Source organism: Lonchura striata, chromosome 10 (assembly GCF_050655825.1).
Source record: "Lonchura striata isolate lonStrDom1 chromosome 10, ASM5065582v1, whole genome shotgun sequence".
Taxonomy (NCBI): domain Eukaryota; kingdom Metazoa; phylum Chordata; class Aves; order Passeriformes; family Estrildidae; genus Lonchura; species Lonchura striata.
Genome location: NC_140712.1, coordinates 17632599 through 17701358, shown reverse-complemented (window position 1 = coordinate 17701358; position 68760 = coordinate 17632599). Strand labels below are relative to the sequence as shown.

The window sequence follows — 68760 nt, the reverse complement described above, 5'->3', positions numbered from 1 at the left end:
CAAATGACCAAACATTTCTCTTGTCTGGAAACCACATCTATGTTCACCACCTTGCCCTGGTGAACACACACTTTTTTGCAGCACAGGAACACTGATTTCCCTGTCAAGACTGTTAATTGCACATGTGCTGCCACAGAGTCAAGACTCTCTTTAAAACAAACAAAAAAAGAAATCCAAAAATGTCTTCCTTCTACTGAATTGCACTCTGGCAAACAATCTGGGTGTTCTCACCCACCACAAACTCCAAGCTGTACCTGTTATCCGCGGGGCAGCTTTGAACTGCAGGAACTTCTGCTCCCACTTCTCCTCCAGGTCTTGAGCCATGATGACCGTCTTGCCATGAGCTTCATCCTCGTCATACGAGCTTTCCATCTTCCTCTTGAGCTGCTCCTCCTCCTCCAGCTTACGCATTTCGTGATCTGAATAGAGGCTCTTCTCCAGCTCTATCTAGAAGAGCAACATAAAAAAGCCTTCTTAAGTGCTTCTTAAACCACAAGCACTATATTAGCAAGCAGAATTACATTATTTCCAATTCAGTAAAAGTAAGGCAATAGGAATTTCCTGAGGTTGAGCAGGGCTTCCCTGCTTGCAGCAGGAGTGTGTGACAGGGGCACCAACACCATGGAGGATGTGAAAAATGCCAATCACTTGGTTTTCAAAATTTTTAAAAGTTTAATAATAATAAAATTATTTTAAAAATTGTAATACAATTAGAGTAATAAAATTTAAGTTAGTACCATTCAAGACAATAAAAAGCAAAGAATTACGGACATCTGGATGCTCTCAGACACTAAGTCACGAAAAGCATACCTTGTGACCAAAGGAATAACCTTAAAAGCAATAGCCTGTTGCACATTCATATATCTCATACATGATGCATAAATTCCTTACAAATTAAGAACTTTTCTGGTTTTTGTCAGCTTGTTCTCCTCAATCTTGGTGGTTCCAAAAAGATGGAGAAAAGGTGGAAGAATGTTTGTTTTTTCTGATAAGGAGGCAGCAACTTTTTATGGGCCCCCTTTGCTGACATCTATATGTGAAGAGTTTTTTGATTATTTCATCTTCTCGCTTGAGCTTGCAACAAATCCTATATTGCAGAGTTTCTATTTTAACATTATGTTGTAACCTAAAACTGTATTTAACACACTACTTAAGAGAATTAATACAGCACAACTTCCTAACATTACACATACAATACTCATTGTAACATTTGCGAAAAGCCAATCATAAAATAGGCATTTCTCACAGAGGGAACACCACCAAGACCCACCAGACGTGGTGCAAAATCGCACGCAGAGCAACATCGCAGACGGTGCGTGCAAGGCCAGCAGCCCCTGACGCTGCTGTCCCCTCATGCCTGAGGGCGCCACTTCCCACCGACACCCCCGCGCACACACACAAATCCTACACATCTCCTTCTACCTGCTCCATGAGCGCCGCCACCTCTTCCTCCTCCTTTTCCAGAGGCTGCGTGATTCGGGGAAGCCTCAACAAGCACATCGCCCCGAAAAGCTTCCACGGGCGGTGCGCGGCAGCGCTGCAAACCTCTGGAGCGGTGCAAACCCCCCGGGCGGTGCCAACACCCGGAGCGCTGCAAAACCCCCGAGAGCTGCAAAACCCCGGAGCGGTGCCGACCCCCCGAGAGCTGCACACCCCCCGAGAGCTGCACACCCCCCGAGAGCTGCACACCCCCCGAGCGCTGCACACCCCCCGAGAGCTGCACACCCCCCGAGCGGAGCCCGCCGCCCGCCGCGCCAGGGCCGCCGCGGCCCGCGCCCCGCACGGCGCCGCCATGTCCCCTCCTCGCTCCCGGCGTGCTCCGCGGCGCCGCTCCCCGCCGGAGCCGCCGCCGCCGCCATCAGCGCGGCCATGGCGCTGGCCGGGCTGCGCCTGCTGGGCTGGGGGTGAGCGGAGAGAGGGCGGGACGGGCTGTGGGAGCGCGGGGGCAGCGGGGAGGGCTCCCTCTGGGCGAGGTGTGCGCTGGGGTTCCGCGCTGTCGCTCAGCCGGTCTGCCCCTCTCTCACGGCTGTCTCCCGCAGGGCCCGCGCCGCCGCCGCCCGGTGCCGCGGGCTCCGCTGCGGCGCGCCGGGGCTGCGGGCCGGCGCGGCTGCCGAGGAGCCGGAGAAGCAGAGCGAGGCCGAGCAGAGGTGAGAGCCGAGGCCAGGCCGCGCCGGGAGGCCGCTGCCATCTGCCGCTTGCTGCGAGGTTTTATCGCCCGCCGCGGGTTTGCAGCCGTGCGTGGGGAGGGAGCCGCTTGACTCAATCAAAAACGCAGCTTGCGCTTTTCGGAGGCTTGATCCCTTCTTCCTTCGTTTCCCCATGTGAGACGAAACTTTATAATACTTTAAGAGCGAGGCCTGATAATTCTTACTTTGCTCCTTAGCGCCTTAATCCTGCAGAGGAACTCCATGAGATGGGATGGCAAGGTTTATGAAGAGGTCCCGATAGCTCACATCAAAGCAACGTACAACAAGTAAGAAAATGAGCTGCTCCATTCCTGCTCTCGTGCGAAATAAAAGCCTAGAACCCGGGGTTTGCCCTGTCATCATTTTGATCTAAAGATTCAAAGAAAAACAGCCAAGGGGACGATGTTCATGGTTGGGAATATGATACTGATTTAAACCTCAACGCTGTTCAGGGAGCATAACTGTTCTTGGAGTGTCTTAAAAGCAATGAGATTGTTTTTATATATTATGATTACATTCTGATATAAATAATCAGATGCTGATAGGTTTAACAGCAGGTTACTTCCCACTAGCCCACTGCTTCAGCACAATTTCTGTACAGGTGTTAAAAAAATTATCATATTCTCCATGAGACAATTGTGTTTCATCAGTGATTGCTCCTGTGATATGTTGCTGCTTAAAGCTCTTTCAAGTTCTAGAAGTGTTTTGTGCATTTTTTTTTTTTTTAATATCAGAGATCAAATGCAGTAAGAGGTGGACCTGAAAGGACCAAATTTGGTCTGAGGTGTACTTAGATAAGGCACACCATCTCCAGAAAGGTTCTGCCTGGGTCTGTAAGATGACCAGGTCACTGCTGGGTGGTCTCTGCAGTGAGTTTAAGTGAGATACTTTGAAAGGGAGATCCAAGTCCTGCAGTCAGCTGTGCCAGTAAAGTGAGCGAAAAACTGGAGAATAAAGCTTTGTTCCAGCTTGCTTCTTCCCCTTGCCCCTGTCCCACAGCACGCACATCCAGGTGGTGAGCTTTGACAACCAGCCGTTCTCCCGCACGTCCTGCGGCACGGAGGGCTTCCAGAACGCCAAGAAGGGCACTGCCATCGCAGCGCAGACCGCGGCCATGGCAGCGGCAGTGGTGAGTCCCACCGTCATCCCCACCTCTGACTGCCTGCCCCGTACCTGGGCACAGCCCTGGCTCGCAGGCAGCACTGTGGTGCTGGAGCAGTGTCCCATGTTTTGTTTGCACACAGACAAAGTGTTTGAAAGAGCTGTTAGAAGTGCCCCAAGTGGGAGCTGAGCTGTGCAGGTTGCAATTGGAAATTCGTGATTGTAACTTGGAGCCTGTCCTTTCCTAGTGCCGGTCTGTATAGCCTCCTGTTTTCCTAAGTGAACATTTCTCAGTCATTTGAGGAATGTAGACCCTGAATCAGCAGCAGTTCAAGTTTTGCCTCATAGGGGACTGAAAGTAGCTGTAGTTATTGTCTGGATGTTTTAGCTCTCTGCCACAGAACTGAGCTCCAGCCAGCAGTTCCAGTCAGAGAAAGTGATGTTCTTGCACCTGTAGTTTCCAGGCACATATGGTTCGTTGTAACTCTTTCTAAGAAAAACCATGTGGGTGTCCAGGTGGAGGAGATGAGGCTGGCTGTGTCACGATCCTCATTACAGCTGAATGAGGCAAAGTCAAACGGAAAATCCTTACCCTAAATTAGGTGGAATGGAACTCACTTCAGCCTTTCATGCCACAGGAGTTTGGTGCCAGTGCTGGCCAGCAGCTTATTGTGGCTGACTCAGAGGGATATAAGAACATCTTCACTATTAATCTGTGCTCCTTGGAGCCTCATAATAGCTGCATAGCTGTGCTTGGACAGATTTAGTCTGTCACTGTTGAAGTAGTTAGTATGTTAATTGCACTAGAGCGCAATGAGAAAGAGAGCCAGAGGATCTCCCTCCACGTGGTGGCAGCAGGGCTGTGCTGTACAGCAGTTTGTACAATTTCCAATTTGAAACCCCCTAGAATTTTTGCCCTGGAGGTGTAGACTCCTGCACAGCAAATCTAAAGCTTGCCTGCTCTCTCATTTACCCTCCAGAAAGAATCCACTGCTCACAGGGGAAAAGTGGCCACATTCGAGAAGGGAAAACAACTTAGAGTTAGTCATTGTTAGTCCCTTGCCACTTCACTCACGTATCCATGGATATGTCCTTTTTTGCTCTGGCATTAGGTCACAGATAGTTTGATTTTAGAGCTTTCTCTGTGTGCAGAGCTCACAGTCTAGCATGGAAGTTCTCTTGAACTGCCAAGGCCATGCCCCATACCCCCTTTGCTTTTAGTGTCTCTGCAGTAATCCCCATGTATGTCTTCTGTATTTATTACTACCTAATCTTTATTTTTTACTTAAATACTATTATGAAAGTGAAAGACACCAGGGGAGTCAGAGTTTATGTCAGAGAGAACACTAACCAGTTGTTCTTTTCACAGAAGGCACGTGGGAAGGGCGTACTGCACGTGCGAGTTATTGTGAAGGGACTGGGACCAGGACGCAAAGTAGGTGTTGGAGTTTCTTTTCCATACTTTATTTTCTCAGCTGTCATGGATGTTTTCTAAACTCAGGCTGGTTTCAATTAACTTGGTTTTTCTGAAACTGATAAAAAGGATTCCTCATCCAAGTGCCCAGTAATGAATTTTTATAGTCATTACAATTTTTGAGTAATACCTTGTTGGAGGTAGAATAAAAGCTGTATTTGGGGATTCTTATGGCTAAAGTAGGAAAATCAATGGGAATGCTTTAGAAAGGACTAGAGCAGAGAAGTTAAACCAGTTTCTGATATGAGTTACTTATTTTTAAGAATTAAGAAGTGAGAAGAATTGGAACATGTTGATTTTCAGGTGGAGGATGAAACATTTGCCCTGAGCTTTTTCTGTGTGTTGATAACTGTCATCTGCTGTGTCATTGCAGGCTGCCATCAAGGGGCTGACGATGGGAGGTTTGGAGATCATCTCCATCACCGACAACAGCCCGGTCCCCCACAACGGCTGCCGCCCACGGAAAGCCAGGAGAGTGTGAGGGGCAGTGCAAGGGACACGCAGCTTTCAACATCAGTTCATCAGGGACTGAGTCAAATGTTGCTTCTGTGACTGATTCTGGAAGGCCACCTTCCCTGGAAATACTTGTTAAGGGAAGCTTGGATAGACCATGCTGAGCCTTGAAAATGCAGGAGGTAGAAGCTACTGGTGAAAGCAGGAATCCATGTATTCCCTTAGTGGGAAGCCTCTTGTCTACAAAGTTTGTTGATTAAAATGTTGGTCGTTTGACAGCCATTCCTGCTGTGTTCCCAGAAGTATTTTGGCTTATTACTGCCTTTCAACTGCTCTCTTCCTCTTACCACCGTATGTGGCTCTTGTCTAGCCCTCCATGCCATTAGTGCCCTTGTCAGGCAGAAGGAGAACCTGAGATCTCGATCTCCTTGTAGTCATTGTAGTAAACAACTGCACAGTCAGGTCATCTTCCTTCCCTATTTGTCTCACTGCTCACATTGGGAAACAAGGCATGGGTTAACTCTTCCCTCTGGCTCACAGAGCTACGTGTGCCCTATGAGAGGCAGCTCTTCCTGTTCACAGAGCACCAGCCTGGATCCATTCCTGCCAAGGATCTGTTGCAGTGCTTTGTTTCACCCAGGCTGTACTGACCTGCCACTGCTCTTGGCAAAGGAAAGCACCTCACTTTCTAAAGGGGCTGCTGGGATCTTGCCAGGTTTGATGCTTGCAGTCTCTGGCCCTGCCTTGTGCACCACAAACTGGATTTTCCAGGGTCCTGGGGAAAGCAAGCAGGGGTTAGTAGGCCCAAGGAATAATGAAATGCTGCCAAGGAGATACAAAGCACTTAAGTCTTGAACTGTACCCCTGTGTATCTACAAGCAGCAGGAGCGTGTTGTGGGTCTGTGATGTATTATTGCTGTCCCAGCTCCGTCCAGAATTTCTGCCAAGGAAATATTTCAGGAGCATTAAGCAGGGAAGGTAAAAGCTGTAGTAACTGAGTACAGGATTGATTTGCTGGATGGCAGAGGCACAGTGCCTAGCAAAGGGCATCTCATTGAAATCCCTGCTGCCAGAGAAGCCCTGGCACTATACAATGTGTTCTGGACAAGTATTTCACCTGTAAACATGGTGTATTTTAGAGCAACCAGCAGTTCTATTGCAAATGCAGAATCTTCCTTTCTATTATTTCTCATTCTGTCATTCCTCTGTAGTTTCTTAAATTGCATAGTTAACTATTTTCTTCCTCTTTAGAGAAAGGGTGCCATAGCAACAAGGCAGTGAACCTCCTTCATGGGGCTGAATGGCATATAGCAGGTTTTGAAAGAAATCACTGCTTCGAAAAGACTGTTGATTTGCATTTGACAGGAGAAAACAAGATTCAGACAAATCTACTTTAGTCCAACTCTCTGAATTTGAAGGGAGGGTAGGTGATCTTAAAGGGAAGTTCCTTGAGCTGTCACAGATTTGACAGTGAGGAATGTTTGCCACACTAGAAGAGTTTTTCCCTCACTCCAGAAATACAGCTGCACTAGGGACTTAATATTCTGCTTTTTAAGAAGAAAATGGCAGGTCAGGCATGAACTGCCAAGATGAACTCTCTGAGTATGCAGTCAGCTGGCTGAGAAAGGGGTGTGTGATGTGCTTACAGCGAGGTTGGGCTGGTGTCTGTGCCCAGCACAGCAACCAGCCTGACAGAGGAGGGTACCAGGCTGTGCTGGCAGATTTGTCTAACACAGAAAACCAAACACTGTTCCCTGCTACTACTTGTTCATTGCATCAATGCAGAAGTGCCCAAGTCACATGAAGATGGTAGAACAAATTGAAAAGTAAAATTGTTAAGAGATCTGTGGTCCTCCTGGAATTCAGGAAAGAGTATGTGAATCAAGAGTTAGAAAACACTAAGAATAAATCTTCATCTTACCCACACTTAAAATCTAGGCAGTGTCCTTTGTAAAGGCCACTCCTTAACACTCTTTGGTTCTGGGTGTTTGGGAGGGTTTTAGGAGATCTGCCAGTGCATCACCACTGCTTATACAAGTGGGAAGCTTTATGTCCCTCCCTGCCCTGCCTATTTCTGGTATCTACCCCCACTTCTTGCTTTGACTGACAGTCCGGTAACACCCTCTGTGCTGGACAGAAGAGGCTGAGGCTGTTCTCCATGGCTCAGTGGCTGGGATCTGCACAGCATGATGCAAATCTTCAGACCCCCAGCTCCCTGTACTCTGAACTCCCCAGCCCAATACTTCAGTTGTACAGCTTTTTACTGAAATCACATTTTCCATCCACATTCTCTCCTGCCCTGATGGAGCACTCCCAAAACCATGTCCTAACTTAGTGCACAGTCTGAGCTGTTTGTCCTGCAACACATCCCAGGGCTCTGGGACAGTCACTGAGGTGGGGGAGCACAGCTGCACAGAGCAAGGGCTGGAGTGCTCCTTCCTGGATACACTGTACAGTGGAAGAAGGCTTAAAACTCTGTTGTGGTTTGTGTTGCAGGGAATTAATAGACACCAATAGTGCTTAACGATTTCCTTACCCTTCAAATGAAACTATTAATTAAGTGCCTGGTTTTAGTCAGCCACTGGTGTTTACAAGTTCTAATTGCTTTTCTTGGCATCTGGGTGGAAAGCTGTTTTCTACTGGCTCACATTCCTCCTGAGCAGCAATTACTTTATTTGTCAGTAGCATGGCCACAGCATTAGCACTCTCATTAGGGTCATATCCTCTCCCTCTGGGCTTCCCTGTTGCTTTTGGACATTTTGCTCTCCATTCCCTCCTAACTTTGATTCCCCACACTCAGAGATTACTTTTTCTGAGAAACAATCTCAGAAATTGCTGCTGGCTGCAAAGCTTCATCCTGGTTCAACCATGGCCTTTTCTGGGATTTTGCCTTCCGTTCTAAACAAACGGTTACATAGACCTCTCTCCATTGTATCCCTGTAAATCCCTGCGTAAAACAGAACAGTCTCCTGACTTACAGATAAAATGCTGCCTCAGGTCTGTTTACCCCTTACTGAGTGCCACATTACCTTGGGGAGTTAGTAACTCAGTTACCCTTCCTTTGGACCTGGGATGGCACCTGGTGGCCTGGAAGAGCAGCCCTCAGCCATCTCCCTAATCGTGTATCATTCTGCAAAGAGGAATGACTTCCCTATCCCCAGCAACAAGGACCTTCTGCCCAGAGCTGCAGCTTTATCTGCTGAATTGGTGATTTGCTATTTCTTCCATGAGCATCTCAGTGACAAGAGTCAGGCGGCCAATTTGGATCCCTTTGTGAGATTCAATTAAACCATAAAGTGATGTCAGTGTCCTTTACCAGCTGACTGTACACAAGCAGGCAAGGAGAGGGGGACTGACCCTGCAGTGCTAATAAACTGTAGCAGCAGGGGTGGCTTACAGCAGCCGGCTGCAGCTGCTAAAGACATCTGTGCAGGTTTTGTTGGCTTTCCCTCTGCTGTGGGAATACCTGGCTCGAGACGTGCACAAAGAAGGTCACTGAGTAGGTGTTTATAACCCTAAAGCACCCCTGGGAGTTTTGAAGAAGCAACAGTTCAAATCAGGCTATGTTTTTGCACTCAGACTTCAGCAGATAATCACAGTGCTGCTTTCATGCCTAGCATCCGCACCTGGCCCCTCTTCCCCTCCAACCTCAGCCCATGACTTCTCAGACCAAAAAGAGATAAAAGACACTCAGATTGGTTTTCTGCTTTCCCAATGCTCTCCTCTCCCTGAAGAGGCATTAATGGGTACTCGATAGCAGTAGGAACTGCTCAGAGGTTTTACTAATGAACAGCCTAAGAGCATCCAAGTCCCCACACTGATGGTGAAGCAGGGCTGCAGGGTCCTCTTGGGGAGATGTAGAGAGAAGCCAAGCCTCGATGTTATTTGTTTTTTTTGAAACCACTCACACCTCCTCTGCTGAGTTCTCCAAGCTTCCCCTGCACTAGTGCCACTTGGCAGGGTCCTCTAATTTCTCCAGAGTCCATAACCATCCTGCTATGCCCACATCTACTGATTCAGACAGTGGAGGCTGTGCACCTGGACCCAAACATCTCAGCAGCTCTGGAGCCCCAATAGCCATTGCTTGGGAAAGCTCCTTCCAGCAGCAACCTCACCGCCTGTTTTTTTTTTTTTTAAAGTAAGCAGAAGGGAAAAAGGATTGTGCACAAGGGGGTCCTCTGCACAGCAGCAGGCCAGGCTTCCCACCCACACAAGACTCTAGGTAACAAATAAAACTTGAGGCCCCAGGCAGGAGAATTATATATTTCACCCATCACTCTTCCATCCTCTGCCCCTTCTGCAGGTCCCAAGGTGAGGTGAAATAGGACTCATCTCTGCATGCACCAGCCTGCAGGCACAGACCTGGCTCTCCTAATTGCCAGCCAGGCTCTCACACAGTCCCCTGGCAAGATCTGGGCACTGCCTTTCATTTTGCTCGGGCCAAATCCACAGAAATAGTACTTTCCTGACCTGCCAGGGTCAAACTGACCAAGAAATGAAAATTACTGTAGACTGGCCAGCCCTGTGGGCTTCCTTTACGTAAGGCCGATGGCTGGAAAGCAGCTTTCTCCAGCACTGGGAGATTCTCTGGGACAATCTGTCCCTGGACATGGTTGTAAAACCAGCCCTGTTTACCAAAATCCATCCAAAGAAGTGATGCTGGCTGGGGAGATCCCCTTCCAAGTGATCCTGCAGCCAAGAGACACGGTCACCAAAGGGCCAGCATAAAACTGGAGCAAGCCCTGCTTGGCCACAAGCAGCTGCACAGCAGAGCTGCTCTCTCCAACCCTTATCAGAGCCAGCGGATCAGCACCAACATCACCTTCAAACCTGAGCCCTCTCTGGGGAAGCAGCTGATGGGGGATTTAAGGGGTAGGAGGCAGGATGAGGAGAGATTAACTCAGACTTTGCTGCCCAAAGCCAGACAGGCTGCACTGCACAATCATGCTGTCGAGATGACATTTGTCTGTCCTATGTTACAGGAGACCCTGTTTAGCTGCCAGTTGCTCCTTTTTCCTTACAAAGAGGGATTTTACAAGCATTAAGTACTAACCAGTCAGGGGTGAACCAATGACCTACCTACACTGCTGCAGGTATCAGCACAGATAATCTCACTTACCCTGACTTCAGGACCAACCCCCAAAAAAATAGGGCAGCAGCAATGAAAATTATCCATCACGCTCAGAGACGACAGAGCACGTGCTGGCTCTGCACTGGGGGCAGCGCCAGTGTTCTGGGATGGAGTGCCCCGCACAGGGACAGTGCCAGCAGGGCAGTAACCACGGGATGTGTGTGCAGCCCCGCAGCCCGGGCCGCAGAGGTGCCGGTGCCCCTCACCTGCCCGAGCTGCCGTCGGAGCCGCTGTCCCCGGCGGCTGCGGGCACCGCGAGGCCGTTTCCATGCGGATGGACGGGCTGCTTCTCCCCGTTGCTGTGGCGACGGCACCGGGCGCCAGCAGGTCGGAGGCGGGAGGGCGAGGATGTGTCCGCGGAGCTCACCAAGGGCACTGGGTACATCTAATCCGGCACTGCTCCATTTTAGGCCCCCGAGGAGCACCGAGGAGCTATCAAATGACCGGCTCAGCGGCAGCGAGCAGGCACTCGCAGGGATGCAGCGCTGCCCTCCGCTCTTAACAACACCCTGAGATCACATCCAACAGCAGCCAGATGGCCTGGCAGGGCTTCCCTGCCACCTGCCTGCTTCTCACCCCTCCAAACCCTCTAAGCAACGCGTCCCACACATCCCAGCTCCAGCAGCCCCAGGGCTCCAGCCCAGGGCTGATGTCAGCCCTGCCAGTGCACCCTCACCTGCCCCATCCATGGTGACCAGAAGCTGCTGCCCAGTCAGGCACTGGGACAGTGACAGTGTCCTCAGCCACCCAACTCTCTCTCATGCCCTTCTGCCTCCATACCTGATGCTGTTACAACCCACCTGGATAGAGGAAGGATGCTGGCAGAGGGAAGGATGAACTTGTGCGAGAGCAGCTTTCAGAGGGAACAATTCACTGCCAAAACCAGGGGTTTAGGGACGCTGCAGCCCTCTGAGCAAACCCAGGGCTGCTCTGGACTGCGTTTGGCATTTTGCAAAGCTGCTGGGTAGAAGGGAAGAAGACAGCCATGGAAAGGAGAAATAACATGTTCCTGGCTTTAAAAAGACTGAACTCAAACTCATTTTATCATCCACAGAAAATAAACTCATCCAAAGGCTCCAGTTCGTCCCTGGACAGAGCAGAATGCAGCAAATGCTGGGGACTTGGTAGTGTTATCCAAGGGCCCTGGGCATCCATGAACCATCCCATCACACTCCTCTATAACTGTGCTCAACTCATTAATCAAGTGAGGGCCCACATGTTACCCAGATGCTGCAGCACAGCCCAGAGTAGCCAGAACCAAGGGCAATGTCTCTCTTTCCAGTTCTCCTCACATGAAAGATCACAGCAGCTGAGCATGAATTACCAGTTTGCACATTGCTAGCTTAAAGATGTAGTATTTTTATGTCAAAACATCGTAAAAAAAAAAAAAAAAAAAAAGGTGCCATTCAGTGTTTTTCCCACATCAGTATTTTTCTGAGAATTTATTTCCTTACAGAGTAAGTACAGCTCTTCCCCAAGAGAAACAAAGTCAAATCAAACCATGGTCAGCAAACAGCTCTAGCAGGGGCTGGGGCTGCCCGAGCCAGCACCAGGCTGGAACTGCACTGCACAGCTCAGCCCACAGCCCCTGAGCGAGGAAAACAATAAAAAATAAAAAGCCATTTCACCATTCCCTCCTCCTCAGGAGTATTTGACCAGAAAAGCTTTTACTACCATGTAACAAGACAAGGAAGCACAAGATTCAGGCACATCAAAGACACAGACTCTGGAACTTGCATAGCAAGGATGAAGTAAACCCACAAAATCCTGTCCCATTGTCCACAGGACATGCATTTGCTCTGCAGCGTGCACCTATCTGATAAAGGCTCCCAGAAGGACAACAGCTGTGAGAGGGCCACATGTCTCATTGCTATCCCTTTACCATCTCTCTGCCCACAGCCCTGAAAGATCCTTGCAGGAAAAGCTGGCAGAAAAGCAGCAAGACAGATCCTAAAGAAGAAAAACAAAGGGATTCCTTAAAGCATCAGAAATCTGATTCTTCTAGCTGGGTCCAAATGACCAAGGGAAGAGCTTAACAGATGCAGCACCTGAGCAAAAGGAAGGTCCTGTCAGTACACACAGACAGCTAAATCAGGGCCAGCCATGAGCACTGGAAGGTTATTTGATAGGAGTCTTTAGTAGGGACACATCCTAAACATATCCATATGTTTGACTCTAATGGGATTTCTGTGCCTTGCTGCCTAATGCCTTTTATATAAGAAATAATGCAGCTGTCCTGCTTTCACTACTTTATTTTCTTAAAGCAAAGGCAGCACGAGAAACAACAAAAGATGGGTTTTTGCTGTCACAGTTTCCAGCTCAAGCATCCCCTCCTCACTTAGTGCCTATCTGAAAAGCCATGGGCTCAAGAGCTTTCTGGTGTGCTCAAGGTCTGCATGGGAAAGCATCTGAGAAATGGAGCAAAGGTTCAAAGGAAAATCACTTTCATGCTCAAGATGTAGATGGTTAGAGGAACTAACACAAACAGGGATGCTGCAGGGTTCTCAGCCAGACCATTCTGCAAGAGGCAGGGAGCAGCACATGGAAAATCTGAGTGCCTCAGCCCAACCTAAAAGCAGTGGACAGGCTGCTCTGCCAAGCAAGGTGTGTTCAGCTTTGTGCTGGCATTGGCTGGGGCAAAAGGGGATGGAGCCCTGCTTTCCTGGAGATGGCTAAATACCTGCCAGACCATGTGAAGTGGGAATTAATTCCTTGGTTTCCTTTCTTGCATGTGGCTTTTGCCCATTCATCAGTGTTTATCTGAACCCACAAGTCTTCTCACTTTTACTCTCCTGATTCCCTCCCCAGTCCCACTGGTGAGGGACTGAGCAAGTGGCTCTGTGGGGCTGAGCTGCCAGCTGGGGTTAAACCACAACAAGCTTTCATCCCTCGATCATGCAGAAAGTGACCAAAAGGTTAGATAAACGCTGTAAATAGAATAAAGGAAGAGTCCCTGAGTACAAGCTGGGCTAGTAATAATATACAAAGGGAAAAATGTAACCAAGAAATCCTCTCCCAGCATTAGTTCATGTAGACAAGAATTTTAGAAATCTGCAGGAACTGCAGAAATGCCTCAGGTGGGAACATTCTTAAGGACACTTGTACTCCAAGTGCCAAGAAGAAGCAGCAAGTCCCATGGGATATGTCTGCACAGCCCTGCCATCTCTTCTTAGCAAAGGAATTCCCATCTATACCATTCAGATTTTTGGAAGATAAAGACAATAAATCAAACTTTTAAAGCAAATTCTGTTTATTCTGTTTTTGTCTTGTGTTGCTAACAAATCTTTACCCTAACCTAGGAAAAATATCAGGTAGAAAATATCTCCCCTTTTCTCCTTTCCTCCCCACCACACACACTTTTTGTTTCTTAAATAAATGCATTAAATTTTCAAGCATGAGAGACTTTTTCTTCCATACATTTCTGTAACAAAATTAACTCTGTTGTTGATATAAAATGCAGCAGCCAAGACCAGAGGATCTGCTGTGCTACTCCAAGGCAATTAGTACCCAGTATGATCAGTTTGTCTGCAAACATAATAAGAAAATACTTAGCACTTACCCAGCACTTTTTATCCATGAATCTCAAAGTGCTTTACAAAAGATGAAAATATGTTTTTGGCCTCATTTACGGAGAAGAAAACACCAGCTGGAGTAGGAAGAGATTTGCCCCCAGCCTCACAATTTAATAGCAGAGCTAAGAACAGATCTCTCTCAGCCCCATGGCCAACAATCCATGCCACACTCTGCTTCACACAGGGAAGCCTGAATTTAGCAAAAGCCCCTATTACAGAAATGCTGAAGTTTATATTTTTGGCACTGAAAAAAGAGTCTCAATGGAGATCTGACAGCTAATTTAGTAAGCACTGACTTCCTGAGGCTGTGACACCAAGGAGTAAACAAAGTCTCAGATGGAGCAGCTGGAAGCTTGGGGAGAAGAAAAAGTCTCATACTGAAGTGCGAACAGCTGTGAGAGTGGTGCAGAGGGAGGTAAATCCATGATCTACAGTGTGCAAACGATTCTCCACTTGGAGCTTTAATTGAATGTTTGAGGAACAGATCACAGGATAAAACCCTAAAACCTTAACAAATAGTGTTATTAGATGAGAGGAACCTGCAGCTAAAGCACTGACACCTCCTCTGTTAGCAGTCTCCTGACCCGCTGGCACTCCTGACAGACCTGAGACACCAACAGTGCAAACACCAGGAAAAAAGCAGTGAAATGCATTGTCTTCCTAGAAATAATGTTTAGCAAGGCCAGGAAAGAACTGCATTGAGGCAGAGAGTGAAGGCTGATTCAAGGACCCCAGGACACCCTTAATTCTGAGGTCCACCACTCATACCATGAGCAGGCACCCCCACCCACACAGCTCTTCTCCAGTGCATCACCAGCAAAATGAATGCATGACTCCAGCACTCCTCTTCACAGGTATGTGGCTACAACACATCACCCACAGCTCATTTTGGTCCAATTAAGACACCCACAGGGTCCTTTAACAGAGAGGGTCTCCTGTGTATTAGCACCAATTTTCTATTGCCCCCACTGTACCTCCTAAAGGAATGGGACAAGAACAGGCTGCAGCTTCTGAAGGAGCACATCGTGATGCAGGGATGATTGTGCTGCCTGGCAGCAGTTATAAACCAGCCCTCATGTAAAAACCCCCAAATGCTGGCCCACAACCAAAAACTCCATTTTTAAGCAAGAAGGGCAGGCCAGCATCTGCACCAGCCCACAGTGGCAGGTAATTACACCCAGGAGCTTAATTTATCAGCAGCACAAACACTGCCATGGTCCAGCCAACACTGCCACACTGGCCAGCTGTGCTCTGAAGCCTGGAAAGAACATCTGGGTTCTCACAGAGAACAGTGTATCAAACAGACAGAGGTAAGCAACAAGTTCATCTCCAGACTGCCCACGACAGCAGTGAACATGAATTCAGATCTCCACCCTTCTTCCTGGGCAAATCCTACTCATTTTCTGTGAGGGTGCCAGCAGCTGGATCTCCCTCTTCTCAGCAGCAGAATGTGCAGATGGCTACAAGGATTAACCCCCATGTTGCAGAAAAGTCCTTCTGATATGACCAAGGAGCTGCTGTTGCTCCCCACAGCCTTCCCAGACAGCCATCTTCCTCCTGCACCCACCTCCTCGTGCATTACAGACACAACCAGCTGCCCTGGCTTGCTGGTATAACACCATCTCTCACTTAGGAGCTTTTACTAAGGCACAAAGATTAAGTGACTTGCATAAGGGTCAGGAACACACCCCATGTCTCTCAACTGTAGTGATTTCTCCCACCTTTTTTTTCATGACCTCTTGCATGTTAAAATGACATGTGGAGATTGTGTGGATGAGAGCAGGATCTCATTTCCCTAGCACTTCTGAAGATACAAACAGGGGTAGCTGTATCCAAGCCCTCCCCATGGCTCCCATCCCTTCCCTCTGTGACAGGTCATTTGTCCAACACGGTAGGAGAGCACCAGTGCAGAAGGGAGTGCTCCACAAGTGTGATGCAAAGCTCCATCTCTGCCATCCTAAGACCCACAGCAGGATAGGAAAGAGCCATGCCTCTGGGAAACCAGGAAAGGAACCTCAGCTACGCTTTGTTCATCAACAGGAGCAGGGAAGGACAGCAGGGGGATCTCCACAGTACAAGTCAGAAGTATCCATGCCTATAACTGGGGTGGATCAGCTTTCCACAGCTGAGGCTGAGGGCCCTGCAATGCCACAGGAAGGAGCTCCAAGGTGAGGCTTCTTTCCAGGAGCAATGGTTTGGTTTCCCAGAAGGTGTGAGTGTCTGGCTTTGGTGCACCTGTGGCAGAGGCCCAGAGCCAAGGAGAGCAGCCCTGAGTCCCCCTAGGTGCAGCTGTGCCTCATGTGGAAGTTGACCACGTACTCGGCGTTGGTGCGCTGCACCGAGATGGCGAAGGGCTCGAAGGGGTGGAAGGTGAAGGCCACCAGGCGCCGCACTGTGTGATTGATGGGGCGCCCCAGGAGGCCCGCCTGGATCTCGAACTTCAGCAGGCCAGAATCACGGGCGTAAAATCTGAAAGGAAAAGAAAGTCAATTATGGCTGTTCCCGACTATTGACTTTGCCATCTGGGCTCTTCGCACACAGAGACAAGTGCCTTGCTCGAGCTCTGGTGCTCCCTGAGGAGCAGAAGGTCCTCAGCTGGGTGTCTGGCTCTTGGCTTTGCAGGAAAGTCCCTCTCAGGGCAGTTGTTTTCCACTGTCTAGAAAAACATCACTTTTATTTTATTAGCAGCAATGAGAGAACTCTGTCTGTCACTTTGATGGACAAAGCTGACTTCATGAGAGGGAGTCAGTTTGGTTCACACCCCACCTGTGCTGGCTCTCCATCCTCTCTTAATGCAAGCTGCTGCCCTTGATCCATAAGGCAGATAAACTGTACAGAACTGAGCTCCCTTCCTTTAGCAATGGCCTTCACTGAGAGTGTCAGGCCACCCTTTCCTCCTCGTGGTAGTGCCAGGGAAGGCTTTACACTGCTGTCCTTGGGCCTGATAACTCCCTGTTCAGTCAAGGAAGTCGATCCAATCCTGCCCAAGGGTGCCATGTTGTAGTGTACAGCTCAAGTAAGGCTTTGCAATTCCTTTTAGATTGCCACCAATAAAGCATTAATGGGATAGGCTGTGCAGGAGGTACCTGATGAATTGGATTCAATAACTACAGCAAGGACAGAGGTCAAGGAAAACCTTATGACCTTCTGCTGTCACCCACACACCTGCCTGTGGGTCAAGCTCATATGCATCAGGTGAGCTCTGGAACACAGCTCCAGCACAGAGGGAACATTTTCAGGGGGATGAGTCAAACAGCGCTGAAGGACAGGTGAGTCCAGGGAACCTCTCTGCTTCCTGAACCTCCCCTGCACACTCTGTGTAACTGACATAAGCCCAGGTAACACCACTGTCCTCTGCTGCTGTCAGAACACAGGACTCTCTGTGAGGATCCCACCCTCCCCAAGATTTGGAGAAGGCTTCTGGGATGTAGTGTTGGAGATTTCTGCATGTGATACCTTCACCAAGTAGCTGGGCTCTAACTCAAGTCCTCCCCTTGAAGCTGTCTCTGTTTGTTAGACCATTTTCATTAGACCTCTTCCAGCTTCAGGCACAGAATTGCCATTATGCCTCCCAGCTGTTTTCTTTTCCACCAACACTTAGTGCATGCGGGTATTTTGCATTTTCCTCTGATTTTAACTCCAAGAATGCTTTTAATGTCGGAGCACATCTCCCCCCCGCCAGCAATACGATGCACTCAGCTCTCAGCCTGCAAGAACGGATGATGACAGATACCAGCGATGCTGCTTCAGGAGCAGACATACTCCACATTTTAACAACACAGCCTATTGAGAACTTCATGTTCTTCCTGGAGGGCCACTCTCCTCTCCCTTCCCCTGAATCAAAGTGCTAGCCAGACCTGCCTGAAAATTGCACACAAGAACCCAGCAAGAGAGTCACAATCTTGGTATTTGGCTTTTCAAAAAGCCCTTTCCCTCCTACACAAGGCTGGGTATGCAGAGGGTCATTCTTTAAATAAAGCACAGTCCCCCATCTGTTCCGCTCTCCCCCAATTCACAACAATTTACTACTCAAGATGAAGCTCCCTGTAATCTTAAAGATGTGCTCAGTTTGGTATTTTTAAATGTATTTTTAAAAGTGCTCTGCAATCAGAGGCCATTTCCATGGGCTCTCATTCTGGGGATAAATTAGGCACTGCAATATAAAATTGTATGTCAACAGAAACAGCAAGACCAGCCTTTTCAAACCGTAGGAAAATGGAAGATTTATCTGCAGACCAATTCTTTGGTTAAATGGCTCCTTATTAGCCATCTAGATGGATTTTAGAGACCCCCTGCTATAGGTAGAGCTGTGTTAGAGCCTCTTCCCTCAAGTGCCATCATTTCACCCATTGAATATCTCTTCAAGTCTACTGAAAAGAGACTGGAAGGCAGTGGTGATGGGGAACCTATAGTCCTTCCCATCTGACAGCAAACAACCATTGGCTCTTAAGTAGGTAGAATTGAACCCTCTGGGATGCAGAAAAGCCCTAAGGGTTAAAAGAACACAGTGCACAGAAATATTGAATTGATGTGGAAAAGGTCTGGAAACCTTCCTAGCTCTCACATCGTGCCATTAAACTGCACACAGATTATAACAACCTTAGCTACCGAAGGGTTTTCCATTCCAGACAATTACAGGACTTACATTACAAATCCTGTGGTCCCTCATTTCCAAGCCCTCTAACCCCAACAGGCAGCTGGCATTATTTTATTAATCCCTTTGTTTTGCATGTGAGAACCACAGCAGCACTATTTCAGCTACTGAATGGTTAAGGTTAGCGCCTCATCTTCTGCTTACTTTCCAAAAACCAGGAGCCCCACTGCTCCAAAGCTCTATTCAAGTCCTAATTGACTCTGCACAGCTTTGAGCTTTAAAAGCTCTGGCTCTGAAACGCTGGTTTGCTCAAGGGAGGGAGGGAAGGTGGCACTTGGCTTTGTTTACTACAAAGACTCCACCGCAGCACATGACTGCGGTTCTGCTGCCTTTTGTCCGCGGGAGCCGGGCGCAGGTTGGCGCTGGCAGACAACTGCCACCCTGCAAGTTTTCCCAACGTCAAGCATGACAAGGGGGAAAAGGGCAGGCTTTCTTTGCAGATAACATGGAAGCTGGAGATCAAACCAAATCATACAGGCAGAAGAATCTATTAAATATACATAATTTGGGAATTGAGAGCGCAGCAATAATCAGAAGTTCCCCGCCACCTGAGTCAGAGCCAGGGGAGATATGAAACCACTTTTTGAAAATGCATTGATGAAAATAAAGTAGGGAAGCGGTCCAGAATGATCTCCCTAGGCTGCCTGAGCCCCCAACATGTGTGCAGTCACTAAACAAAGCACTCAGGCACTGAAGGCTCTCTTTGTTTTCAGAGCATAGGTTTGCTTCTGCAGTACTAGGAGCAGAAAGACTATTCTGCCTGGATAACTCAGGCTGTGTGAGCCTGTCAAGCTGGAGATGTTGGATTTTTAACCACTACCTCTTGCAGCCATGGCTGCAGCCAACAAAAAGAAATAAATAGTCCTGATGTTTCTTTAAGAAGCATTGCAAACCTCCTTATTCTCAAGCTCAGACTTACTCCCTCTGCCAGCATTGTAGGCTCAGACAGAAGAGGCACAGAATGGCCCTGACACTTGGCTAAAATTCCTACTACAGACAGAAATTTCCTACAGATCACAGAGAGAAGGGAGTATGACAAGGAGTACAGCTCCCAGGGTGAGAACAGTAAACAAGGGAAGTCTGAAAACAGCTCAATCAATACCACAAGCTTTCTGAGTAACACCTAGCCCAGATACTATTTTATTCACAGGACAAACCAGACAATCCTTGCCAACTAAACCCACATGCTCAGAGAGGATCCTTCCAGCATAGGAAAGCAGACATCAGAGCTGTATCACGCTGCAACCCAAACACAACGGCAGCACTGCAAGAAGAGGAGGAGGAACAAGACCATTCATATGGAAAAGGCTGAGACTTCACCACCCAAACCTTCCCCAGAGCAGAGCAACTCAGCAAGGAAACATGAAGAGCCCTCCCACACATCCACATTATTGTAAAAAAGAGAGGCCAGGTTTTGTGGGACTGCTGAAATAAATCCCCTGGTGAAAGGATTTCCTAAGATAAAGGCTTCCCTCTACTCCCTATTCTGCACACTTGAAGCCACATGGCAGAGGTGATTTACAGGGACTCCTTGCACTCTCTCCTCACTTACAGCTCCTCATACCTTATGGGGTGATCACCACAGGTCTTGGGCCGCTCCATGACTGACACCCACTTGTCATCGTAGCTGAAAAGGGACAGGTCGAGGTAGGGGCTGCCACTGTAGGACTGGGCGCTGATGGGGAGCTGCCCCAGCAGGCGCCGCACGGCCTCCGTGTGCCCTCCGTACTTGGCGTTCACAATCGTGTCTTTGAACCTGCAGCAAACCAAGAGACACCTTTTGATCACAAAGGCCACGGGTGAAGAGCACATCTGAAATAAACTGAGCAGGAAAACTAACAGGGAAAGAAAACAGCTGCAGTGTAAGAACTAAAACAGCTCATTTCCAAAGATTCATCACAGTGATTCAAACATCAACAAGTTCTGCTAACCTTTTCATCCTCCCTTATCATTACTGGCTCACTCAGAATGTCAGTGACAGAAGGAGAAGAATGTCCCTACCCACAACATCTGGACACAGCTGCTCTGCAGTACAGGAAATGAACAGGATCAAAAACAGGGAGAGATGGATTAGCAGCTTATCAGTCAATCCAAGTTTTACCACAAAGCCTGGAAACAGCATGAGCAAAAGCCAGGGGGGTTTCACAGTAACAGTTGAGCCCTTAACGTTGACTTGACAATCCTCCTCTCTCCACCCATTGTTTTAAATGCATAAAGGAAGAAACTTTAGATTAAGGAGAACCTTGATGAGAAGCATAAAGCTCTCCAGAAACTACAGTAGCTGAAAGTTCTTCCTTGTGGAGAGATTAACACAGTCTGGATTTCTCTTTTTAAGTAACGTTTGAAATTTTACATGTGCAAGACTGACTGTGCAAGAACAGTCAGATCAGCTGCAGGGGCATTAAGGAGGGTAAACGCTCAGCCAGAAGCCAGCTCACCCTGGCTTTGCCGTGAAAGTTACAACATTCCTGTTACAGGTCCTTGTAGCAAGAGGAGGAAAAGACTCTCCTCGCTACTTTAACAAAAGGCAGAAGTAGTTCTTCATGAGTCTTCAGCGAGTTCTCTCATTCTCTCTCCCATTAAGCACTATGGATTTCCTGACAGGCTGCTCTAGAAAGTCACAGACATAGTCAATTTCGTCACACTTATGTGACATCAGCTTAAAGTCAACAGAAGCTTGATGCCTCTAAGTGGATGGCAAGTACTTTGAATGATGAGAAACAAGTCACTGGAAGAACAAAACATCCTGAGTCACAACAAAATTTTCCTAGAGAAATAACACACTCTGCCTCATTAAAACCACATCTGACTATTAAAGCATATTCTAGAAACACAGGTTATTTTGGTATTTTGTTCAGCTTTCACAACAGATCTAAGCAGATGAGTTTCCTTTCTCCTACTACAGTGATGAGAACCACGAGCTGGTGACTGATGTTAAGGAAATGCTACAGAACACAGTTTGGTACACATTAAATTCAGAGAATGTCACTTAGCAAAATACACTCAACTGGATCATGCCAGCATCTTGACAAATCCTATCTTCAGGGACCAAAGTTACTGGGTAGTAATACTTCAATAACCTCCAAAAGAGTTACTGCTCAAGGAGAGATAGAAACATCTCTCCCTCAAAATTCCTTTCCTTTCTTCTAAGCAGCAGTTTGCAACTGCTTTGCTCCTTCCTCTAACAAGGTAAATGCTGCAGAATATAAAATCAGTTACATCAGGCTGCAAGATGAACCATGTATAGTCCTGACCCTTGCACCACCTGGCAAAGGGGACCAAAGGAGCTGGTTATCTCAGGGTTGGTACTTGATACTGGCCTTCAGCAGACGGGGGTGAGCGTGTGTCTATACGGAATAAAGCATGCTCCGAATGGCTCACCGGCGCTGGATCTGCCTCGCAAAGTTGTTGCTGGAAGCTGAGCAGGGGAACTGCACAGCCTCACTGTGCAAGGTGGCATTCCTGAAGAGGTCACAGAAGTTCTCAAACAGCTCCAGCAGCTCATCAGATGTGTTCTCAAACACGGCAATGACCTCCGTGGTCACCATGTTGTACACAACGAAGAAGGAGGGCTGGGGAGAGAGGCAGCAGTTACCCTGGAGAGCACAGGTGGGAAGCTGTCCCTTCCTTCTCCCCACATCACACCACAGACCTCATCCAAATTTCCCCACAGCACAGGAGAACCCTACATCCTCACACTAATCCACTCTCCTATTGAAATGCCTCAACACATACCCAATTATCCACCTCTCAGCTGTGATTATTTAAGAAAACTTAATGGCCTTCCAATTTTTCAACTTGAACTAGATGCAAGCATACTATTTTCTCTTCTTCTCTGTCCTCCATCAAACCCAAAACACTTACTCAAGTGCCAAATTTAATTTTCATTCCTGCTGAAAAATTTAATTCAAATCCAATGGTAGCTGACCTTAAATTATTTTTACCTCTGCATAGATTTATTTTTTTCCTCTTCTTAATATCTGCATCACACAGAGATGAGCCTTTTTAATGTACTGTGCACTACATCACTGCCCACAAAAAGCTATGCCCTCCAGGTACCCTGCCAACACAGAAATGAAAATCTGAAATACATTAATGACTCCTTAATGCTGACATTCTTGTGCAAAATGGCCCTGGTACCATGCTGTGGACTGGCAATGGCAATGAATCCTGGCACGAATGAACAAGAAATTGGGAAAAAAGGTGACATTGTGTCAGCACAGCTAAATCAAAGGGAAATGACATTCCCATCCCATTGGGAAAGGGCATATTTAATTCTTGGTCATTAAAAGTAGTTTTCATTACAGACAGGAGTGCTGGCACCCCAAAGTAAGAACTTGTCCCCACTTCAAAGGGAACTAATTCCCGTGGTATCTGATTAAATCTTCTGTCAATAGAGGCAATTCCTAAATGCTTCACCTCCTGCTCCCAAACAATGCTTAGGGATGGTGGCAGGCACTCTGTCCACCCACCCACCTGCAAATATCACACGGTTTGTTTGTTTTACAGCCCCAAAATAAACTATGATAATACAATCCAGACCCTACATGTCCAAACGAAACACACAAGATGAGGTTACTCACTAGACTACTGCCTGAGGAAAGGGAAGCCCTTCTGAAATAAAGGGTGGGAGCAGAGAGAAAATAAGAGAAGACAGCAGAAGAAAAAACTATTTAAATCACTGAAGACTGCAGGAAGTATCCTCCAACTTTAAATAAAAAAATTTCCTTTGCCAGATTAACACAGAGACACATCTACACAGGACATCCCTGAGCAGGGAAACCCTCACTGCTTTTGCAGCACCTGTAACACCACCAAAACATCATCTGAGCATGGGAGGCAGCTGAGTGGCACAAAAATCACACAGCAACGCTGTCAATCCTATCAACAAAAGCCTACAACAGCAACAACCCCCCAAGCTACCTATGCAGAGCACACTCTTAAAAATCTCAAAGGATACAGTGCAGACCCAGACAAAAACCACACAACTCACAACCACGAACAGCAACTCCTCAATCTTCTTGGCAGAGAAGCCAGAAGGGAGAAAGGAGCCTGAAACTGGATGAAACTTCGTGTTCCTTGTCTGACAGACTGAAGAAAAATGGGAGCTGTAGTTATTTTGTGAGCCAAGTTTTATTCAGGAAGCCCTAACACAACGCCTACCTTCAGACAGGTCTGTGGAGACTGCTCCACAGCTGGAATTATCTCCTGGAGGAACTGAGAAATGAGACACTTTTCCCCCAGCACAAAACCCAGTGCCTGAGGCACACTGCAAACAAACCACAAACTGCATCTTAAAGTAACCCTGGGGTGAAAAGAGTTGAGAGCTCCCTGCAGCAAACCAGGCACTACACCCTACTAACCACAGCAGAGTGAAGAGCTGAGCCAGCCACAAACATTTACATCAGGGCCAGGAGCTCATTCCAGACACCAGCAACGAGCAGAACCCCGCAGGCCATTTCCACAGAGCCTTCCTGTTTCTGAGACAGACATTCAGCTTTACACCAATGGGCAAAATGGATTAGATAAAGCCTTACCTATTTCCTCCCAAAGCAACTCCCCCAAACAAACACCACAGAAGAGGAAAATAAAACAAAACAAACCAGAGTAATCTCCCAGGAAGAACTGGACAAAGGCAACACACAAAGAGCTATTGTTTATTTCTTCTAGGACCTAAGTTCTGGCAAAGACGTGGGGAAGAGAAGTGCATGTGAGAAAACAAACCTCTGGGGAACAATCAGACCTACATGCTGCATTGGATATTTATTAAAAATTCTTGCAAAATACTTTCAACAGAATAAAACCAAGCTGATTAAAGGAATAAAAATTAACTAGAAAACCCTCTTCATTTCACAGGGCTCAAAACGTGACCAACCATTCTAAAAGCAGTAAAAAGAGATGATCAACATGCAGGGTTGTGAAACATATCTGGAGGGACCCAGCACTGACTGAGCTACATTTGCTCTAATTCCACTTCTTTAGTACTAAATTGAAAAGAGGAGCAATTGGCCCATTAGCCCGATCTAAAAGCTGCTATTCCAATTTGGAAAGATCATAAATACTACCTCTTACTGAAGCCTGAAAGACTGAGTACGTAGGCAGAACAGAAATGGTAATTGTACCAGGGAAAATGAAGACTATTATATTTGAAAAACATGCTTGAAGATATATGAGGAAAGGGAGAGACTACCTCTACAATTTAAATGGACTATATAAAATATCAGCTAAAATTAAATTCAGTTGGGGATTTGGGGAGGGAAAGAGGATTGAACAGAATCTATGAGCATGAAGAACAATCCTTGGAGAAAGGGACTTACTAACAATCAGATCCTTCTCATTTTGCAGGTGAGAAGGAAGATAGCAATGAAATTGAGAAAAAAGATATGGAAGTTATTCAATATCAGAGGCATGAAAAAGACTCGGGTACTAGGGATCCTAAATAACCTTTATGGGCTCATTAAGGAACAGCTCACAGCACTGTAATGCTCGAGCACTTGTTCCAAAGCAAGGAGCAGCCTGAAGAGGGATGGAGTACCTGAGCCACCTGCTCTAGTGGATCCCTAGCAGGGCAGCTGGAATTCAATGATGTTCAAGGCCCCTTCAGACCCAAACCATTCTGTGACTCTATACCTGGGAAGGATCTGTCACCCGCAGCGTGACCACATCCTCACTTGTGTATTTGATAAAGAGATGGTTCTCATCCAACAGCTGCATCTTCCACATGCGGAGCTGCCTCAGCTGGTCAAAGTACTGGAAGAACCTTCTTTTTGCTATAGCACTCCCGTCCTGCTCGGCCCTCCTCCACAGGTACACCAGCAGCCTGTGCTTCAGGGAGTTGATGAAGGGCTCCTTGTAAGGGTTGGCCATTCCCGTCTGCGTGTCCCGCTGCACCTCGGGGTACACGGCGGACAGGGTCAGGAGATCGTCCTCGTAGCAGAAGCGGCCGATGGTCCTCACGTCGATGAACGTCCCCTCGGGCGTCACCTGAAAGACGTGAATGGTCTGCTGCTGCACGGAGAGAATGGCCAGGATGTTCTTGTACAGGTACAGCCCCTGGTTGTGGGACAGGATGACTTTGTCACACTTGAAGGTGCGCGTGTCGCAGAGCCGGCCCGTGTGCAGGTCGATGATGTGCAGGGAGTAGTCCTCCAGCGGGGAGCGGGGGTTGGGGGTGACGGACTCGCTGTTGCGGTACACCTCGAAGAAGGGCGGGTGCGGCTCCTCGGGCAGGTAGGCGGCCGAGCCCACGATCACGTAGCGGCAGTCGTCCGTGAACAGGCTGCACTCGCGGTTCAGGTGCTCCCCGTTGGAGGCCACGTTGGTGATGTGCAGCAGCACGAAGAAGCGCTCGAAGAGCCGCCCCCGGATGTTGACGGACCGCTGGTCGTTGCCGTTGGCCAGGATCTCCCCCTCGTAGCCCTGCAGCAGGTCCTCGGCCGCCTGGCAGCCCTGGTACTCGTAGATCTCCAGCGAGGTCTGGTCAGAGGAGAAGGCGATGAAGTAGCGGCCGTCGGGGGAGAACTTGCGCAGGAAGCAGGGCGGCTTCTCCACGTTGACCACGGTGAAGTTGGGGAAGACGTTCTGGTGGAAGACGCGGACCTGGTGCCAGTGGGTGCCGGCCTTGCCTGAGCTGATCCGGCGGCGCTCCAGGCGGTGGATGACGTTCTGGTTCTGGATGCGCCGGGGCCTGATGGTGGGGGCCTCATGGTCCATGGCCAGAGCTCTACTTCATCTTCATCCTGCGGGGAAAGCACGCGTGCCCTGGCACCGGCGTGGCGTCCAGGGCACAGGGAACTGCTCACGTGAAGCCAGAACAGCGAGGGGGGCGGCTACAAGGAACAGCGGGAATAACACGGGAGGACAAGGGGAGCAGGGGGAGGGACTGAGAAAAGGATCTCATGGGAGGCACCAGGAAAACAAGGGCAGTCCTGCCTGCTGAACAGAGACACAGCGGAGAACCAGGAGGGGAAGGAGGGAGCCAGGGAAGGGCGCAGGCACAGCTGGACACCAAGGGAATAACGGGAGCTCCCATACAGGGGGAAGGGAGCCCAGGAAGCTAGCAGTAAATGCAGACATTACAAACAGCAGGCACAGGGTACAGCCTGGAAAGAACGGAGGGAGCTGGTGGCAAGGGGGCATAGGAGGGATCACCCGCGGTGTGTTCAGGCCCACCTGCCGAGAGGGAAGCGAGGAGCTCCGGTCCCCCGGGATGAGGAGGAACTGAGCTCCAGGGAAGCCCGGGGGGAGCTGAGGGCTGGCCCACCAAAGATACTGAGGATCTCCCGCTGGCCCGAGGGCTAAAGGGACACGGGGACCGGGTGCCACCGCGCCGGTTGAGGACCGGGGAGAGGTCGCGGCCGCGCTCACCGCTGTGGCAGCGCCGGGTCCCGTTCAGGCCATGGCCGCCGCCATCTTTCCGCCACGGCACAGCGGCGGGAGGCGCCGCCACTTCCGCTTCCGGCCTGCGGAGCAGCGAGACGGGCCCGCGGGCAGAGTGCCGCCAGCGGCCTGGCGCGCCCCCTGGCGGCGGGGCGGACCCGCGCGCCGGGCCCCGCCGCGCCCGCGCCGAACCCCGGAACCACCCTGAGACAGCCTGAAACCACCCTAAAACAGCCTGAAACCATCCTGAAACCACCCTGAGACAGCCTGAGACAGCCTGAGACAGCCTGAAACCATCCTGAGACAGCCTGAGACAGCCTGAAACCACCCTAAAACAGCCTGAAACCATCCTGAAACCACCCTGAGACAGCCTGAAACCACCCTGAGACAGCCTGAGACAGCCTGAAACCACCCTGAGACAGCCTGAGACAGCCTGAAACCACCCTGAGACAGCCTGAAACCACCCTAAAACAGCCTGAGACAGCCTGAAATCACCCTAAAGCAGCCTGAAACCATCCTGAAACCACCCTGAGACAGCCTGAAACAGCCTGAAACCACCCTAAAACAGCCTGAAACCATCCTGAAACCACCCTGAGACAGCCTGAAACCACCCTAAAACAGCCTGAGACAGCCTGAAATCACCCTAAAACAGCCTGAAACCATCCTGAAACCACCCTGAGACAGACTGAGACAGCCTGAAACCATCCTGAAACCACCCTAAAACAGCCTGAGACAGCCTGAGACAGCCTGAAATCACCCTAAAACAGCCTGAAACCATCCTGAAACCACCCTGAGACAGCCTGAGACAGCCTGAAACCACCCTGAGACAGCCTGAGACAGCCTGAAATCACCCTAAAACAGCCTGAGATACCCTGAAACCACCCTAAAACAGCCTGAGACAGCCTGAGACAGCCTGAAATCACCCTAAAACAGCCTGAAATCACCCTAAAACAGCCTGAAACCATCCTGAAACCACCCTGAGACAGCCTAAAACAGCATGAAACCATCCTGAAACCACCCTGAGACAGCCTGAAACAGCCTGAAACCATCCTGAAACCAACCCTGAGACACCCTGAAACAGCCTGAGACAGCCTGAGACAGCCTGAAACAGCCTGAGACACCCTGAAACCATCCTAAAACAGCCTGCACACACCCTGAAACCACCCTAAAACACCCAGAAACTGACCCTGCAACAGCCTGCACACACCCTACAACAGCCTGAAACCACCATGCAACACCCTGAAAACACCCTACAACACCCTGCACAAACCCTGCAAACACCCTGCACCCATCCTGAGCCCCAGAAACCACCCTACAACAGTCTGCAAACAACCCTGCACCCATCCTGACCCACCTTCACCCCAGAACCCACCCTACAACTCCCTGCACACACCCTGCAAACACCCTGCACCTATCCTGGCCCCCCTACACCCCAGAACCCACCCTACAACTCCCTGCACACACCCTGCACCCCAGAACCCACCCTAGAACTCCCTGCACACACCCTGCACACACCCTGCACCCCAGAACCCACCCTACAACTCCCTGCACACACCCTGCACCCATCCTGACCCCCCTGCACCTATCCTGCACCCCCTGCACCTCCAGCACTGCTTTCACCCCTCCTGCACCCACCCTGCTCCTCTGCTGCCATCCTGGACCCACCCTAGACCCATCCCGCACCCTCCCCCCACCCCGGGCACCTCATCCCATCTCTGCAAACCCCACCCGACCATCCTCAAGACCCCTGCAGGACCCTTCACCCCCTCCGTGCCCCCGAACGCCCCTGAACCCCTCGATGCCTGGAGCACCCAAGGCTCCTCCATCCCCAGGGAGGGACTGGCACGGCCCCTGTACCCCGAATCCCTGTGGGGTCCCCACACCTCCCTCCAGCATTCGGGGGTACACCCCAGCCGGCAGCAGAGGTTGGGGTGACCGTTCAGCCTTTGCAAGGATGTGAAAGCTTTTGCTTGCCTCGGCTTTAGGCAGCACAGCCTCGGCCCCAGCATCAGCCCTGGGGGCGCCTCTCCTGCGGGTAGGGAAGGAGGAATGCCGGGGGGCCCTTGGGGTGCCATTGCCGGCCTCTTGCCGAGGCTGGGCCGGCTGGGCACCTGCTGGAGCCGCCCCAACAACCCGGGGAGCCCATGGGGTTCCCTCTGCTGTGGGGCGGCTGGACCCGGGCAGCGTCACCTGGAAGCGAGGGGGATGCTCCTGCTGCAGCAAAGCTCACACCGCCGGATCCTGCGTGGTTTTTGGGATGCCGTGGGGTCTCACCTGCAGTGGGACCGAGCAGGACCCCACTGCCCCGGGGGATAAGACCTGGGTCCAGCCGCCTTCCTGTGGGGATGGGGGATGTCAGCCTGCCTGGCATCCCTGGTGCTGGGGGACCCTCGGGGTGACCCCACTGCCACCCCAGCTGCGTGCCCCGTTCCCCTCTCGCAGTGGTTTGGTGCCCCAAAGCCTCATCCCGTCCCTGCCCGCTCTCCCCTGCCTGATGACAAGACTAAAACGAATGGCCCCGGCGTCCCTCTTTGTCTCCCTGCCTCCTGCCTAATTAATTGAGATCCACCTTAATAGGATCAAGCCAAATACCGGGGAACATCCAACCACACAGCAGCTGGCAGGAAAACAAGCGGCAAAGCGAAGGGAAAGGCAGCTCCTCAGCCCCTCGCCGGACAAAAGAGCCGCTAATGCAGCAGCAATTGGTGCTGCCAGGGCTGAGAGCTTCACCCCACAACCTGTTCACCGCTCAGCCCCATCGCAAGAACCTCGCTGGGCCGGTTCCAGCCAGTGGCAGGGATTTGAATCTTGTGCAATAAATCTCAGGGCAGGCACTAGGCTGGGGACAAAGTTACTCCTGGTTTATCTCGGCCTGGGGGCAGGCAGGAGATGTGGGGTCACAGTGCCAGACCCCCAGCCAGGGGGTGGCTGAGGGCTCAGGACTCCTGGGACATTTCCTACCTCCCACAGCATTTTGTGGGGTCCAGCGATGGGGGTGACATGGCTGTCCCCATCCTCCTGGGCGGGGACACAGGTGGGGTGTCCCTCTGCGTGTCCCTGGCCAGAGGAACGGGGCGAGCCCCAGCCTGACACCCAGAGCTCTGACACCGGGGCTGGTGTGGATGCTGCTGGGGGACTGAGGGGCACTGGCTGCTCGTGTTGCTGGGGGCTGCAGGGCTCCTCCAGCCTTGCAGGGCCACTGTGGGTCCGTGCCTTTGGATGTCACTGGGCTGCTTTTGGTGGCAGTCCCTTCAGCAGCGTGCCAAGGAAAGAGATGCTCCGTGCCTTTGTGGCATCACCAGCCCCAGCAGCGCCCTGCCAGTGCCACATCCACCTCCAGCTGATTTCTCCAGAGCAAACAGATGGGTTAATTTTTTTTAAAAAAGAGAAAATAATATAATGCAGCTCATTTGGGCTGCTTTGGATGTTTTTTTCCTGTTCCTGAAGCAAGGACCCTTCTGCTGTTGTTGTTTTGGCTGTTTCTCAAGAGCTTCCCATCCCTGGATCCTGTGGCTGCTTTCCCAGGATTGGAGAGGGCGTGTGAGGAGAACAGTGCTGGGGAGGTTGCAGGGGTGGGGGGGCTGCTCCCACCCTGGCTGCCCCCAGCCAGATATGACCCCCAACATGAAATCCCTGTGGGAAAATTTGGACCATCTCCTCACAGGGACGCTTTGGAGGAAGAAAATCCTCCAAGTGCTGAGCCAACCCCTTCTCACAGCCACAGGGCTTGGTGGCTGCCGACTTCTTCATCGAGCTGAGGGCAGGGGAAAAGAAAATCACCCCTATTTTTTTTTTTTCTTAATATTTAAAATGAGATGGTGAAATTTGCACAGGATCCTGGTGTGAGGAAGGAATGCTGCAGCCCTGAGGTGCTCCCCAAACCCCTGGGTATGCAGGGATTAGTGAGGCTGTTCTGTGGGAACTGGCTGCCTCCATGGAGTCCTTTTTAGGGTGAAGCATTCTAAAGATCATTACAGCAACCAGATGGGAGAAAAATCTTGTTGGTGTGAGAAAGAAGCAAAGGAAACACAAGGAGTCCTTAGGTGTATCTCATCTCTCCAAAAAAACAAGGATGTAATTAAATATTTGATTCTTCCCCACACCTGAGGAGTGACTTGATTCACATTTGCAGAATTTGGGGCTCCCATTGCAGGGCGATTCATGTTCATATTCATACATTTTCATAGAGGGGGGAACAGGTCCTATCCAGCAGAGCCAGGACTTGTCCCCCGCCTCCCCAGCTGGGCAGGTCTCAGTGGGATGAGGCTCCATCAAAGCCAAGTTTGCAGGATGCAGCACTGGTGGACCTTCACAGCTCTAAGGAAATCTTCCTTTGTCACCAAAACGTCCCTTGCTCTGGTTTTAACTGGTAGCAGAAGCTCATTTTGGAGTGGAACTGGACAAATTTTAGAGGCTGTTAATGGAATCACCGCCACTGGGATGTGGTCCACGAGTCTGGCATCCATGGGTTCAGGGCTGGGCCCCCTTTTCTTGTTCCACACCACCAGTTGTCTCTGCTTGAAGTCAAAACCTGCTTTAAACACCCTCCAAAATTTTCCTGGCTTTTGCAAAAGAGCCCCTTGTAGGATCAGAGGGGCAGGAGATGGGGCTCCCTGGGGTGCCTGCTCCTCTCGGGGTGCCCACGGGATGGTTGTGGGTGGGTGTCACTGCTGGGGATCAGGGATCAGGATCGCAGGGGACGAGCCGTGACCAGCACAGCAGCACCTACCCCTGCTGCAGGGTCCGGGCTAGGGAGGCCCCCAAGGGCTCCACAGCCCGTCTGAGAGCCGGAGCTGCCCACCCCCAGCTACAGCCCTGTCCCCACCCATCCACCATCCTGTCCCCGCCGTGCCACCCGGGGCGACAACCCTGTCCCCTACAACAGCCCCGTCACAGGGCGACAGCTCTGCCCACCCCGTGCCATCCGTGCCGGTGACAGCCCCGTGTCCCCCGTGCCACCCGTGGCGTGACAGCCCCGTGGGGGGCAGCCCGGCAGCCTCCTCCCGGCTGATGCGCAGTGACATTTGCAATCTGTTGCCATGGGCGCTCGGGGACTTTTGCTGTGGAGGGGATCGCGTTTCTCCCCCCTCCTCCTCCTCCTCCTCCCCTTCCCTCCCTCCCGATGACGTCATGGATGACCACGGTGGTGACAGGGCCACCTGTGGGCTGATGAGGGGTTTAAAGAGACAGTCTGCAGCTGCAACAGGAGCCCTGGCTATTGTCTCCGCACCTGAGAGCGGGGAGACCTGCAGCCCCCAAACCAGCCATCCATCCGCCCGCCCGCCCGCCGCATCCCGTCCCGTCCGTGTCACCTCATCCCTGCATCCCCTGCCTCCACCACTGCAGCTCTCCCGGGACCGTCCCAAGCTGGGTCCCGTATCCCTTCCCTGTAGCGGCTCCGCCAAGGTAAGGCTGCGCTCCGTGCCCCCCCGTCCCACCGGGGACCCCGGCGGGCTGCAGCCCCCAGCGCCGCTGGCAGTATTCAGGGCTGCAGCCTGAAGGGAGCCCTGGGGATCCAAAGCCTGGATGGGTGCCCCCAGCTTGGGCAGAACAAGAGAACCACCCCTGGGACAACAAACCCCCTGAGGTGGCAGGTCCCTCCCTAGCTGAAGGGGCAGGGATGCTCCTGCCTGGGAGCTGTGGGGGTCTGCAGCGTCTTCATCCCTTGCCAGCCGGCATTCCCAGACCACCTCAGAAGATGCCCACCACTGGGCATTTGCTTTCCTTCTATGCCAGCTCCCTGGAATAAACCTTGTCGCTGCTGTGGTCCTCACCAAGGGGACCCTGAGAGCTGGTGCCCAAAACCCACCGTGGCCAAGCCCTGAGGGGCCCTGGGTGATGCCAGGAGTCACGGTGCATGCTGAGGGAGCAGGCAGGAGAAGGAGAGGAGCTGTCCTCCTTACCTTGTGGGGGAAGAAGGACCAACTCTGCCCTGTCCTAAGGGCTTTGTCCCACTGTCCTTTCAGTTCCCATGGGGCAGGCAGCAGGTAAGTGCCTCTGTTTGGTGTCACTTGGATGTGCAGGCAGTGAACAAGGCAGAAAAAGGGTCTGGGACCTGTGAGAGGCTTGCAGAAGAGCAGGGTGGAGATGTGCATGCAGGGATTGGTGTGTGTATTCCAAGTCAGAGGAAGGCTGTGTCCCTTCCCACCGGACATACTCCAGTGGTGACCCTGCAAGTCACCAAACTCCTCAGTAGCTCCCACCAAGCCATCCTGGGAGGTCTTTCCGAGCCCACAGCTGCCTGCAGATCCAGATCCCCTGGAGCCTGCATGGACCCCCACAGCTACAGAGCCACTGGTAACACAGGGCTGACTGCCATGGGAGCAAAACAACCAGGACAAACCCCACAGCAAGCTGCCTCTGCAGCCTTCCTGGGCACATGGGACAGGTGGGGAAGTGGTCCATGCTGCAGTGACTCTGTGGTCCACCCTTGAGGACCTGAGCAAATCCAGTGATGCAGCTGCCCCTGGATCCCAACTGGAGTTGGGCTGTCCATGTCCTGCTCCTGCTGGGAGCTGAAGGAATAAGCAGCAGCATGTTTCTGCCATCTGTCCCTCAAAAGATGCGGAGAGCTCAGGCTGGGCCTGGGTTTTGGGTGGAAGAAGCAAAATATGAATTGTCTGACGGGTGGAAATTTCTGTCTGGGAGGTCTTGGCATTTGCCCACCTGGCAGCAGGAGAAGTGCAGGGACACAGCCTGGACCTACCTCTTGGCACATGGCCTGGGAGATCTGGGGGGAACACCCACAGCCCCCTGTGGTGCTCTGTCACTTCTGCCCCCCCTGCTGCTGTGGGTGCAGCCAGTGAACTGGGGAGCTGTGGCTGTGCTCAGCACCCCAGCGTGGCACAGGGCAGCCCTGGCTGCACCCGCCTGCCTTTGGAGAGCTTTGGGGAAGCTGAGGCTGCTGCTCTGTGGGCAGCTCCCTGGAAGATGCTCAGAGCAGGATGCAGCGTCTGTAGCAGAGAGCTGCTGGGGGGCTGGCTCCCAAGGTCAGGCTCACCCCCTTCCCACAGGTTGTGTGGGCAGGAGCTGCTGGAGCAGCAGCCACGGAAAGCAGGAGCTAATTTAATATTAGATGGGTAGGGTGAGGGCTGCCTGTTTTTCTAGTGTCTCTAAAAGGTGCAAGCAGAGCTGAACAGGCACGGGTGGGGGGTCTGGTTCGTGCAGATGAACACACGGAGCAGGCGGGGGTTGCACGCCCGGGAGGAGTTGTGGAGTAGCTGCCGGCTGTGCCCGATGATCCAGGGATGTACCATGCAGCCAACGTCTTTTACTGCTCCGAAATCCTGCGAGAGCAGCATGTAACCAGGAGGGAACTCTTGCCTGTGTGCGAGGGCACCCAAATATACACATACACACACGTGTCCCAGCCCAGTACGTCGCGGAACCGGGGAATGCCAGCAGATGAGCTGGTTACGCTCCCAGCTCCCCCCGGCAAGCGCTTCCACCTCCCCCATTCCCTCAGGGAAAACTCTTCCAACGCTGCTGCTGATGGATATCGCTGCCAGAGCCAGGGCTTCTTCCTTGACCCTCCTTCTGGCATCACCCAAATTCCCTCTGCCAGCTTTGTAAGCTTCAGTTGGAGATGGTGCAGGAGCTTGAAGCTAAATGTCTGTTTGCCAGGGTCTTACACAAGGATGGGATCTCCAACAGGGATTTCTCTGGGTGGGGAATGAAGCTGGGACCTTGCTGTGGTGATGAGGAGCCCAACCCTTTGGGTATGGGAGAGGGAGTTAGGATGAAGTGAGCAATTCCACCTTCGAGGCTCCTCGCCGGTCTGTGTTTCCCTGTCAGGCTCTGAGCCCACCCAAGGCTCAGCATGTCGCTGTGTTCTGGCTCCCTCTGGTCAAACACAGAGAGGGGATGAAGGTGCCAGCTTTGATCAAACCCTTGGCAGGCTTTAGGATGAACTCTACCCAAGCCACAGGGAGGAAAGGTGAGGAACTGTTGCCACCAGGCAGTAGCCAACATCCCTCACCTTCTAACCTGGCACAGCTTGTGCAAGCAGCAGACACCAGCTCCTTGGCACCGAGGCTTTTCCAGCACAGCCTCTTAACCCTGCTAATTCCCTCGTGTTCTCCTGCCAGGCCCGTTGTCCCACTGCCAGGGGATGGCCCGGAGCCTGCTAATTGCACCAGCACGCTGACACGTGTCTCCATCACTGGGGTTGTTATTCTCTGGTGTTATTTTGGGGACTGCTGGCCCTTGTCTGGCAGTGTGGGACATGATGGTGACTGACAGCATCCCTTGCCCTTCACCATTGCCTGCTAAATGATCTCAGTCATGGATTGATGCCCCTGCTCCCAGTCTCACCAGGGATCAGGGCAACTCTCAGCACAGCACAGCGCTTCTGCCAGTCCTTCTTCCCTGCTGGAAATGCAACAAAGGCTCAGTGAGAGAAGGTCTGCCTGAGCTTGCCTAACCCACTCTCAGTCCAAAAGTCCACAACTCCAAGGCTGGTTTGAAGGTCCCAGAGTTGATTTCGAGCTCATCCCCACAACAGTCCCCTGCTCTCCTCCCCTTCTCATCCAGGGGAGGCTCAGGGTGCCAGCAGCACCTCCCACCTCCCCGTCCCCTCCTCCTGTCCCCAGGCCATCTGGCCACACTCATCCATGTTAAATAAATGCTGGAGTCTATTATCAGGCCCTGGCTCCCCCTTCCCCCCCAGACAGATGGAGGCTGAGTGCACCCGGAGTCCCGGCCCGCAGCATTCATGTGTGTGAATGAGAAAATTGAATTATTTATGGCCATGTGAATAAGGCTGGCGGCTGCGGAGGCCGAGCGGAAAGGACTCCATTACGTGCAGAGTACCTGTTGCTATGGAGCTGGGGCTTTTTCCCCATGGCCCCCCATGCACAGCTGTATCCCTGCCTGCCCTCCATCCCACCCTGGTCCTCATGGAGCTGGATGGAGAGCAGAGCTGAGTGCTGGACTGGCCACAGGGTGACCAGCATGGGGCTTTCCTCCCTGCACTGTGCCTGCTGCTCCTGCAGACTGGCTTGGAGGTCACCCCAAATCCCCCCACATTTTGAAGCAGGACCCGCAGTGCCATGTGGGGATGGTGTGGTGCTGGTGGCCACTGGCTCCCTGACCCCCTGGCTACCATGATCTGCAGCTAGAAAACAGTGGGAAATATTGGGGTGGGAATTGTTGGGGTGGGCAGTGCCAGAATCTCATGGCTAGGGCTGGGCAAAGCAAGTCTGACCCTGGCACAGCACAGGCTAATGGGTGACTCTCAGCTCAGACTCCTCAACTCCCCTTAAAACTCCCATCCCTGGAGGCAGCAGGAGCTGTGACTTGAGGTCCCCCACTCTCCCCACACCCAGGCAGAAAAGCAGTTTGCAAGAGCAGGTACCAGGGACTCCTTCCAGAGCCTGCATTGCAGCCTCTCCTTCAGGGATGCCAAATCCTGCAGTGATGCTGAGGGAGGTGCTGGGGCTTCCCTCCCTCCCACTCTCTCCCCTACTCCTCTTTGGCTAAAAAGTAGGACTTTGTCCCTGTTGGGGTGCAGTCCTTCCTGCCTCAATGCCACACTGGGGTGAGGCCAGGGGTCCCACCTGGGGACCGTGAGGGGATGGGATGTGGCAGCCCCCAAGCCTGCACAACAGCAGCACAGGGACTCCTGCTCCCTTCCCTGCAGAGCTAAGAATAGACTCCAGCTCCTCTCCTAGTGCTGAGTGGGCTCTGCTGGGCTCAGAGGAATAAAAAGCAGGAAAATGCTTATTTTAGTTGCTGCAGTCGACAGCTGTGACTGTATGTACCTAAGGAGCGGCTTTGCACCGTGTTTACCCTCCCGCTGCCGGGAGCAGAGGCACCATTGCAGACCTCTCATTCAAGCTGTGGATGCCCCTGCCATGCTCTCAGCCCCAAAATCCCAGCTGGCTCCCAATCCTTCTCCAGCACAACCGGCTGCCTCCCACCCTTCTTTCCCCCACGCTTTTAGAGTGAGCCCAGGCGATGCAGATGCTCCCACCATTCCCGTGCCTTGGGAGATGCTCCCTGCCATCTCCCCGCGCCAGCCGCTGCTGGAGGCCAGCAGAGCCTAACTGAGATTTTTAGGGCTTCTGTAGGGTCCCAGGGTGCATCCAGCTACACAGGGGGATTGTCCCCAGCACCTGAGAGAAAGGCAGGCTGCACACATCCCTATGCCCAAGTGACGCACCTGCCTGGGATGCTGCGGCACTTGCCAGTCCTGGCTCTGGGTGCAAGGCCAGGGGAAGCACCTGCTCCAGGAGAGCAGCTCTGGGTCCTGCTCCCCAGCGTCACCCCCGAGGTAAAACCAAGAGAAAGCTAATTGTTACCATAGTTACGTGAAGTGGCCTTTCTTAGGGAGCTGCGTCATCACTGCTGTCACAAGGTTAAGGCGGTGGGGAGTGGTGGTGGGGAAGGGGGGGAGAGATGTGTTTTCTTTGGGAAAACCATGGCAACAGCTATTTCTAAGGGAACAGCTGTGCACAGCGAGGCCATGGGGAAGGGGCTGGGGCATCTCAATGCCAGCCATGCTCTGAAGGCAGCAGTGCCAGGTCCAGCAGCTCTCCATTGCAGCTTGCATCCCCAGAGTCCCCTTCCCACCTGTGCCAGGGCTTGCTGGGTGTCTCCCATGGTGCTGGCACATTGCCGTGGGCTCCAGCACGCCCAGAAAAGCAACATGAGGCCACTCCAGTTTGCTTGGCATGTGCAACCACTCTTGGCATGTTCCCATCAGCAGGGCTTGAAGGGCTGCCAGATGTGTGGGATGGTTGGGACCACCTACCATGGGCAGTGGGGATGGAATTGCTTATCCAGAGTAAATTCACATGGAAAGCGCCCCAGCAGAAAGCTCAAGGTTGATTAATGAGTGATATGAAGCTTGAACAATCATAATATAAATACCGGAAATCATAGGGATGGTGTCGACTCCCCTAGAGTCAGTACAGGATGGGCTGGTAAAATGGGAAGGTGCTCTTGGGGCTAAGGAACAAGGAGGTGGAGGTACAAAAGCCATGGGGATGTCCTGCAGGTCCAGGCAGGGTTGGCTGAACCCTGGAGACACAGAGGTCTGAGGAATCCACAGCTTTGCAATGGCCAAGCAGACCTAGAAAGGAGAAGATGCTGGTCTCATCTGCACCCTCCACCCTGGCTCCTGTTTCAACACATAGCTGGGAATTATCTCTGTTTGCAAGACACTTAATTAAGACTATTTCCCTGAAGGAAACCAATATGGAGAGCTTCACTTCTCAGTATTCCAGCGCTTTCTGGCATTTGTTTCCACACCAATTAGGGTGTAAATTAGTTACCTGGAGAGCAATCCAGTGGCTGTGCTCAAGGGAAGCTCTTCAGCACATGTGTCATCTTCTTCCAGAAAGGCAGGTGGTAGGCACAGGTGGGGTGGCCACTGCAGGGACAGGGAAGGGGTCCTTGGGGTGCTGGGGCCTGTATTTTGGGGTAACAGCTTGGGACTGGGCTGAGACTCCGGGACTGGGCACGGAGCAGAGTCAGCAAGAGGGTTTAGGGTGTCTCTGTGTGTGCTGTGTGAGCTGTGTGTGCTTCTCCTAGACCCCTGGATTCCAGGATGACTTGGTGAACCACTGGGCTCTGAGATTAAGCTCCCTGTTGGCACTGACAAGAGAGGGAGATGAATCCGGGCATGATCTGGTCTGTGCCTTGCTGTGATGGGATCCAACAGAGGGTGCATCAGAGGGTTGGCACAGAAATGTGGTTCAAGGGTTGTTGACATCTTGAGGTTGTTGGGTCTGGACAGTCTCCTGCTCAGGTCTTCAGATGGACACGTGGAGGCATCTCTGCCACAGTTGTGGCTGTGCATCCATCCATCTGCAGGTGAACCTGTCCTTGTTCACTTAGCTGGGAGGTTTTTGTAGAAGACACAGCTGAAATGTGGGATGAGACTTCAGGAGGAGAAGAGTCCAAAGAGGAATAAACAAAGCCCCTCTGGGCAGCATTACAGTCACAGTGGCTGCTCTCCCAGTTGTAGGAATCCACTGAACATGACCGAGGGCACCTGCTGGGAGCAGTGGCTCAGCCATCCAGCACTCAAGGGAGAATCTGGTTCATTGACTGATGGGAGATTGTGGTGGCAGACAGGCGGAAGAGGAGCTGGCAGAGAGGTGGCTGGGAGGAGGCATCTGAAAGTCACAGCTTGCTGTGCACGTGTCCCCGTGGCACTCAGGGAGTGGGGTCTCACTGCAGCACCAGGCATCACCCCTGCTTTCCTTCCTCACCCTCTTCAGGGGGGTGGGAGACATCCACAGCCCTGCAGAAATACTGCACAGAGCCTGTGCTGATTGTCAGTGAGTCAGGATGGGAAGGTTTCAGCTAAAATACCAATTTCTTGGTGATCTCAGTGGTGAGGTTCAGCTTCCACAATGCTTTTGATCCCCTTTTGCTGCCTTTGTGGGGTGGTCTTGGCTGGTGCCTCCTGGTCTGTCAGAGCACTCATGTATGTCTCTGCCTTCTTGGGACAAACTGAGGGTCAGCTGTGTGATGCTACTTTCCCTAAATATTCCAGCTTTCTCATTTCCCATGGCCACCATGCAGGGGCCAGGCAGCTTCCTCACCTTCTGGCCAGCCTTCCCACTGCCTGCTCCATCTCCTTCCAAACAGAACCAGAATTCCTGAAAGGAACCACCTGCCCACAGGACGTGCCCTCCAAGCCCCCATTAGTTAGCAGTTGTCTTAAGCACTGCAACATTTGATGCCTTATTCCTCCTAATCCCGCCTGATGTAACCATGCCTGTCCTCATTAGCCACATAATTGTCTGGCAAACACAAAACAGGCCCTGACACAGTCTAAGGAAATTGGCTTAAAAATACGGAGCCACGTTCTCAGATGTTGTTGAAGGGGTCTCATTTGTTTATTTGCATTCACACAGCACCCTGTGGATAATGAGACACAGACTGCTGCAAAAACACCTATTTTTTTCTTAAGGATCATCTGAGGTGGGAAATACAAGCTGGGATATCCAGCCCAGCATCTGCACTCCTGGAGGACAGCTACCTCTCTGCTTGGTCCAAACTGTTGCACCAAGGGGTTTCCAAGAAGACAAGGTGGCATGTGCCATCCATGTCCACACTGGTAAGGCTGCCCAGGGAGAGACATAGCCATCCATATCTTCCAGTCATAATGCCTTGAATATGAATTTTGAAGGGGCTCTGACAGCAGATGACAGGGTTAGGTTAATGGAGGCAGCACTAAGAAATCTAATTAACCCACAGTATGTTGTTTAATTTGTGCAAAGTTGTTGTGGTTACTCAGCTATAAACTCCATCCCCAGCTTTAATGACAGTCACTTGCATGGCAGCAGTGGAGAGCATCCTGGAGGTGGGCAGCCACCCCGTGCTCACCCTTGAAGGTGCCCTCAATTACGTGCAGAGTGTTCCAGTGGTTGCCTCCATCTGGTTCTTCCATGGCATTTGAGACCCTTTTCTAGCTCTGCTCTTTGGAACGGGCACCGGTGCTGCTTCGCTGCCTGCTCTGGCATTCAACCCTACTGCATGGCTTCCAAAAACCAGCCTTCAGGACCCAGCAGTGTCAATCTGTTGATTGCACTCAAGTCCAGGAGATGGCTTCAGGTCATTGAGTTCCCATCACAGCTCTTAAGCTGTAATTATGTTCAAGGCTCTTTGCCTCAGTTATGTCTTTTTACTAATGCTTGCAGCCACTGTACTGATCTTTTCTTCAAGGCTGACCTCCATGCAGCCTCCCAGGAGAGAGCCAGGAGTTATTTATGCCAATTCACAAACCAAAGGCCAGTTGTCCATTATACGATTTTTTGAAAAATCAGCAGGGCTGATGGTGACTGAGTTCTTTGTGTTGGTTCAGGGAGAAGCACAGGAAAAGGGATGGATGTCACAGGTCATGTTCTCTTCCCAGGTTAATCTTCCCCAAAGATCTTTGACCAGACAACAGCTCCTCTGAAGAGGTGCTCTGGAGCCTGTGGTGCCCACAGAAGGGTGATGCTGCACCTCAGCACCTCCATCTCTCACCAAAGCTCCATGGTCCCCCCATGGCCGCTACAAGAGACACAGACACACACGTACCTTGCAGGGCTATTCTCCCTGGGGAGCAAAAAGCTTTACCCAGGTCCCAGAAGACTCCCAGTTGCCCAGTGAGGTGAAGTTTGACAAGAAAAGAATCAAGAAGGGAGATAATTCACCTCTGGGGTCCATTAAAGCCAAGCAAGCTGATCCCACACTGCTGCAGGGTTTGCAGAAGAGATTTCCAGCACTGAGCACACTGAGGTCCTGCTGTTGCTCTAAGAGTGTTGGGGGTGTGGAATACAAGCACACCCTTGGCAGGAACGTACACTTGTTACACTGAGCCCTGCAAGGTCCACAGCCTCTCCTGCAGCAGCTCCCACTCCCATTCCAAGGGGAATTCAGCCTCCTCTGTCTGATGGGAGCTTAGGAGGGAGACCTTGGCTCACTCCTGCCTGGACACTCCAAGCTGTTCCTCCAAGTCAGTGGAGGTGCCTGGTGGCAATGCCAAGGCATTGCTCACTGTCCAGGATGGGATTCCCATCAAACAAGCCCAGCAAGCCAGCCTGCATCCACAAACAGGGTTCCCAGTGGAGTCCCATGTGCAGGGACACAGAAGCGCCCTCGGAGCAGGGGCAGCTCAGTCACCACCAGTTTGAGTGTGTCCCAGGGCAAATCTCTTGGCATCCTGTTCCCACACTGCTGAGCTCCACGGCCCTTCCCCTTCAGCCTGGGGATGAAACCAGGTCCCTGGGCAGCCAAAGGGGGAAGCAGCAGAGAAGCTTGATTTGGGTTTTCCTTTCTTTTCTTTTTTTTTTTTTTTTTTTTTTTTTTTTTTTTTTTAAAGAATTTAAAAGTGGCAGTGCTAGCAAAGGGTAATTATCCCTCTGTTCCAGCTGAAATACAATTAAGGCGGCTCTCAACGAGCCCCCGGGATATTGTGGTTTACTAATTAACAAGCGGATATGCTGTGGCCCCTGTCATGGCAATTACAGCATGAGACAGGCTTCAGGAGCTCTAATTACACGTCAGCCCGCAACACACGCTGCAATACAAATTAATGAGGGTCTGAGCTGGCAGTGGAGGGAGTTTGCCCAGCAAGAGGCTGAGATGGGCAGCAGGGATGGGGATGGATGCGGGAGATAGGGACTTGACTCCAAGCCTGGGGACACCATTGCACGCTGCAGGATCAGGAGGATGAAGGGAAGAAACCTGGGATGAAAAACCCTATGGTTACCCAAAAATGGTGCCTTGAAGAAAAGGAGAGGGGCTTTTGCTTTGTGGAGCCGTGGCCTGATGAGATGAGTGGCATTTGGGATGACTGCAATGAATAGCAAGTATCACATCTTCAGCTGTTAATTCCCAGACCAATAAAGATGCTGTTAAGAAAAGAAGTCAGATGGGAAATGCCCAACAGGGTTTTGACTGCTGACAAATAACAAACAGATCTCCCAGAGCCAGGAGGAATTTTTCTGACAAATTGTTTATTGGGGAAAGTTACGCACTTTTGGCTTGAGTTGAACTAATAGCTTTGGCCAGGTCTGGAAAATAAAAAAAAAGGCAATCAGGATTTTTGTAAGTGCAGTTCTGACACCTTGCATTTTAAAAAGCTGCTTCCTTTCAAAATGTATTTAAAAGATGTAATTAAACCAAAAAACAGACTGCACACCTAATGAGGACACTTTGTTTCTGACAAAATGAAACTATATTTATCAGCTTTGCTGATATTTATCAGAGTTTTGCTGCTCCAAGCTCAGCAGTGACACATGTTTTCTGTGGCATTAGTGTGCCTGTTGAATTTACTGTCTCCTCTCCAGCACCTGTCTGCTGCCAGGGAGGGACAGTGGGAGGTGGCACCGTGGATGCTCCAGGCTTTGGCCACCAGCATCACCTGCAAATGCCACTGCAGACAGAGAGGCTCTTGGGCAGATGGGAGGATCTGGGGAAGATGAAGTGAAGCTCCCAGGTTTTGGAGCTCCCTCCAGCCTCTGCAGGGGTGCAATCAATGGGGCTGAGGGGCCATCCTTGCAGGGGATGGCGTCTCACACTAGTGGGGTGCACAGCAGGTCCCTCATGTGTTCAGGCTGTGACTGAGGACTGAGAGGAGGCAGGTGAGGAGCTTTCAAGACTAAGCCTTCTTGTTCCCATGCACTGTGGGGAGGAGACCCTGCACAGTCCCCAGTGCCAGCACCCAGAGCACAAAACCGCTGGAGAGCACCTCTGTCACAGAGCAGGGGAAGGGCACACACCTCCTCACACGTAGCTCCCAGGATAGATCCCATTAACCATCGCAATTAACACCAGCCAGGCCCTCTCCCTTCCTTGCCACCCCAGCCAGAGCTGTACATAAAAATAACTGTTTATTACACAGCAGGCAGAGCCCGGCTTATCACTGCAGACAGGAAATTGCTGCGCAGAAAGCGCACGTTTCACTTTTAATAAGTTTGGCAATAAAGCATCTCATCAAACGAGGCCACGACAGGGCAATAATGAAGCTTCCGTGTGGACCATAATTGCTCACTGCTCTCCTGGGGGCGAGCCAGAAAATGGGGAGCGAGGGGGGAGATGGATGGCAGCATCATCCTCCCTCACCTCCTGCTCTGGGAGCATCCATCCCTCCTTATCCCCAGCAGCATCCCCAGAGCACTGACACCCCCCAGGACATGACTGGAGAGGAGATCTGTCCGTGCTGGAGGGATACAGGCAATTCCCATGGAGTGTTGGAGGAGATGTCAGAGGAATAGGGAGGTTCTTGGTGCTCTGAGGGAAAGGAAAAGGTTTTCTGCCTTCCAAGCACAGCTTTCCAGCACTGAGCAGTCTTCAGGTGCTCTCACACACAGTCCATCCCTGTCCTTAGCCAGGAGGGACACAGTCTCCTGGAGGTTTTGTACAGGTGGGCTCAGGATGGGGATCTCAGCATGGCAATGGTGGGGTCCTGCAGGAGAACCTGTGCTGGGCCTCTGCTATGGAGCAAGAGGGCTGCAGTGCTCCAAGTCCCATCACAGCAAAGGCCAGGGAGTGACACGATGCCTGTGCTCTGACATCCTCGTGCTGGTGGCCTCAGACTGCTGGCTGCTGACACCTCAGCCACACGGCACTGCCTGCCCCAACTGGGCCCTTGCACCAAAGAATGGTGCTGGTATTTCCAGGTGCTCCATCACGATGAGACTTTCTTCCTCTAAAGGAAATGAGGTCCAGCAATTGCTCACTACCCCAACCTATTTCTGACCCTCCCAGCTTCTGTTTGATCTTCTGGATGCTGGTGGGCACAAACCAGCCCTGCCACAAGCCTACTCAGAGTGATGGGAGCAGCTCAAGGAGCCCTGGTGAGGTTCCCCAACCACAGGTGGGTGACGGGGAGGCACCAGGAAGCCTGCAGAGCCCAGGATGATGAAGTGATCCCTCATCACCACTGCAGGCAAAGCTGGGTCCTTGCTGCCTTCTCTGAGTTAACCTATTCCATTCCCACCATCATCTCCCTTAGCAGGGAGGGAACAGAGAGGTCCAGGAGGACATGGTGCAACCAAGACTGCAAAGAGGAGCTCTGGCACTGGGTAATAGGAGACAAAACAATGCATGTTCAGGCTGGCACAGGAAATGAAGCAGTTTAGAGTCACATCAGGAATGTGCTGGCACAGGCAGGGCCTGCTGGCAGGCTCCTGGGTGGGCAGGAGGCTTTGTTCGCCTGCAGCACAGCTCTTGGGGAGTTTACCTGGAATTACTGATCTGCATTCATAAACATGATCACATTAATTGCTCGCTGAGGCTGCAGTCACCATCTCCTCTCTGCGCTGGGACTTCATCTCCCTTCCCACCCCAAATGTCAAGATGTGTCTGTTCCTCCCTCTGCTCTGCACCATGGCCTGGAGGAAGGAAAGAGGCAGAGGATGGGTGAGTCTATGAGCCTGGAGCCACAGACAGACACCCACTTCCACCACCTCCGCTCTGCAAAGCAGCGCCTTGCAACTAAAGAGCAGACGCCTTCTGGAGGGCACCAGGAGCTCTGCAGGAATCCCTGCAGCCTTGGGCAGCGATGACCTGGGGAAAGGCATCCTGTCTAGAGACCAGCTTTAATGGCAGAGCAAAGACCAGGCAGCAGGAGAGGGACCAGCTCCCAGCTGAGGACAGAGACACCCAGGCTGCTCAGCCTGGAACCAGGCTGGTGCTCATCTCACTTGGAGCACGGCCAATCACTTCTAGTAAATTATTCATCTGACAAATTTAGCCTGTTATTCTAGTCGTGCTCTACCCAGAGTTTTACAGATTTCGTTATTATTTCAAATTGTGCAAACACCGCAGAAACCTCTCCCGGGCTCTGGCGCACTCTGCCTTCATCTCAGCTTATCTGCCACATCTGAAATCTGATTTCTACCATCTGGTGCCCAACCATCCACCCCCAGCATGGCCCCAGGACCTTGGGGAGGTGAGTAGCATCCCTGTTCAACACAAGGGTTTTACCAAAGGGAGAAATACCTACTGTGGGAGAACCACCTACTGAGGATTATGGGGTCATTGGGATCACAGCAGGTCACAGCACACTTTCAAAGTTATTTTGACTTATCTTTCAAAGATACTTTGACTTTTTTTCACTTCCATCTTTGTATGTGGGGTAAGGAGAAAAAAATTATAGCACTGTTCCTTTGCATCCTGGACTATCTGGTTTCCCAAGCCTGGTCACTTTGGAAAACAGGGAAAAGCTTTTCTCTTCCTCCCCACACACCATAATTTCTTCTGTTGAGGCTTCTTTGTAGTCATGAGGGTACAGCTAAAACTTTGCACTCTCAAAGAGATTGCAAACTATAAATCCTGGGAAGAACAGGAGGAACACGGATCGGTTTGTTGTGGACAAGCCAAGAGTGATCAGACCCACGAGTGGAACAGCAATGTGTCCGGGGAGGAGCTCTCTGCCAGGCACTTGAGTCTTTCAGCATATAATGCAGGGTGTGAGGGAGAAGAGCAGGCAGTGACACCACCTCCTTATCCTGCCAGAGCTAGAGGAGAAATGCAAGCCCATGTCCCTCACATCAAGGCTTGAGTTTGCTCCCACTTGTGTGGTGATAGTGAGCTCACACCTCATTTACAGGGAGAAAAACAGGGTGGAGTGGCCCAGGAATATGAAATGAACCATCTCCAAGAGCTGTAATGCACACTTTCACCAAAAGCACCAGAAATGAGTATAAATTTCTACACAGAGACCTGACAGGACTCCCTAGCAAGATATTGTGAGACACTTGAATGACTCTCATTAAAGGGAAATTAATTAGCTGAACAGCAGGGATGTAAGCAAGAAATGCAAAACATAGAGCAACTGATTTAAGGAAGAGGTTTACTGACCAAAAGAAAACCAGAAAATAAATATGAAAAAATAAGTCACAGGGCAATCTAAATCATTCCTTGTTTACCAGGCTAGAGAAGCTAATAAGTGGTGGAAAGGGAGAATGGTAGAGTGTGCAAACACTTGTCCTGCATCCCTGCGAGCCCCATCGGTAGCAGGGAGAGGGAACACTCCCAGCAAGGCCCAGAGGGATGAGGACGGACACGGTGCCTGGTGCCCTGTGGAAGACTAGTGATTTTGTTGTTGTATGGCTCATCCCACCACAACAAGTCACAGTCTGCCCTAGGGCACACGGCCTCTGCAGCGACGTTGAACGCATGGGGACAAGCCGATGGCTGGGGCTGCCCGCGGCTCTTCTCTTCTGACCACCTCGGACATTGCTTTTGTGAGCCTTGAGAGTGAAGCAACGAGAGGCCGGTCTGAAACCCCCCCTTCAACCATGCCCCAGCCGGAGCTGCCCTCCACAACCCCGGGCAGCATCCTGGGAGAGCCCGGAGGACGCAAACCCCCGGCTGCCGTGCTGCAGCCCACGCCACCCGCGGGACAAGGGCAGGAAGAGCGCAGCGCATCCGTGCGGGGCTGCGCTCCGGGCGCGGAGCTGGGCAGCGCAGCGCGCATCCCAGCCCGGACCCACCGCCCCGAGGGTCCCTTTGCGCCAGGGGCAGAGGTGGGACAGGCTTGAAGCCCTGAGTATCACCCAATGTGCGCTGGAAGCTCGAGGTGCGGACGCCCCAAAAAAACCCAAATAAAAACCGCCCCAAAACCGCGCCAACACCACCCGCGGAGACGGACGAAGCCCCGCCTCTATATGCAAATTACAGCTCGGCACAACCAATGGGGAGGAGGGGGCGTGGCCGTGGCGGGACTTGCCCGGGCATGTGCCGCGGCGGCTTCCGGGCCGGACACGTGTGACACAGCGGCAGCGGTCAGCACCGGGACACCGGGGTGGCACAGGGGACACCGGGTGGCACAGGGGTGGCACAGGGCCCGGTGGGGCTGGCAGGGCCCTGGGGATGGCTAACGCGGCTGGCGGGGAGCTGGGGCCTGGAGCGAGGTGGAGAGGGCCGGGTAATGGGCAGACAGGGCCTTAGGGAGTACGGCGTGCGGGGGACAGAGCGGGCAGTGGGGTGGGCAGGGGGCTGCGGATCGGCGAAAGGGCGGGCAGGGCTCTGCGGCCGGGAATGGGGCGGTGTGGGACAAGGCAATGAAGGGGCAAAGGCGTGGTGTGTCAAAGGGTGCGACAGTGTGTCCGTGTCCCCTCCCCCGCTTCCCTTGCCTCGTGGCTCCTGCCTGTGCCGCCCCGCAGGGAGGGGCGGGTTGCCGTGGGACAGGGGAGCGTGGGGTCCGCACGGCACTCATGGCCCCCTGTGCTCCCTCCAGCAGGAATGCCACCAGGCAAGGGACAGATGACCCCGCTGCTGCCCGCCCCCAAGGGCCCCGCGACCACCCTGCAGGGCTCCCATGGGGGCTGCGCTCCGGCCCCCAAGGGTGCCGGCTCGCCGCAGGGTCGCAGCAAGAAGAGGAGCCGTAAGCACCAGCGGTTCATGGCGCGCCGGGCAGTGCTGGAGCAGAGGGGGCTGCTGAGCCCCCACAGGCAGCCGGACAGCGAGACCCCCGCGGCGGGGCTGGAGGCACACCCTGAACTCACCAAGGCACATGGCACCACAGCACCGCGCTGTGACCAGGTCCCCAAGCCCCAGCAGACCGTGTGCCCATCCCTGTCTCCATCTGCCTCTCCAGACAGCATAGCCAGGCACCACTCTGTGCTGCTGTCCCAGGGGAATGGCAGCTCCAAGCGGGTGCAGATGTCCTCCCTGGTCCTGCGGCCGGGCAAGTACGTGGCCATCGACTGTGAGATGGTGGGCACGGGTCCTCAGGGTAAGCTGAGCGAGCTGGCACGGTGCTCCGTGGTGAACTACGATGGGGACGTCATCTATGACAAGTACATCCGGCCCGAGCTCCCCATCGTGGACTACCGGACACGCTGGAGTGGCATCACCAAGCAGCACATGAAGAATGCAATTCCCTTCAAGGCTGCCCAGGCTGAGGTCAGAGGAAAATAAATTTTTTTAAAAGCCTCTGTGTTATCTGTCAGACATAAATTGGGATTCTTGGTGGCCTGTGCTAGACTGCTCTGAGGCAGAGACACAACACAGGAATGGGAGCCTCAAGCTGTGCAGTGGGTTGGTTTGCTTGCTTGTTATTCTGTCTGGGAGCCTAAAAACTAGAAGGCAAGGAGCTGAATTTAATACAAAATGGCTTATTTTTTGCTTGGTATTTCTTTCACTGCAGTGTCTGTATAACCTTCTGTGACTCTTCCAGATCCTGAAGATCTTGAAAGACAAGATTGTGGTAGGGCACGCCATCCACAATGACTTCCAAGCCCTGAAGTACTTCCACCCGAAAGACAGGACTCGAGACACCAGCCAGAGCCCTGCACTGAAGAAGAGGGCAGGGCTGCCCATCAGAACCAATGTCTCCCTCAAGAACTTGGCCAGGCACCTGCTCCATAAAAATATCCAGGTAAGCACCAGGAACTCTGAAATGGTGAGAAACAGCTTTGGGTTATCTGTGAACTTCTGTGGTCAGTTTGGTCATCCCACCTCCATGTGTGTTCTGTGTGAGGTGGAGATGAACCTTGCTCACCCTGTGCTCCTGACTATAAATAATCTGGGAGAGCCAAGGACCTCCCAAGCTGACCATTAAGTATGTCAGTAAAACAGGGACAGCATCTGTGCCCTCCAAAAAGGGTGGAAGAGATACCTGTATGGAATTGTGCCAGTATTAAACCATGACACCTTGGCTACATCAAATCTTTGGTGTTCTCCAAAACCCACAGCGCTTGTGTCTTTCCAAGCAAGCAGACGACATGACCTGTGAGATTTTTGCTGCCCCTTTTATCCAACGAGGCTTTTTCCTCTTTCCTCAGGTGGGCCGCAAAGGACACTCGTCGGTGGAAGATGCCCAGACAGCCATGGAGCTGTACAGACTGGTGGAGGTGCAGTGGGAGAAGGAGCTGGCCCACAGCCTGCCACCCCGGCCCCCCAGCCCCGTCACAGACCCCGCTGCAGACAGCAGCCACTACCTGGATGACCAGTACTGGCCCACAGAGCTGATGGCAAGCAGCCTGTAATGGGGACAGCATCTCCTCCTGGTGCCTTCAGCTGTTAAAGGTGGAGGTGACTGCTGACCTCCTCCTCTGGGGCTTGTGTCCAGCACTGCTCTGCTCAGGGATGGAGACATGGTGACACCTGGACACAAGCAGTCTCCCGAAAGTGCTGTCTGCAGCCTTAAGCTGTCACACAGAAATAAGAGCCGTACTGTGCTGTGTTCATCTGTCACTTGGGGATGAGCAGGGTCCTGTGTCAGCCTGGAGGAGCCTCTGTGGGCATGTAGTGGGGGCTACCAACACCCTCCATGCCTTCTGTGGGGTTGTCCTCCTCCCAGACAGCAAGGAGCAAGTTTTCCTGTGCAGGGACTGAGGTGTATTGCTGAAGTCCAAGGGCTGAAAACCATATGGGCCAGTAAACAACCAGTTTGCTGCTTACTTTCTTTCATAGAAATATGCTGCGTTGGAAGGGATCCATCAGGATTGTTGAGTCCAACACCTAGCCCTGCACAGGATGCCCAAAGAATCCAATCATGTGCCTGAGAGCTTTGTCCAAACACTCCTTGAACTCAGACATGCTTGGTGCTGAGATCACCTCCCTGAGGAGCCTGTTCCAGTGCTCAGCTCCAGCTGAGTGCTGAATATTTTGTCCAGAAGGATACTCTGATACTGTATCAAAAGCTTTGCTTAAATCCAAAAAGATTTCATCACCTGGTGTCCCTTGATTAGCTAGGTGGGAGCCCTGTTGTAGAAGGAAATCAGGTTCAGCGAGCAGGACTTTGCCCTGATGAAGCCGTGCTGGCTGTGACCACTGACTGCATTGTGCTCCAGGTGGTTTTTCAATACGTCCCAGAAAATACTTCCCATCATTTTACCTGTCAGAGAAGTGAGACTGACAGTATGTAGTTTCCAGTGTCCTTCTTGCCCTTCAAAACTGGGGCAACATTTGCCAGCTTTCAGTCAGCTGGGACCTCTCTGGATTCCAAAGACTGCTCAGAAATAGTTGAACAGCTCTGTAATGACATCAGCAGCTCTTTGAGGATTCTTGGATGAATCCCATCAGGCCCCATAGATTTATAGGGATCCAACTGCACAATGAAGTTCAAGAGGAAAGTCTGGGTCTAATCAATGTCCAGCCTGGACAAGAGCATAGAATGCACTTCATTTAAAATAAATTATTCACATAATTGTCCAATTCAGAATTAAAAACTGTTCTGGCTAAACCCCTTGTGTATATTCTGCATGATTTGATCTGGCAGTTTTCCAGCAGTGAGAGGGCAGGGATGAGGTTGGCAAATGAGTGCCCAAGTAGCATGCCACGTTCTAGGGCTTCAAACCCACCTGGAACTGGAAGAGATGCTTTGAGTGGCTGGAGTAGGCAGTTCCTTGGGGTACAGGCTTGTCCCCTCTGCTCTGGGGACACCCCTGTGAAGGCAGGATAAGAAGGGGATGGGCTCAGCCAGAGCCCAGGGTCTGGGAGCAAGATCACTGGTATTGTTTTGAGCTGTGGCATGGGCTGCTGTCACAGTGAGGGGACAGGGTAACGCTCACCTGCAGTAACTGCCTCTAGGTGACATGTAGATGATCTCTGGCTGCAGAATGTGACCCAGCTGGGTGTGTGAGCACCAGAGAGGGATTTGGGGCTGGACACAGGGCGTGACCTGATTCACCAGGTAGCTGAACAGCCACGGTTATAGAAAATTGCTATTTTTTCACAATGTGCCTTAAGGACAGCTCCTTGGGGCATCCCCTGAGCACAGTCCCACTGCCTGGGCTGGGAGGTGGGAGGTGGCAGAGCAGGCTGGAGGGCTGCCAGCACCCTGGGGACTTTGGGGTGCCTGGTGCACCACAGGGGGTACAACAGCCAGCCCTGGAGAGTCCATGACCCTGTCAGCCAGGCTAGACCAGCAGCCAGTGGAAGGTAAGGAGAGCTCAGCCCCAGCCTTGGGAAGCGGCCAAGGCAGCCGGGTGACGCAGCCACACCTGACGCACACATCAGTGCCATTAGCAGACACATCTTACACTTCCCACCTTAACTCCTCCCTGCCTGGCAGAAGAAGCCAGGAACAGCTCAGAAATGCTTTGAAACGTGTCAGACACATCTAAAAATCTTTGTATTCACAGTGGCCCAAACAACCATCCTTCAAAAGATATAACCTGGGCTCTGCCATGAGCTCATGGTCCAGACAGGAAAGGAAACGTGGCCCTGTGGAAGGCCTTTAAATCCTGCTTGTTCCAGTTTGTCCCAGGTGTGTTCCTGATGCAGCAGGGTGTAAAACAGGGCCAGCAGCACCTGGCCTGTGCCAGCTCAGCTGAGCAGTGCCATGTCAGCAGGACCTGAACCCCACAGGGCACACAGAGGGATGCAGGAGGAGCATGGTGGGTGCAGGTCTGTTTCCTCCTCTCTGTCATCTCCACCTCCCCCAGGACAGCAGGAGGGAGGCGAAGGAAAGGTGAAAGTTCTGCATCCCACTGTCAGTAGATGGTGGCATTCCAGAAGTGATGCAGCAGTGTTGTCTTTGCTCTTGGGAAAGCAGATCTGGAGGAAAGACAGAGCACAGCTTTGCTCATGGCCATATAACCTGGCCTGTGTAACCACATCCCTTTGGGGTGTACATGAGTTTGTGGAGAACTTACATAGGGCACTCCATGGCTCTCAAATTTTTTGCCCACCTGAGCCCCAGCCTGTTGCGTCTCCAGCCCCCATCTCAGTGCCTTGCACTAAGCCCTGGTCAATGTGAGACAGGTGTGGTGGGGTGAACCTGGAAAAGGCCTTACCAGCTTGTGACCCAGGCTGCCTTGCTATCAACCTAAGGCATAATTAAGGAAAAAAAAAAGCATTGCCAAAATCTTGACCATCCACTGATTTAAACCTGATTATACCCTCCCTGCTTTGGAGGCAAATTTGGAGGCATCTAGGCAGCCAAAGGCCAGCGGCCCTTTGGTGCTGTCATTCCCTGCAGGCTTTGCTTCTATGCCATGATCTCCAACTCTTGAGGAAGGTGAGAAACAAATTAGTGGGTTAATCCCTATTTGCATCAGATATGAAGGGCTTGGAAAACCCCAACCCTGTGTACTGCAGCCCCCCAAAATAGGGCTGCTGCTGAGCAGATCTCACATGGATGATTATAGAGGTGGTGGCAATCTGCTCCCGGCCAACAATGTTTGCTCTGAATAACCTAAGTGGCAACACTCGCCCCATTTCCAGCCTTTGAGAGCTAATTGGGATTTTCACAGGTGTTTGTGAATATTCACCTCCGTGCCAGCTCGGAGTTGCCATGGCTGAATGAACTCCAGCTCATCACACGCTCCGGCTCATCTCACGAGCAGCCTGCTGGAGCTCGTGTTGGGAGGCTGAGCGTCTTTAGGTGGGAGAAGGAGAGCTGGGCTGGTTCACCATTTACACTAAAATTTGTGATAATTGAAGAATCTGCAGAAAACTCAGCTGTTATCTCAACAACCCCTGAACAATGATTAACCCAAACCCATGAATCCAGCACTGGGCTTTTTTTATCAGAGGGAAAACATTGTCAAATGAGTTTTTTCCAGCCAGCTGCGAGTGCAGGTAACCGATAAGGCCGTCATTGGAGTGGGGCTGAGCCAATGGGAGCCGATGGCGACAGCTTTTACTTCTGTCTAGCAACAGCTTCTCCTTGAGCAGCAGGCACAATTCAATGCTTTCTCTTGCTTTTACTGAGCTTCCTTCCTGCTCCATGGGGCTTTTCATGGGGGGCACTCAAAAACTGAGGCTTGAGTGGATTGTCCCACCTTTTCCTGCATGTTTTGGTCTCTGTTCCTTTCCTGTCAAGGTGAGAGATTTGCAGCTGTGAAAGGCTCCACCCTGCACACATCCTGGGCTTGGCTGGCTCCCTCCCTTATCCATGCACCAGGGATTCTGCTGGGTGGGTTCTGGACACTGCTAGGGCACTTGGAACTGCAGCAGGGCAGAGCAGCAGCTGTACCAGGAGCCCTGTGGCAGGGATGTGTCTGACCCTCCTGCCCTGCTTCCCCAGTGCCTGACCATGGTCCAGCACCTCTCTCAGCTGCCAGGGACTGTTTGCACGGGGAGCAGGGCTGGGAGCAGCATCCCCTGATCAATCACCTGGCTTGCTTTGCTGCTGGTTCTGCTTATCACAAGACATACGGTTGAAATGTCGCATAAAGCCCAAATCACAGAATCACAGAGTTACAATGAGCTCACCAACACCTGGTGTCGGGCAGGACATCCCAAAAATCACAACATGAATGTCTTGGGGTGGAGCAGTGCTGGTACCTAATAACAGCCCGGAGCAAGCCCCTAAGCTGAGGCAGTCTGTGCCCTCGCTGTGGAGACACAGGGGGACGATTCACCCTGGATGCGGTCAGAGAGCAGAGGCTTCACTGGGGCATTTCACCAGAGACCAAAGCAGCCACAGAGAAGGAGGACCCATGTTCCCTGCACCCCCGCCCCATCAGCACCCCCACCCACCCCTCTCCTCTACTCCCCGAGGGTAAATTAGAAGGTAGAAAACTCGCAGCCAACTCTAAATTAAAATCTCAGGAGCCTTAATAAGCGGCTTGGCCGGAAGAAGCAGATAGGTGTGATGTGGAAATGAATAGGCACATCTGGCAGCCGCTTAGCACCTGGGCTGCAGGAGGGGTGTGCGTGATGTGTGCGTGTGCAAACCCCAGCACAGCCTCCCGGATTGGCTGCAAAACCCCTTCCCGACCAACGCCGGGGAACAGGGTGGCCTAGCAACAGTCTTTTCCTAATGAAAAACAAGCCACTTAACTAACCATCGTGACTGTGTGCATACGAGAGGGAAAGGCACAATTCCCAGCAGCTCCGTCCTCCCCAGGGAGCTGCCCTCAAAGGGGGCTGCACAGGGTGAGCTGGATAGGTGGGGTGGCCTGACCTGAGTACCCCTGTACTCCTCAGTGCCTGCTCCACAAATCCCTTGGGTGCCTGGCAAGCATTGCTGCAGCAAAACACAAAGAAGCCCCCAGGGATAGCCCCCCTCCGTTCTCTGTGCAGGCAGCCACCCCCAGAATGGCTCAGCCCACCACAGGCACCCCACTCACGAGGGGTTGGATGCCAGCAGGTCATGGGGACCATGAGCTGCAGAAGGTGCCACCTTTAGATCAGGAGGGACTTGTGGGGTGAAACACTAAGGGAATGTGGGGTGTTCCCCAGCACTGCCAGGAAAAGGAGGAGCTGAGGGGTTGGTCACTGCTGTGGTCTTGCTTGGGGATGTCACCTTTCCTTGTTCCTGCCCTGGGACTCTCTCAGCTCCAAGGACAGTGAGGTTGAATGCATGAGCATAAGCCCCTGCCTTAATCACAGCCTCTCTGAAAGCCAGATCACAAAATAACCACTGATCTCATGGATGAGGGGACTGGCCCTGCAATCACTGGGAGTAGGGACACATTGCAGGAATCAGGCTGGCAACAATGGCAATAGATATCAAAGAAGAGAATCACTTCTGGGCTGCAGAAACTCATCTTCCTTGGGGAACAGCAAGTTACAGGACAGCTTTCTCCTGGCAAGGTGTGCAGTTCCCAGTAAGGCAATGTGGGGAGAGGACCAGCTCAGGCCACTGGCACTGGGGACAGCACGAGTGTGGTGTGGTGTTTCCTTCTTCCCCACTTGCTGCATCATTTCAGGGACTTTGAAGCTGTGCACCAAACCTGTGGTCTTTCAGCTTCTCCTTTTGCCCTCTCAGCTCACTCTGGGGATGATGGGGAGATGTTGGAGCACCTGTGGTGCATTTTAAGTTTTCCTCTTAGAGGGTGGTTCCATCTCAGCTGAAAGAACAGCCCATGCCTCCAGCTGAGACCTGCCCCACAACAGAGCTGCCTCCCCCACTCCACTCCTGCACACCTGCATCCCCTCACAAAGCATTAGAAATAACCCTTCTTTTTTCCCCATCAAACAAGAAAACATAATGCCATCATCTTTCCAAAGCCACTAGCAGGGACGAGCAGCAAGTGTGGTGTGCTCCACGCCAATATCCCTGCCACAAAGGGTGAAGTGTGGTGAAGGCTCTTCTCTGGGGGAACCTGATGGAAAAAATAAAAAAATTACAGAAGTAGAGGAAAAGCACAAAGCGTGACTCCTCAATTCCCTGAACTGACCCCCGGGGAGCCCCTAGTTCCAATTTTCACTCAATTTCTGCCCATTTCAGGTTTTTGCAATCTTGGCTGTTCACTAGATGGTGCCCTCGGGCTGCTGGTTCCTGAATTATCCCCTTACAGGCTGGGATGGGATGGGAGTGGGCTCTGCTCTGCCCCGAGTTCCCGGGATGTATTTAGGAAGCTCACAAGCACGAAAGCAACGTGAAGGCCACTCAGTTAAATCCCTGTGTGTTTTGGGGTCTTCGAGGTCTGATAATGTTCTGCAAGCACTGGCCTCTCTCCCATACCCCAGGTCCATTAGTATTTTAAAATTCTACTGCTATTATGGTGACAGCCCCAAAACAGGAGGAGAAAATGGACAAAGAGGCAATTCCATCATGAATGCATTTGAGTAAAATAGCGACTAACCATCCATTAACTGTCACCAAAAACATGTACAGCTGTAGTTCCTGAGCACCAGACAGGAGGAAGACAAGCTAACACCCATTAGTGTTACTCAGAGGGTAGGAATTCATTTAGGAATGTAAAACCAGTGGCATAAAGCAACATTAGCTGTGTCTGTTAGGGAAGAGCCCCACCATGGGCAGGAGGATGTGGTGGGACAGGGATGCAGGGCATCCTGTGGGCACAGGACAACCCATGGACAGGGGCAGCCAGAGGTGCTCCAGGTGCATTTGGCCTTCACCTGGCCAGGATGGAGACCCCTTTTTTCCCTTTTATTGGAAACCACCCCTGCCTTTATAAGATGGGAATCCCAGCTGTGAGTGGCAACTTCCAGGGGCAAGTCACACAAGGCCACTCTGTGTTGGCACTGTGGGACATGCTGGAGCCCCCATTGATCTTCTGGTCTCTTTAAAACAGCAGAGTGATGGAAACCATCAAAGCCAGAGCTATACAGAGCAGCAGTTGTCATTTTAAAATGGCATTAACGTGCAGTTTAGGGTGAAAAATTATCTCTAAAAATGGTTTCTTATTTCTGCTCATTTCTGCCCTGCCCCAGGCAAACCCTGAGTGCTGTCCATTCACAGGGACTCACTGCAGGATTGTCCATCCAGACATCAGGACTAGAGTAACAAAGGCCAGGAATTGTGCTAAGATTTTATCACTATTTTTATTGTTGTTTTTTAGGATTAAGGGTTTTTTGATAGTGGGCAGATCAAGCTGGATATAATGGAGAAGAAACTGTGTTTGCTTTCAGCATCAGCAGCCTAAATGTCCTGGAAGGGGACACCTTGCCAATGAGTCTTGAGGGGCTAATGTCAGCAGGAGGCAGGAATGGTCCTCTTGGCCTCTGGCATCACTGACTGCTATAAAAACAGGGCAAAACAGAGACCTCTTTAGCTTCTCTCATTTTGGGAATGAATGTAGAGAATGAGCACACAAACAAAACAACTGCCTACAGAGCCTCCTTTCGATCTTTTAGAGCCCCCTCAGTAGAGGAAAGCTTGTCTGAACCAACCCATTAAATTGGGAATTCAGTCCCAGGCACCTCCATGGGGGCTGCCCCCATCAAATGATGCTCCTGCCTTGGACAGATGCAGGTTCATGTCACATCTAGGAAGGGCACCTTCCTCCCTGGCAAATCCCACTCTCAGAAGCCTTCACCCTTTCTGCCTGGGGAGTTGACAACCCACTGCCTCCAACCCTGCAAATAAAACCCCACATTTTGCAGTTATGTCCAGTGTCAGAAAACACAGTACAGCTACACACCCCTGTCATGTGCATAATTTACCTTTGTGGAAGCTCGGGATACCCCCTTGTGAGGGAAGTGATTTGAATTCCATGCTACATTGAACACAGAAGCATTTTCCACATTTACTTCTCGCTCAGGAGAGAAAATTTCCTGCAGAGAACCAAGTCTCAGGTGGGCTCTGTCTCCTCTCAAACCTCCTTTGTTGGCACCAGGCAAGCACTGAGCTTTGAGGGGACCACCAGGAGGGGACAGGGCCAGAAGCTGTGGGGAGAGAGAAAGATGGAGCAGATGATGGGAATTTAAGGGGAGGGAGTTTTCCCCTCGGATTTGCTTCTCAGGCCGCTGTTACCTCCCCCAGGGTGCCCGTTTCACATCCCAAAAGCTCCCAATTCATGGGAATTGCTGCAGTGGGAGCCCGTGGGGCTCGGCCAGCCTCCAGCACGGATTCTGGGCACAAGGCGTGAAGGCAGAGAGACCTGCCTGCACCTCCAGCCCCACAACAGGATCAGTCCTGCCTGCCTGGAGCCCCGAAGCAGGAGAGCAGCGCTGCCAAGCCGCTGTGTCCCGGGCTGTGTCAGCCCGGAGCGGGCTCGGCAGGTGCCGGTGACGGGCGGCGTGAGGGCAGCCTTATGAAGCCGCCTTTCATGGGCAGCACAGAGCGCAGTTGTTCCCAGGGCCAAACCCCCTTCTGCCCTGCTCCTGCTGCGGGTGCTGGGCTGCCCAAAGCCCGCAGAGCCCGTGGCGGAGGAGGAGAGGTGGGAAGAGGGATTTACGGCTCGCTGCGAGGCAAGAGGGGCAGCGGCAGGAGCCGGGCAAAGCTCTGGGGAGAGGAGGCACAAGGCCGGGCTGGGCCGGCTGACGCCAGCCCCGCGCTGCGGCCGGAGAGCCTTCCAAGGCGCCAGCCGAGGCACACATGTTCCCATTGTGCATCTTGGGAGCCTTCTCGGAAAACTCCAGCGGCTCCGTTCCTCAAGCTGCCTTTTTAGCTCCAGCTTTTGGGGTTTTTTCCTCCTTTTTTTTTTTTTTTTTTTTTTTTTAATAATAATATATATAAGTTTGGAAGAGAGCCTTCTCCCTGCCGTACTCCTTTGCCTCATGCCAAGCCCTGCGGCATTTTAAAAGCTCCCTCTCCACTTCATGGCCCCCACACCTGAGCCATCGTCACCATCCCAGGGTTGGCAGTGCTGGAGTCCAGCACAAAGCATCCAGTGCCAGCCACAGCCTGGTTTGTAGTGCAGGGGCTGGCTGGGGAAGAGTGGGCTGTGCACCGGGGATCCCACAAACTGCTTCTGCTCTGCTGCTCCCATGCCTGAAATACACATGACCCCCTCACTGCTCCCTGAGTCAGTTTTCCCACCACCAGAATGAGCAGCATCACAGTAGGGACAGAAGAGCTTTGCAAACCACTTTGAAGTTCTCGATTACAGTTTGTTTTTTTTCCCCTGCTTCCTATGGGCAGAATCACCCAAGCTGGGACAAGGAGTGAGATGTGCAAGGAAGATGTTAGATGAGCTCTCACATGCAGTGGGAGAGGCAGTTTTGAAAACTCAAGCCGAGAATGGAGCTGGAAGTTTGTGGAAGCATTTGGAGAAGAATCAGCCTTTTAGGGCAGGACGAGGGCAAGGAATCAGAGCTGCAAAGTGCCTGCCCCTGCCTCAAGCTCCATCTTCATGGCGTGCTTGGCTCTTGCAGGGAGAAGGATTGAACAGTTCCTCGGATTCAGTCTAGATGTGAGGAGGGAGAATTATAAAACCCTGCTTTGGGACCTGCTTTCGTCCTCCCTCTCACCCTGCCCTTGCTAAGAAATCATTTGGGCCAAGCCACAGACCACTGTGGATTCCCTACAGCCGAAGTTCCCGATAGCCTCCAGGTACAAACACAACAAGAGGGCAAGGAGAAAGCCCTGCAGTGCTCTCAAACCCTCATCCTGGCCTGAATCCTCTCTCAAGTGCAGCATCCTTAATGTTAGTGGTAGATCCAGGTGTAATTTAGTTAGGAAGGGGAGCTTAGAAGAGGGGAAATTACCCCATCTCTGTTTGCCCGCATTAGCAGCTTACGGATAAGAGGGTAATAAACGAGAATCAGCTTAGAAAGAGAAAAACAACACTGCTTAGAGCCAGAGAGCAACTGAAAGGGCACGTTTGTTAAAGGGAAGATGTTTACAGCCCACTAGAAGCAAGAAAAGCATGGCTTTTAACGGGAGCAGGAGCAGAGGGCATCTGTCTTTCAAAACAATCAGGAAAGGGAATCTGAAAAGCAAACACAGTTCTCTGAGACATTAAAGAAAAAGGCAGCAGCTGGTGGAAGTCACCCTGAGATCAGAAGGACACCCAGAGCAGGGATCACGTCAGGAGGCACAGCAGTGGCAGGGTGACAGGCAGTGCTGGCGACAGGAGGGAAGGCAGGGCTCCCTGGAGCCCCTTGCTGGAGTCAGTCTGCCTTGGGAAACTCCATGCTGGGGGTTTAACATCCTGCTCCTGCAGATAGGCTCCTCCATATCAGCTTCCTTCTCCAGGCATGAGGCCCCTGGGGCTTGTGAGCCAGCATGTGCCCCCACGCTGCTGATGGCAGGAGGCAGAGGGCAGCTGGGGGGTGGCGCCAGCATGGTGCTGATCTCACACTGATTTGTCTTCTAAGCTCCTAAAAACAGAGCAAAATCGGGGGTAACTCTCAGCCAGGCCCCTGCAGCCAAGCCTGACCCCAAAGCCATGAGTCTGCTATCCCCCAACATAAAAACCTGGGTTTTACAGAGACTCTTCCATGGCCTCCAGGTTGCATTTAAATCACCCCAAGTGTAACCTCCCGCTTCCACTTCCATCTTCGAGGTCCCTGTGCCTGCCAGGAGCTCTGGCCTATCCATGCCGTGCACCCCAGACAGAGCACAGGCACCATGAGGTGCCAGCAGCTTCAAAGGCTGCCTTGCTAAACAGGGAGTCACTTGAGCAAAGCGGGGAGAGCCCCACACCTTTGAGTTATCAGATCTGAGAAGTACCTGTAGGATTAAGGAGCAGAGCAGAAGCTTTGAGAACACCTTCAGCCCCAAAAAGATGAATAGGATCCATCTCCCTTCCTCTGACACCTACACTCCTTTTGAAGTCCTGGCTCATATGCTAAAAAGCTAATAGTTATAAAGAAAAACAGAGAGAGAGGAAAGGATCTTCCAGCAAAGAGTAGTGTACACGCACATCCTACTGCTGTTCATTAAAAGCAGCTAATAATCTCATTTTTTTCCCGCCCAGATAAAGCACTGTGTGTAAGTAGATAAGAGGCTTACATACCCAGGAGGCTCAATTAATGTTCTTAGTTCACACAGCCCCAGGTAGGCAGCCTTGCTGACCCCCAGCTGCAGCTACTAAGTGTTTAAAAAATATCTTTCTTTTAAGTTCTTAGAATCCAAAGGTTTTTATTTTTAGTTATTCCCATTACCCTCCTCATCTCCTTCAGCACAATGTTCCCTGGCTCTACAGGTACTGCTGGCTGTACACCAGCAGCCTGACAAAAATTCCCTTCCCTCCCCTGTCACCTAAATCTTCACACAGAAGGAAGGGGCACCTGATGAGCCTGTCCCTGCAGAACCCTGGTGCTGGGATGGGCAGGCTCAGGTGAGGGCTCAGGGTGAAGGCTGCTCTGCCCACCTGAGTCCTCTGTCCTGTAGGAAGCTAGAGCTGCCTCTAGTGCTCTTTTAAGTGAGCATGGAACAAAAGCATCTCCCTGTGTTGATTTTTCTCTCTCAGGGTTCCTGAGGGTCAGGGTGACCCCAAGAGAGAGATCCTAAAGAGTCTTTGCTTCCCTAGCCCGAGCACAGTTAAATGAGGAGTCTTGGAATGCTTCCAATTGTGCTTTTTCAAGATTGTTTATTTCTTCTCTTATTGATAATATTTTCTCTCTGTCCAGCCAAGGTCTGCCTAGTGCAGAAGCCATAGGAGTCTGGCCTCGAGTCCTGGGCAGCTCCTACATTATATACTCAAAACTACATGTACCATGTTTACAATTTCTTCACCAATTCCCATCACCTATGTTAGACAGTGAATCTCTGCTTTAAACCAATAGAAAAGTGCCACTATCACACCAAGATATGGAGGACAAGAAGAACAAGAAGGTCAGGACACACCCAAATCCCTCTATCTTGTCCCCTGAGCCCCTTATCTTAAAAATCCCAAAATTCTATTTTTCCACCCTGTGTTAATTCAAATATCACACTACTAAAACCCTTGTGACTTGTAGTTCCTCATCCAGAGTTGACAGTTTTCCACACGCTAAAATCAAAGGCACAGGTGTTTCCTACCTCCTGCCAGGCTCTTGAGACAGCCAGGGCAGCCAGAGGGATGTTCTTGACTCCGACATCTCTGTTTTCCCCAGCTGTACCCTGATCCACCTTCCAGATATTGGTTCCCTTCTGGCATCATTGGTGAGCACATGTGAAGGTGACTTCCAGATGCTTTCAATTCACACCTTCATGCTCCCCCCAGCACCCCACCCTGTAGCTGATGTCTCTCACAGGAGGGTGAAGCTGAAATAAGCTCTGTGTTTCACCCCAAGGTGAGGTGCATGCTATCCCAGTGCTCCTGGACACAGCGTGCCCCTGGTTGCATCCTGCATGGATAAACTGGTGCCTGTTTCTCCAGCCAGCACACACCCTTCCCCTCCTGCCCTGCTCCTCTCTGCCAGCTCAGCCCTCCCCTGGGACTGTCAGAAAACAATATGGGTGAGCTCTGCTGGCTATCATAGCAGGGAGGCTTCAACAACATCTGCACTCAATGGGTTAGAGAAGATTTAAGTGCTCTCTTTGCTTCTGAAAGGCCCATTTAATTCACTTTCCCCCTCTCTTCCCCCTCCCCCTGGCATCCAGGACACAGGGACTTTTATTACACCACTGAAAATCTCGAAGAGGACTGATCTAAATTCTTTTTGCCTGTTCCACCCTTTAGAGAAATATCTCCTGTGATGGGCCACCAAGTTTTCGTGCCTGCTGTCACACACAGGTGGCTCCAGTCCCAGGACAGTGTGCCAGGGGGTCTCAGCCAGCATCTGCCTTGGGCTCAGATGGCCCAAAGTGCAAAATTTAAAGCTTGGCTATGGGGAGGTCTCTGAGAAATGCTGTGTTATCAGCTAGGGACAAAGATTGTCTCTTCTTACTTGGTCCCCTCCAGTGTTTCAGAGGGGCCTGGCAGAAGCCCTGGGGTGCTGGCAGGGTGGCAATAAGATGGGCAGGAGGATGCAGCTGGCACTGGGGTGGGACCAGCCTGCCCTTGGCCTTTCCACCTCTGTTCCTCCCTGTGCTGAGCTATCAGCTTCCCTCCTGCCAGCCCTCAGTACTGAGCACCTGTGGCAGGGCACAGCTGCTTAATGAAGCAGCTGGAATTTCAGAAATGTCTGAAATTCATTCCATTTCCTCAGCTTGTGCTGGGGCTGCTGAAATCCACTCCACTCCAGGTTTGTCCTGCTGGATATGAGCTTTTCTCAGAGCTGCACAGGAAGGAAGCTGGGCTGGGTTTATGCTTAGTGGGGGAAAGCAGACTTCAGGAATGACAGCAATGGGCTCTGCATGCATGTGCCTACCTGTGGCTCAGCTCAACAGATTTGCTGTGTCCTTGGGGCCAAACCCTGCCAGGTGTAACAGCCCAGGGGCAGCAGGAACACGGGTGGGAAGGTGGGAATGCTTTTGCTGACAAAGCAGCAGCTGTAGCTCAGCATCCCTTGTCCTGCCAGCTGTGGGTGTCTGAGTTTTACTGGCAGGAGGCTGGATCCCCAGCAGGCCAGACAGCTGCAAATTGTACTGGCTGTTAGGTGCTTAATGTGGGCCTCTCTGGGCCTGCCTCTTAAAAACAAACTGGGAATGCAAAGATTTCTCTTAGGAGATGCAACAGCAGGGAAAGGCAGATCTGCCTGTTTGGTGAACTCCCCATCCCAGAGTGGCTTCTCTCTCTCCGCTGCCCTTTACCAGGAGGGTTTTGGATTAATTCTGCATCCTGTACCTGCCTTTAAAGTCCAGTACCCCTCCAGCCCTCTCATGACAGATGCCAATGCCTGATGTGTGACAGTTGTCGCCCTGTTCTTTTGAAAGTTTTAAAGTTCTTCTAAAAGTTTTCTATGCCTTCTGATGTTTACATATTTCTACTATAGTTTCTTACATACTGTTCATATAAACAATGATTGTTTTGCATTCTTCTTTGTAAGAAGACAGAATTAATGGACTGTTGGTTTGGCCAGTGTGGTTGGAGAGGTGGCAATTTCATCCTCCAATCCACTGTCACTTTTAGAATTCTATATATTGCGGAGTAATAATAAACTTCTTTTTTCCCTCTTTTGCATCTAGTGTATGTGCATGAGCTATTTTGTGTTGTGTGACAGATAGTGACTCTGCACTGCTTCAATCACAGCTGCTGTAGTGGAGGAGAGCACCTGCAGAGAGAGATGCTGCTGCCTTCATCCCTATTCTCAGCCTTTTGGGTTACACCAAGGTTACAACCTTGTAGAAGACAGTGGCAAAACTCCAGCTGAGCTTGAAGGTCTCCAGTTTCTTCTTAGGAAAACCTGCTGAAAGAATAGTGATCAAAACAGTATTTCTGAAAGAAAATCAAATGCCAAGCAATAATGGTATTTTCTCCTAAATATGAGCCAATAATGAGACAATCCTGAGTCAATAAACTACAAGAGAAATGCTAAGCTGCTAGAAATCAGGTGGGGCTGCCTCCAACTAGCCTGTTACCATGCAAATGAAGCACATCTGGATTTTCTTTTGTTGCTCTGACATTTCTTTTCGAAAAGCCATAAATGCCCAAAATAGCTTTTTTTTTTTTTTTTTCCCTTCAAGACAGTCCTGCCTTTCCCAGTGCTCAGTCCTCTGGCAGTTCTGCTTTCCTGCTGTAAGTGAGTGAGGTGCCAGTTTGCACCAGTTCTGGGCTCTGGAGAGGTTGTCAGTTGTCCCAGGGAAGGTGTAGCAGGTGAATCTGAGCTGTGAAAGAAAATCTGAACCTGGCACGGCAATGCCAACATGCCCTAAAGCAAATCTTGCAGCTCTGATAGGGAGGGAGTGCTGTATGGCACATCTGACCTCCACTGTGTGGGAAAGGCAAAGATGTGAGTAAGGCAGGGTGGAATGAGGCTTTCTGTCTGGAACTGCAGGCTTTGAAGGTCAAGGATTCTTCCATAAAGTCCCTGCCAGGGCTTACCCAAAGGCTCCTGTCACTCAGCTCTGCCATGGAGGTTGCAGACAGGGCACTTTCCACCCAATAGGCTCCTGCAGGATGAGTCAGGCTATGAATGTGGGCAGAACTTCAGAACATCCTGGCACACCCACAGTTTGGATAGTGTTGGCCAATATCTTCTCTTCAGTACAAATGGGCAGAAACCTGTCAGCCTGTGGGTTGCTGAAGTCTTTTGCCTTTTTGCTTGCCCATTGCTTGAGAAGAAAGCACAGATTTCTTCACAGTGTGTGTCTATTCAAAATGAGTTCTTGGACTCCTTCCCTCCCCAAGTTTGGGACTGCAGGACCTCTGTGGTGACAAAGCTGCATTGCTTGCTCTGATGGGACACAGGTCAAATTTCTTTCTCAATCCCTCACTCCAAACCCCTTCTCCAATACTTGTTTTAAAAAATCACCCTTTCCATGTCCATTCTGCCAGTAATTGCTCTTACTGGAATCTCTCATAGTTCAAGTGCTGTCAAAAGAAGAAAAATTGCCCAAATAATCTTATTCCCTTAGTGTTACCACACTCTGCTCCATCCAGAATGTGTCTGCAGTAAGGTGGAGATGGAGTCACCATAATAACTTCTATAATGGCACAGCTGAAGGTCTTTAAAGGCACAGTGGTTATGAGCAGGAAAACCTGCAGCTAGCAACCAGGTCCAGTTTATGCAAACACAACCTGACTCACAAAAGCCATAGTCAGAGGAAGAGTTGAGAACTCCTTCTGTGATCCCAGGGCTCTTTCCAGCTTTCACTGGGCTGGCCAAGCTTTGGGATGAGCCATAGCCTGGGCTGTGCTGTGTCCCAAAGCATGCTCTGTGTCCCAGCAATGCAAGCCCCTCTGTCCCTTTCCCAGGCCAGCCTGAGCTTGTCTGCACAGCAGACTCCTCTCACCACCCAGCCAGCTGCAGGGCAACACACAGGGCTGAAACCTGGGCACTGAAACCTGTCACTACTGCTGGGAGAGCAGCCAGAGAGCCCTGAAGGATTGCTCTCCAAGTAGCATAAGCATTTTCCAAGCCTCAGTACAAATGAAGGGAATGTTTCTCTTTCCGGGCCTGTCCCATCAGGTCAGACTGTGGAAATTGGGGTATCCTTGACCTTCCTTGGCCACAGTCCCTGAAGCCCACACCTCACCTGTTCACACTGTCTGTAGCAACGATTATCTCAGTGCTCTGGCCATTCAGAAACAGCTGTCTGATCGTGCTTCTTAAAGACATAAACTCCAGAAGGTGCTGGAAAGAGAACCCTGAGCTTCCTTTACAGTGCAGAACGTGCTGACATTCTCTGAGCAGCACCCATGCCTTGAGACACTGAACAACACATCCAGCATTCGTTAGGTGGTGGATGATGAGTGCAGGATTTGTGCTTGTCTCCTGGCCAGCCTAATCTTCTTGCCCAAGATCAAGTACAATCTCCTCCTGGTCCTCTCTTTTGTTAGGTTTTTTGGGTTGTTTTTTTGATTTTTTTTTTAATTGTTCGGGGGAAGGGGGTGGTCCCAGGGGGAAGCAGAGGAAAAGCCAGATGAGTTTGTTCAATTCCCATGGTAGAGATGTGACTACCAGGTGCCTGCAACCTGTGTCTGCAGAAGGGATGATCCTGCTGGGCTCCCTTCCTCCAGAGATCCCTGTTGCTTGGATTATTGTCCTTGCAGCCAGGCACATTGACCTGACAGGACCTTGTCCCTACCTCTTGTGCACATCTCTCTGTCTTCCTCTGGGAACAGAGCTCTTGGCTGAAGGGTCAGGGTAGGTTCTGCCCCGTTGAAGTCTGGGGCTGGGGTATTTAGATGAGTATTTAATGTACACAAGTTTCTGAGCCATTATCTAAACAGGGGAGCAGTAAGGGTTTGATATCTGTGGAACGAGGTGCTGACCTGTGTGTGTGTGCAGCTGCCAGAAGCTGCTGGCTGGTCTCAAGCTGTTTCTGCTGGTGAACTCTGTGAGCAGGGGTAAAAGGTGATGCTGAAGGCAGCATTGCACCCAGGGCTGAACCATCCATGACTCGGGGGCAGACAGTCTTGGCAGGGTCTCAGGTGTTTCCCTGTGTGCTGCATCATTCCAGAGACTCCCTGGTCACGAGTGAGGGGACAGCTACCAGGACTCTCAAACCCACCACTGCCATCTTTCTCCCCAGACACCCTGGCTCCAACCTCCCCAGGTTACCATGGAAGCCACAAAGTGCTGCCAAAATTCACACCTTGTAAGAACTTCAGAGTGGAAACTCCGAATCTGTGTGATTTCCACACTTCCAGTGGCAACATCTCCATCTTTCTCCACACCCCCATCCTCCCTCCCAGTACTTTGTTATCCTGCAGACCCACAGGCTGGGCAGGCCTCCTCATTTCAGCATCCATGACCTGTAGCTGTGAGCTCTGCCTGCCCCAGCCCTTAATGGAGTCATTGATAGCAAACCTTGGTTTGCTTTGGCCTCTGGGTCAGCTCCTGAGGAGCCCTGAAAAAGAGACACCAGCATTTTCCCAATGAATATCTAGGAATTAAGCATTTCAGGAGGGACACACAGCCCATGGCCTAGAAATGCAGCAGGACCCAGAGGATTTGACTTCATCTCCTCCCTGTTCCTCCTCAGAGCTCCTCAGGGATGAAGAGCCATTTCTTTCCTAAAGCAGGCATCACTTTCTCAGTACTGTGGGTACAGAGACCTCACAGCTACTGGTCTCCAGCCCAGACTCTCCACCATTTGTTGTCCAGCTCAGGAGCTGGTCTAATTTAGCGACTATCTGCATGTGTTGTGGGACACCCCCAAGTCCCCTCCTTCTTGCCCCTGAAGTGCCCTGGTGTAAAGGCACGTCCAGCTGGTTCACTGGCTGGTGCTTTTGGCTTTATGCTAATGGAAAGTTTTCCTTCACAAGGAATTTTTTTTTCCTCCAAGTCACAACAGAAGTCCAGTCCTCAACTTAGCAAGGACAGAGCAAAGGTCTCTGTATATGACTTGTGGGTTCTGGCTAGCAAATATTAACATCATATATGGTTGTTGACTTTCCAGGTTTACAAATGTACAAGTCACACACTTTGTAGACTAGCTGGTGGGAGATATTTTCTTTAAGGTCTTTGAGAGCACCAGTGAAGAACAGTGAACATTTCTTATCCCCAGGCGACATACTTACTTTATCCTTAAATGTTCTCAGTAACTATTCACAAATTAACTCTTTAATTTTCTTGAGGAGGAAAGGCCAATAGATTATAGATAGCAAGAGTTACCAGCAGAGATAGGGCAGCACAGGTGAGAGCCTTCTTTATCACTACAGGGTGATGCAGAGAATTTAACAAGCTGCATGTTGCAAGGTGAAAATTACACAGACCAACATTTTGATGAGTTAGGTATATATATATATATATATATATATATATATATATATATTTAATACATATATATATTTTTATACATATATAATATATCCATATTATATATGTATAAAAGCACACACATATGGAGAAAATTAGTTTAGCTAATGGTTGAGCCTGGCATTTACATTGCCTTTGTCATATAAGGAGCCAAGCATGTTTTATCGTGCTACATGAGAGCAGTTTTCCCTCACCACTGAAAAATGGGGGGAGTTGTTGCAGTTTTTCATGGCAACAACTTGAAAGTGTCCAAGCAGTGCTGCTGCCAGATTGGTGAGGCAGCTTTATTGGAGGCTGCTAGTGCAGAGTTAGTGCCCTTCTTCCATCAGTTACCAGGGAAAACTTAAAAGGTTTTTATCCCATTTATCTACAGTGTGTTAGAGTCCATCCCAATCCTGGCAATGCCCCTCTGTGCTTTGTTCTTGCACAAGCAGCAAAACCCCCCTGGATTTTACTCCACATTGTGCCATTCCTGATGAAGGATGTTGACTGATGGGGTTTTGGTGTCTGGATGTTCAGCCTAAGCGGTTGTTACCTTGGTGCACCACCACGCATGGACCAGGGTTCTCCTAACCCTGGGGGCTGCTACTCCATCCCAGGGAGCAACTTTCCATCAGCTGGAGAGCCGTGTGCTGCCCACAGAATAACAAACCATTGGTTCTGCCTTCATCCTTACTGTTGCCCTCTTCTCAATTCTAACAGTTGCTCTTTTTTTCCCCCCGCTTGGTTCCTCTTTCCCTTCCCTCCCTGTCTCTTCTCCCCATGCCTGCTCCAATTCATCTCTGATTACTTGCCTGCCTGTATTTTTTAAAATGAAAGGGCTATACAAACAGAACCCCGTGAGTGCCAGGCTAAATTCCTAAAACAAGCTTTCTCTTCCGGGAGAAGACCCAAACACATTTGCTCATTGATTGGGCCGCTAGCTGATACTCAGCCTCCCCCTCTCCTCCTGTATTTTAGATAGGTTCTCTTTTTTTATTAAATGTCTCTAAAAAGACCAACAGATTGCCCGTGAATGACCACACAGTAGA

The 68760-nt window shown here is 51.5% G+C and overlaps 4 protein-coding genes and 1 long non-coding RNA gene across 7 annotated transcripts in view; 2 read left to right on the top strand and 3 right to left on the bottom strand.

Annotated features, from left to right (window-relative positions):
* The window catches only part of MRPL46 (mitochondrial ribosomal protein L46), a 3292-nt gene extending 1483 nt beyond the window's left edge, over positions 1 to 1809 (bottom strand). The window contains exons 1-2 of the mRNA XM_021537402.3: positions 1423 to 1809; positions 255 to 447 (exon numbers count right to left, since the gene is read on the bottom strand). Of these exons, the coding sequence (XP_021393077.3) occupies positions 255 to 447; positions 1423 to 1794 (565 nt within the window). The 5' untranslated portion in view covers positions 1795 to 1809. The remainder of the gene's footprint in view (positions 1 to 254; positions 448 to 1422) is intronic.
* A 30-nt stretch (positions 1810 to 1839) lies between these two features.
* On the top strand, positions 1840 to 5496 carry MRPS11 (mitochondrial ribosomal protein S11). Its single transcript, XM_085588888.1, has 6 exons — positions 1840 to 1904; positions 2040 to 2147; positions 2384 to 2473; positions 3186 to 3315; positions 4657 to 4722; positions 5135 to 5496. Exons 1-6 carry the CDS (start codon positions 1870 to 1872, stop codon positions 5240 to 5242), a joined length of 537 nt encoding a protein of 178 aa, XP_085445014.1. The 5' UTR covers positions 1840 to 1869; the 3' UTR covers positions 5243 to 5496.
* An 8082-nt stretch (positions 5497 to 13578) lies between these two features.
* Positions 13579 to 27002, bottom strand: DET1 (DET1 partner of COP1 E3 ubiquitin ligase). 2 transcript variants are annotated; one of them, XM_021537395.4, is made up of 5 exons: positions 26744 to 27002; positions 25202 to 26310; positions 21953 to 22143; positions 20136 to 20327; positions 13579 to 16386 (listed from the first exon to the last, which is right to left on the bottom strand). In XM_021537395.4, the coding sequence occupies exons 2-5, from the start codon at positions 26282 to 26284 to the stop codon at positions 16197 to 16199; spliced, it is 1656 nt and encodes a 551-aa protein (XP_021393070.1). In that variant the 5' UTR covers positions 26285 to 26310; positions 26744 to 27002; the 3' UTR covers positions 13579 to 16196. The 2 variants fall into 2 exon arrangements, with proteins under 2 accessions (XP_021393070.1, XP_021393071.1); XM_021537396.4 differs by having other exon boundaries at positions 26939 to 27002.
* A 20152-nt stretch (positions 27003 to 47154) lies between these two features.
* AEN (apoptosis enhancing nuclease) lies at positions 47155 to 50591 on the top strand. 2 transcript variants are annotated; one of them, XM_021537394.4, is made up of 4 exons: positions 47155 to 47184; positions 47643 to 48307; positions 48582 to 48782; positions 49189 to 50591. In XM_021537394.4, the coding sequence occupies exons 2-4, from the start codon at positions 47645 to 47647 to the stop codon at positions 49390 to 49392; spliced, it is 1068 nt and encodes a 355-aa protein (XP_021393069.3). In that variant the 5' UTR covers positions 47155 to 47184; positions 47643 to 47644; the 3' UTR covers positions 49393 to 50591. The 2 variants fall into 2 exon arrangements, with proteins under 2 accessions (XP_021393069.3, XP_021393068.3); XM_021537393.4 differs by having other exon boundaries at positions 47640 to 48307.
* Positions 50592 to 53038: 2447 nt separating this feature from the next.
* On the bottom strand, positions 53039 to 67743 carry LOC146766541 (uncharacterized). Its single transcript, XR_014957623.1, has 3 exons — positions 61461 to 67743; positions 57215 to 57436; positions 53039 to 55407 (listed from the first exon to the last, which is right to left on the bottom strand). It is a non-coding gene; the product is annotated as an uncharacterized LOC146766541 (long non-coding RNA).
* Between the last annotated feature and the right edge of the window lie 1017 nt (positions 67744 to 68760).

Coding starts and splice junctions, on each gene's coding strand:
- MRPS11 (XM_085588888.1), top strand. CDS start 1,870: ATGGCGCTGGCCGGGCTGCGCCTGCTGGGCTGGGG. Junction 2,148..2,383: donor CAGAGCGAGGCCGAGCAGAG/GTGAGAGCCGAG, acceptor TTTGCTCCTTAG/CGCCTTAATCCTGCAGAGGA. Junction 3,316..4,656: donor CGGCCATGGCAGCGGCAGTG/GTGAGTCCCACC, acceptor TTCTTTTCACAG/AAGGCACGTGGGAAGGGCGT.
- DET1 (XM_021537395.4), bottom strand. CDS start 26,284: ATGGACCATGAGGCCCCCACCATCAGGCCCCGGCGCATCCAGAACCAG. Junction 22,144..25,201: donor GGGTGACAGATCCTTCCCAG/GTATAGAGTCAC, acceptor CTCTCTCCCCAG/CCCTCCTTCTTCGTTGTGTA. Junction 20,328..21,952: donor GCGAGGCAGATCCAGCGCCG/GTGAGCCATTCG, acceptor GGTTTGCTGCAG/GTTCAAAGACACGATTGTGA.
- AEN (XM_021537394.4), top strand. CDS start 47,645: ATGCCACCAGGCAAGGGACAGATGACCCCGCTGCTGCCCGCCCCCAAG. Junction 48,308..48,581: donor TCAAGGCTGCCCAGGCTGAG/GTCAGAGGAAAA, acceptor TGACTCTTCCAG/ATCCTGAAGATCTTGAAAGA. Junction 48,783..49,188: donor TGCTCCATAAAAATATCCAG/GTAAGCACCAGG, acceptor CTCTTTCCTCAG/GTGGGCCGCAAAGGACACTC.